Here is a 72,089-nt window from a genome sequence, read left to right as displayed (position 1 = left end):
TGTAAGAACCAAGCGGCTATTCACACAAGAAACGAAAAATGAGCATTTAGTGTAAAGATATGTATTTGTATGCTCAACAAAGGCTCAAAACTCACTTTTGTGGGAATGGGTTTTTATGTGATCAAGTATATATAATCAAATTTTAACTAAGTTTGTCATGCCGTTTCACAATTTTCTTATGTTGGTTCTTTTTATCACGACGCTATCGGTTGTAAATTTGAAAAAATATAACCTTGTTAGAACTTGAAATTCCCAAATTAAACCTAGACAAGTAAAAAAATGAAAATTTTTGAAAAAATTTGGGGTGATTAGTGGTTCCAATAGAGTTTTGTGTAAGGCTTGTTAATTAGGACTTGCAAGATTCAAAGTTTTAGCATCCCCCCACACTTAAATTACACATTGTCCTCAATGTGTCCCAAAAATAAGTTTTTAGGTTGATTAAATGTGTAAAAAGGTGTAAAAAGCAAATTTTTTGTGTTACTGGGAGCCTAGACACGGCCCCGTGTCGGGTAGACACGACCCCGTGTTCAGGTGTCAGTAACGAAAACTTACAGAAGGTGGACACGTGGGCGTGTTGGCTGGACACGGGCCCGTGTCTGTCAAAAATGTGCAGAAATAAACAAACAGCAGGTCTAGGGAAGCGGGCACGGGGGCGTGTCGGCTGGACACGACCCCGTGTCGACAATCTGCAAGGTTGAAAAACAGGTTTCTGGCTTCGTTCTTCATGTCCCGGCTTTACTAGTACTAATATTTAGTACTCTAAGCCTCGTATGTACATGTCTTATCAATAAACACCATACCAAACCATTGCAAACATCCTAAATTACCAAAGTTTATCATCCACGTCACAAAGTTAAAAACAAATGCAGAAAAATAAAAAAGATTTAGGGAAAGTAAATTGTTCAACACTTCGGCACGCAGGCCGGAAATTGTTTGATAGAAGAAAGGGGGGTTTAACCTGTGGGATTACCAACCAGCTGCTCCTGCTCCTACTCCACCCGCCTAGTCCATGTCTTCATCATCGTCATCACCTCCTCCTCCATGCCCCGCCATGTACTCCCGGATGTTCCCGATGTCATCTTGAATATCAAAGATGTTTCTCTCAATGGCTCCGACCCGGTTGTACGTGTTGTTGGCGAGGTTGTATGTGTTCCTAGTGCACATGAGGTTTTCCTGCAACAATCATGTAAACTTTGGAAGTTAGGAAAACCTCCTCCTTGTGAGGAGGATTGGCCAGGATCACCGTGAGGCTGGTACTGGTAAAGAGGAGGTTGTTGAAACTGTGGAGCGTGAAGGACTAGCGCCTCTTGCGGGTTCCATGCATGCCCTTGCATCCTCTGGAAGCTAACCGACCCGTCTTCCGCCTCATAGATTAGGTTCATGGAGCGGCAGATGTGTACATCCACTCTTCCCGACCATGGGCTCTTTTCGAAAGACCTAGGTATGTTCACGAAGTGCTTGAAGAGACGGTATATCCATCCCCCGAAGAAGATAGGGGTTGGTGCACTAGCAAGCCGGTTCCAATGCATGTTTCGGAGCAGGAGATAAGGAACATCGAGGGGTCTTCGGGTATGAATGCAGTGAAGGACTATCAAATCTCTCAACCCAACAATGCCATTGCTATCATGCCTTTGGCTAAGAGAGTAACCGAGGACCCTATGGATGTATCGGTAGAGTGGGTCCCTCAACTTAGTACTTTTAGTGCTGCTTGGGTTGTAGTGCCCTTCACCAATCTGAGCCCACGCGGCTTGGCGTTCGTTCTCATCCAAATCTCGCACCCCTCCGGTGTTCTCTTCATTACCCAAATCTTCCTCCGTATACAGCCCAACTATTGACCCAAATTGTGCCATTGAGATCGAGTACTTCGTTCCACCGCATCGGAATGCCACCCCATCGTTGTCGAAAGGGTCGCACCTTGAATTGAACGTGAAGGTGCTATAGAACTCCATAGTGCACTCGTGGACGGAGCGAAGTCGAGTGGTTAGGGCAATCCTTAGCGGGCCGATAACGAGGTTGTTAAACCGGTCAAGTTGGTTCACCATGGCTAAGAGATCCGTGCACACTTGTCTTGGGTATTCTTCCGGTCTTGTTTGAAGTACGTCATATCTTGCTCTAGCATCAAGCTCATTTGCGTTGAACCTCGTGAACTTCTTCGACATCTGAAAGAATACACCAAAAGTTAGCACGAAATAATGAAATTTTTGAAGAAAACTGAAAACAGTGGGCTGGACACGGCCCCGTGCTCAGTGGGCACAACCCCGTGTCCAGGCGTCTGTTACTCAAAATTTTCATTTCTCGACCCGGTCCCGAAAACTTGAAAATTTTTGGTCAAGTAGGTGCGGTTTTCCCTGAAAATGAAACCCCAAGTGCCGTTTTTCCCAAAACAAACCGTTTACCCCTTCAATTTTATCTTTTTCGGTTTAAAAACAAGGGTTTGGGGTTTTTGTGAGAAATCGGGCAAATCTATGAACAATACAAGTGGATTTACTTCCCATAACACTAATCTAAACTAATGCTAACAGATTTATGCAAAAATTTGAGGTTCGATCCGGACGAACTTCAAGAACCCTAGATTTTCCTCAAATTTTTGATGTTTTAACTACATGCAAGTAACTAATCTAACTACTAATGGTGATAGAATCATACCTTGATGTTGTTAGAACGAGAGGAGACGTCGAATTTATGCGGAAAATCACCCAGACCAGAGCGTTTTGTGGGGAAACGGGGCGTGTTGAAATGAGAAACTGTTTTGAAAAGGGGTTTTATCCCGACAGTTGCGCGGACACGGCCCCGTGCCGAGCAACTTTTTTTTTAGTGCTTGTGTGAGTGCCATGTTTTCCCAAAACTCGGTTAGAAGACTTACCAATTTTGATGTTCATCCGCTTGTTCGTAACTTACCAGGTATGATGTTGATGCTTTTACTCGTCGACCGTTTGAAGCGAGATTTCTTCCTCCTCATCCTCAATAAATCCTTGATAGAGTTTCAGCCGTTGGCCATTGACTTTGAATGGAATTCCATTCCGAGATTTAATTTCTACTGCACCGTGAGGAAAAATATGGGTGATGGAAAAAGGTCCTGACCACCTAGATTTTAGTTTACCCGGAAATAATCGAAGTCGTGAATTAAACAAAAGAACTTGATCTCCTACTCGAAATTCATTAGGTTTAATATATTTATCATGCAAAATTTTCATTCTTTCCTTATAAATTTCAGAGTTAGAGTATGCATAATTCCTTAATTCGTCTAATTCATTTATTTGACAGAATCGATTTTTACCGGCAAATTCTAAATCTAAGTTTACATTTTTTATTGCCCAGTAGGCCTTGTGAGCTATTTCTACCGGCAAATGACAACTTTTTCCATAGACGAGCATATATGGGGTTGTGCCTATCGTTGTTTTATAAGCAGTTCGAAAAGCCCATAAAGCATCATCTAATTTATTGGCCCATTCCTTTTTATTTAATCCTACGGTTTTTTCAAGTATTCGTTTTAAACCTCTATTAGTCACTTCGGCTTGTCCGTTTTTTTGAGGGTGATATGCTGTTGAGACCCGGTGATAGACCCCATATCTTGTTAAGATTTTTTCAAGTTGATGATTACAAAAATGGGTACCTCTATCACTTATTAATGCTTTAGGTGTTCCAAAACGAGAGAATAATTGTTTCAGAAATCTTACCACGACTCTTCCATCATTTGTTGGAAGTGCCTCGGCCTCGGCCCATTTAGACAGGTAATCGACCGCCACAAGTATATATTTGTTTCCTTTCGACGGTGGGAAAGGTCCCATGAAGTCGAGTCCCCACACATCAAAAATTTCACAAACAAGAATGCCATTTTTTGGCATTTCGTTTTTGGAAGAAATATTACCTGATCGTTGGCAAGCATCACATGTCTTGACAAGACTTTGCGCGTCCTTGTAAATGGAAGGCCAATAAAACCCTGAATCAAATACCTTTCGTGCGGTACTAGCGGCACCATGATGTCCTCCGTATGGACCTTCCTAACAATGGCGGAGAATTCTTCTTGCTTCACTACCATGTACGCACCTTCAGATGAGTTGGTCGGCACACATTTTGAAAAGATAAGGATCTTCCCAAAAATAATGCTTTACATCAGCAAAGAATTTCTTTCTTTGGTGATGTGGCCATCCTTTGGCGACTATACCGCTAGCTAAGTAATTAGCATAGTCTGCATACCATGGTTCTTGTCTATATTCCACCATTTCTAAAGACTCCGTTGGAAATTTTTCGTTGATTTGCTCGTCCCTAGTTGCCTCCTAAGCTGGGTCTTCAAAGCGTGAAAGATGATCTGCTGCGGTGTTTTCTGCTCCTCTTTTGTCTTTGATTTCAATATCAAATTCTTGGAGGAGTAAAATCCACCTAATCAAACGGGGTTTTGCGTCCTCTTTCTTGAAAAGGTATCGAATGGCTGCATGATCTGTATAGACTATTGTTTTAGAAAGAACAAGATAAGAGCGAAATTTATCAAAAGCAAATACCACAGCTAGTAACTCTTTTTCAGTTGTTGTGTAATTTTCTTGTGCATCATTAAGTGTTTTACTACCATAATAAATTGGGTGAAAATGCTTTTCTTTTCGTTGTCCCAAGACTGCTCCAACTGCAAAGTCACTTGCATCACACATGATTTCGAAAGGTAATTTCCAATCAGGCGCTATCATGATAGTGCATTGACTAGCATTTCCTTAAGTGTAAGAAATGCTTGATTGCAATCCTTGTCAAAGATGAAAGGGGCACCTTTTTCAAGTAATTTCGTTAGAGGTCTTGAAATTTTAGAAAAGTCTTTGATAAATCGCTTATAAAATCCGGCATGCCCTAGGAAACTTCTGATTGCTCTAACGGTGGATGGTGGAAGTAATCGAGAAATAGTGTCTATTTTTGCTCGATCAACTTCCATTCCTTCGCTTGAGATCTTGTGACCGAGTACTATTCTCTCCGTTACCATGAAATGGCATTTTTCCCAATTAAGGGCGAGGTTAGTTTCCTCACATTGGGATAGCATTCATTCAAGGTTATCGAGGCATTGGTCGTATGAATCTCCAAAGATAGAAAAGTCGTCCATGAAGACTTTCATTGTTTTTTATATCATGTCATGGAAGATGGCCACCATGCAACGTTGGAATGTTGAGGGGGCATTACATATACCAAATGGCATGCGTCGATAAGCAAAAGTTCCATAGGGACATGTAAAAGTTGTCTTTTCTTGGTCTTCAGGTGCTATCGGGATTTGAAAGTAACCTGAAAAACCATCCAAGAAACAATAAAATTTATGACCGGATAATCTTTCTAACATTTGATCAATGAAGGGCAAAGGAAAGTGATCTTTCCTTGTTGCTTCATTTAATCGCCTATAGTCTATACATACTCTCCATCCTGTGACGGTTCTTGTTGGTATTAATTCATTCTTTTCATTAGTTATCACCGTCATACCTCCCTTCTTTGGAACTACTTGAACGGGGCTTACCCAAGGACTATCGGAGATAGGGTAGATAAGTCCAGCGTCAAGTAATCTGATGACTTCGTTTTTAACCACTTCTTAGACATTTGGATTGACTCTTCGTTGTGGTTCTATTACCGATTTGTAGTCAGCATTCATTAAAATTTTGTGCGTGCACATGGAAGGACTTATTCCTTTAATATCTACAAGCTTCCAAGCGATCGCATTTTTATGTTTTTTCAAAAGTTTAATTAATTTTTCTTTTTCTTTACTACTTAATTTAGACGAAATAATTACAGGAGATTTACCATCTTTGTCTAAAAAAGCATATTCCAAACCTTTTGGAAGTTCTTTGAGCTCAAGAGATGGGTCTTTAGGAGACTCCTTATTTGGTTGCTCATTTTGATCAAGAACCTTAAAAGTTTGTTCTATGGCGACCTCTTCTTCAACAAAGTGGTCAATCTTTTCACTTGTATCGGGTGGCTCATCTTCATCTTCAATTAGGGGGTCATTATTGCCAAAAGGATATTTCATTGAGCGCTCAAAATCTATGCTCCTTTTGAATGCCCCTAATTGATAGGTGGGTTGTTGTATTTCCGGGTTTTCAAAGCTTCATGAGTTTTTACAAAAGGCAGTCCCAACACTAGAGGAGCGTCATCAAGGATGACAAAGTCGGTTGGGGTTACCATTTGATTTGTTTGAACCAAGACATCCTCAACTACACCGATTGATTTTATTACTTTCCGATTAGATAGAAAAATGGGTATTTGAAGTGGAGAAAAATCACTAATACTTAATTTTTCGAAAATGTAATTAGGCATTATGTTAACACAAAGATCTTTATCAATTGTGACATTACTAATAAATGAATTTTGAAAAAAGACATGGAACCGGTGTAATGTTGATTTCAAAAGGGCCTTCTTTTATTAGTGAAGTTTGATCATTAGTTAACCTAACGCTTACCGTTTCGTCAATTTTAGTGTTAGTGTTTAACTCTTTTAAAAACTTAGCATGAGTGGGTACTAAACAATGATTTTCAAAAGAATGTGACAAGAGATTAATTTCTTCAAAATCAGACTCTTCTTGAATTTAACGTTAACAGACTCACCTCTTTCGTTGTTTAACTCATGTGTCGGTTCTTCACTTATTTGTTCTTCCATTTTTACCTCTTCAACTATCTTTTCTTTATTTAATTCTTCTCTTGCGCGGGACTCCTCTTCCCTTGCGCGAGATTCTTTTATGTAACGTTCGATAGTTTTAAGGTGTTCTAATATCCTATCGGTCACTTCGGTGATAGAGAAAGGATCGGGATCCTCAAAGCTGAATCCGGTTGTTCGATCCTTGGTTCCTCATAGTACTCATATGAAGTAGATGGTTCATACCATTGTTCTTCATTGTAAGTATATGATGGATAAGGGTCGTAATTTTGTTCTTCATAGTACTCGTGTGAGGTGGGTTGTTCACGCCATGGTTCCTCATAATAAGAATATGAAGGTGGTGGCTCATATCTTGGTTCCTCAAAGTATGAGTATGAAGGCTCATACCTTGGTTCATCAAAATATGAGCATGAGGGAGAAGGTTCGTACCTTTGGTCTTCATAGGATGTGTATGAAGTCGATGGTCGTACCTGGGCTCCTCATAATAGTTGTATGAAGTGGATGGTTGAGATGATTTGTAATATTGAACAGAGTGCGGGTTACCACAATTAGTGTAATAGTCTCTCCTATAATCATCCTCCTCATAGGTGTAGTTGTAGCCTCCTGAGTACTGATCCATAAGAATCACTCAACAGACCACAACAGAGTCTCGGGACCAGAAAGCAAAATTAAAAACGGAAACAGAGGATGGACACGGCCCCGTGTTCAGGGTCTGTCTCTGGGCGTTTAATTAAAAGTTACTGGCCTTGTTTGAGCACGGGGGCGTGTTCAGTGAGCACGACCCCGTGTTCAGACTCTGTATCTGGGTGTTTTATGAAAAATATGCAGCGTGGCCCCGTGTTCAGGCTACTGTAAATGCAAACTAAACTAAAATGCAGAAAAATGTGCGCGCGTTTTGAAAAGGTTTTGAAAAACTGATTAGGCCGTCGATTTTAAGCTTTCTTAAAATCCTTGTGTCCCCGGCAACGGCGCCAAAAACTTGATGCGCGTTAGGTGTAATATATTTTAGGTGTATATTTTAAGCCCTTTTACACTTTTTAGCCAAGTTTTATAAACACGATATTTACTAACACTAAACACACATATGGGCAAGTGCACCCATCAAGGACGTAGTATAGTGTTGGTAAGATACCGAGGTCGTCCAAGGAAACAAGAGCTTTTAATACCGGTTTATCCTCAACGTCTAATCAAATCAAAAAGTTAGAAAAAGGTTTTTAAACTAGAAAATAAAACTAACTAAAATGCTGAAAAGTAAAATAAAAGTAAAAACAGATAGACAAGATAAATCACTTGGATCCGACTCGTGTGTAGTGTAACCTTTGATTATTTCCGCACTTTTGCACTTGTTTTAGAGATTATCTTAGTTATTGTAGTAGGCCCCTCTTTTGAAGGTGACGTTACCCTCAACCCAGTAGTTTGAGTCAGCAAAGATACAATCCTAAAGGGTCGGATTATTGAAAGATAATTAATTAAGTTATTAATGCATAATGTGGTAGGCCCCTCTTTTGAAGGTGACGTTACCCTCGGCTAAGTAGTCTGAGTCAGCAGGGATACAACCCTAAGTAGCCGGGTTAAAGTTTTAATAGTAGTTTAATTTATGAGGGGGGTCAAAGAGTTTGGACCCCCGCCATCCAATACCGTTGGGTATTGAAGGAGGTCCTACTAAATTTGACCCAGGTCCTTTGCATGATCTATACACTGAACAATGGCAAGACTCTTACCAAACCGTTCCCTTAACCCCCGACCAGGTAGCCAACATACCTCCATATAGACCGTGGAGATATGAATGGTGAAAATCTTTTATTTTATATAGACAGTAAAATAATGCCAAGACACCACGGACAAACGATAAGGAAGAATCACTTTCAACATAAGAAACTAGTTATTAAAGTCATTAATACATAACCAATTAAAAAGTGCGAAAAGATTAAAAATAAAAAGTATTACACTAAACACTTGTCTTCACCAAGTGATGTAAGAGACTTAGGCAAACATGGCCTTTGATTGTCAAGAACTCTTACGATCAATCTTGAATCCCGAGACGACTCACACACTCTATGATGGACAATGGATGATGGTGGTGGATGATGGTGTTGTGATGGTGGTGGGTGGTGGGTGAAGTGTGAGAGAGGTGGTGTGCCAAGGGATAAGTTGCAAGAGCTCCAAGCACTCCTATTTATAGGCTGAACAGAAGCTCGGGCACGGCCCCGTGTCCATCCTCTTCTCTTTCTTCATTAATTGCAGTTTGTCTGCATTAGTTGACCATGCCCCCGTGTCTGCTGAGCACGACCTCGTGTGCAGAAGCATATCTGTACTATCAAGATTTGCCTGGATTCTGCGAATCTTATAGTTGACCACGGCCCCGTGTCCGCTGAGCACGGCCTCGTGGTGGGCGATGGAAGCTTCTACAACTTTGTCTTTTCTGCTGACACTTGGGCACGCTCCCGTGCTCATTGAGCACGGAGCGTGTTCAGTCCTCTGTTTCCTTGTTTTGCTTGGGAAGATGCTGTCGGGAGTTCGGCATGCCACGTTTGTTCCTTTTCTTGTATTTATGTTAGATTTAGCTGCCTTTTTGCTTCTTTTGTTTATTTGAGCTCATTTAATCCTGAAAATACAAAAGGAAGATAAAAGCACACTTTTTCCAACATTAGTACTAAAAAGGGTTAGTTTTATGCCACAATTGATGTAATTTATATGTTGCATTTTTTGCACATCAGTAAGCTAGCTAAGTCATTGTATGGCTTAAAACAAGCACCCAAACAGTGGCATCAAAAGTTTGATGAGGTGGTTTTGTATTAAACTAAACGGACACGTGTGTCTATAGTAAATTTGATGATTCTAAGAAAGGAGTCATAGTTTGTCTATATGTAGATGACATGTTGATAATCGGTACTGACCAGGATCAAGTTGATAAAACAAAGAAATTTTTGTCATCTTGTTTGACATGAAAGACATGGGGGAGGCGGAAGTGATCCTTGGTATAAGGATCAAATGGGAGAACAATGGCATATCGATCTCTCAATCTCATTATATTGAGAAGATGTTGAAAAAGTGTAATTTTCATGATAGTTCTCCGGTTAGCACTCCAATGGATCCTGCTTTTAAGCTCTCACCTAATGAAGGTGTAGCTGTAAGCCAACTCGAATATACAAGGGCCATTGGATCTCTCATGTATGCCATGATTAGCACCAGACCGGATATAGCTTATGCTGTTGGAAAGCTTAGTAGGTATCCTAGCAATCCAGGTGCAAGTAATTGGCAAGCTATGAATCGAGTATTTAGGTACTTGAAAGGAACCATGAAATATAGTTTGACTTATATGGATTTCCTTCAGTTTTAGAAGGTTATTCGGATGCAAGCTGGATTAACAACAAGGATGATCATTCTTCCACAAGTGGATGGACTTTTCTGCTTGGAGGAGGTGCCATTAGGCATCTAAGAAGCAGACTTGCATAACGGATTCAACAAACTTGATTTATGAGATTCCATTCTGGCCTAATCGGGATTGACTTGCTGATTAAAGCGAATAATAATATACATCAAGCAAGTTAGGAGGTGCGGGAGAGCACACTTGTTTGAGTTATTATAATTTGAAGTGTACGGGCGGAGCCAATACTCTAGGGGGGTTCCAAGAGGGCAACGCCCCCTTGGTGGGGGTCCGGGGGCAGCGGCCCTAGGAGCAGGGTCCAAGGGGCGGCAGCCCCTGGCAGGGTCCAACGGGCAGAGCCCCTGGCTGGGGTTGAGCTGGAAAATTCTTTTCTTTTACCTAAAATTGCATCAGAAAATTTATTTTCTGGAAAATGCCATATTTTCGAAATATAAAATAATGGCAGTTTTAGTGGCAGTTTTTAATTAAATCTAAGATAACTGGTATTAGGCAGTTAATCATCCCTAAGGATTCTCTTGTGCTCTTGTGCTTTATATTGGTGTCTTATATATGTATTATATATAAAAATAAAAAATAATAATTTATAATTTTTTTTCGAATTCGAATCGAATCGAATTTTAAATTATAAATTCGTATTCGATTTACTTGACTCGAATCGAATCGAATCGAATTTGAATTCTTTTAATCGAAACGAATTCTTGATAATCGAATCGAATTTCGTATTTTTCAAATTCCAAATGAATCCTAAACACCCCTAGAGACTTCCTTCATTGAAAGTAATATAAAACTCGATTTCAAACCATTTTCCCCTTATTCATTTAGAAGTGAATAAAAGTTGTTTGACCAAAACCGAATCAATTTGCGCCTAAAAACCGACTTGTGCATATCTCAACCCAAACCTACCAAAAACGTTTTATGGTAGGTCCTTGGGTTAATATTTTCAAGAGTTTAGGATGGGTTCGGTCTGAAACTGGATAACCTGAACAATATTTTGTAAAAGTATTTAAGAAAGCACACTAGTGAATGGTGGGTTAATAAGTCCATACTGTCACACCCCGGCCGCGTATAACATGCAACCGCGGCGGAAACGCCGGGGAGTGTTGTTGACAGAATTAAATTGTTACATAACCATGGCATACAAGTTGTATTTTATTTATAAACAAAGGTGTCACATTGTCTTAGAAAGAGAGTACGGAAATCAAAACATAATTAAGCTAGTTCAACTTCATTTTTTTTAGGCTCTAAGGCACAGGTCCGCCCTAGTGTCGTGTTCATCGTCCTATGGAACAGCTCCTGAAAACACATGTGAAAGTAGGTACGTCAGCATAAAAATGCCTGTGAGATACATAGGTTTTGTGAAAATGGGGTTCATGACTTGAGTTTTAAAGAATGTTTAATAACAGTCAGTCATGAACCTTGTAATTTGTTTTGCTTTGTAAATCATTTGAAAAACGATAACATCAAACGATATGTATAGATAAGTGCAAGGTTAAACGAATAACCAAGTAAAATGAGTTGAATAAGATAAGTTGTTTGTGAAAATAATGTCTTGTGAAGAATATGTTACTTATGTAAAGTGTAATGTGTCTAAACTGAAATGACTTTGATAACGCCACGATATGTAATATTATACAAACATTTATATATAGGAAGTACCAGCGGCGTATCCACCATGTTTGTACCATATTACATACGCCACGTTACTCAAACCATTTACCCAAACCAATCCACCATGTAAATTGTTCATGTGTAAACCAAACGTCAAGTGTTATTGTAATCCATGTCAAGTGTTTATGTTCAAATGTAAACCACCAAATGTATATGTCAATGTCGACGTGTTTATGTTCAATGTAAATCATGTAATGTGTAATCCCAAAATGTATCATGTATGGTAAGCGAAATGTATCAACTTAAACCATATGCACAAAACAAGTCGTTGAAGTAAAACGTGGTTTAAATCAGCGTTATGTTCTGCGGGAAATGCATGCTCTATTGATATTAACATTTATGTGGTATTGTAAACTATGCATACATCCAAGCCTTGAGACTGCGGCGATAAACCCTTAAACAAATTAAAGGTTTATCTAAGTTATGTATATCGAATTCGGTCATTCCTTCCAGTCCTATCAAACCCAGGACTTCAGGAATGGGAGTTGTCAATTCCTATGGTACCACTACCTACTAACGAACGGCGTAGCTAATGTTAATGAATGTATTGTCCCATGTTAAACAAACCAAATGTCATAACAAAATGAAGGCATGTGATGTAAGCAATTGTACTAAGTATGCTAAGTAAACATACGAAGCAGAAATGTTTATGTAAATCAATGTGCCCATATGCTCAGTAAACATATGCAGCAGAAATGTTCATGTAAATCGATGTGCCCACATGCTGAGTAAACATATGCAGCAAAAATGTTATGTAAATCAATGTACTAAGTACGCACACAATGGGCATACATAGCATAAAATGTAATGAAATCATGTACTATAACGTACTAATGAGCATAGCAGATATATGATGTGAAAACATAGAAAGCATGAAAGTAACAGATAGGCACATGTGTTTCACCCCAAAACAGTTTGGAAAACAGTAAAAGAGGGGTTCTATGTACTCACCTGAGGTTGCTTTGTTGTTCTTGTGAAATAACCAGGTAATGCGAGAGGTCACGGAATATCAACGGCACCTAATAGGTAGCTATGTTAATATACCGGACCAAATCGGAAGGATCGGACAGTACGCGGGTTCGAAAACCAAACGAGTATGGAGACTCGTGTAATATGGTTTAACAAAGCCTACATACTAAAATGAAACTTAACCTAAGTGCTTACGGTCCATCACGACCCGTTTAGGTAGCTTACGCTACTCTAACGCGTCGCTCGCGTAGAACGCGTCTGGAACGCCTAACATCGTGACCACAAGGTATAACCTCGGAAGGTTATAGCTATGGTCACCTAATGTGTTTGGTCTGGTCCTAATGACCGACCAAATGGGTCGGGTTCGAAAGCATAAGCGATGGTTTAGATCGCTTACCTTACGACCCTATATAAGCACTAAACTAAAAGTGACGAGCTAAGCATGTTAGAACATGCTTAACTAAGTTTGAAGACAGGTTTGACATCAAAACAAACGGCTTTGATGCTCGCGAGTAGTTTGGTTACAAAATATGCAAGAATGCACATTTTGGCCGAAACTACGACTCGTCACTGAGCCTAGATAACGTGGTGATCAGTAGGTATGGTTACTACGGACCATAACCATCGTGATCACGCTCACGTTATGAAGTTCCATGAACTTCACATCGACCATAAGCTGGTCAATGCAGAAAGTCAACAAAACGTTGACTTTCGGACTCGAAAAGCGAATAAAAGAGCGAAAGAAGACTTACGGAGGGTCCCCGAGTGCTAATCAAGATCCAATAGCTCAGGTATGAAGCATAAGCATCAACTTAGAGCATTTAGATCTGATTTGTGGGTTTTTACACAAAAAGGGGGGGGGGTATTTATAGGAAAGGTGGAACCGTTAGGATCGTTTTATCGAATAACGTGCTTTGATCTCGTGCGTACACGTGTCCAGGGGTTAGATTCAGTGTATTTGACCCTTGGCCCTTCATTTGGGTGAAAAGGCATCGCCCTTTGATCGAACGAAAGGCCAGATTCTGCATTAAATGCAAAATCTTCTGTCTGACAGTCTCACGCGCCCCGCCTCAAGTTTGGGCAATCCTTACGCGGGTCGCCTGAAGTCCTCTGATCTGCCCACTTGCAGAATTTACACTTTTGGCCCCTGTTTCGTTTTTAAGCCATTTCCAGCCCTTTTAAGACCTGAAAAGTCACCTTTAAGGCCCTAAATGATGCCTAAACATTGTGGACATGAAACATGCCCAAAAATATGTCGGATGTCGGTTCGTTTGGCCGTACGATCGCGATGTTCGCTTAATTACGACGGAATGCGCATAAGCGTGAAAGACGATCCAAATGACGCGACGAATGGATTTTTCTCATGCCAAATACTAAGGCATAATATAAGGATGCTTACATAAATTTTTGGATGTCCGGATGTATTCAGAACGTAAGTTATGCGCAAAAGTGCAAACTTAGGCACTTTTTGACACTTTTAGTCCCTGAATGATCCAAAAGTTTGTTTTAGCATACCAGACTTCTCAAAGCCTATTTCTAAGCTATGTAAAGGATATTTATGGTATGTTTAACTTATGGACATGTTCCGGAATGTTCGTTACAGTTCAAATTGGCATACTTTCGCAGTTTTGTCAAGTTTAGTCCCTGTAAGCGAATTAACTTGTTTTTGCTATACCAAAACCTTCAAAACTTATTTCTAAGTTATGTAAAGGTTATTTAAGGTATGTTGAGTATATGTTGATGTTCCGGAGTATTTGTCGCACTAAACTGAGTACGTTTACGCACCAGTTAGCGTATAACTCTCCAGAAAGTGATGTAGAGTTTGGAATTGAATAAAAGTCAAAACACGAAAAATGTAAAACACAATGAAACAAACATTCGGATCAAATAACATTATTTTATTGATAATTGAACTGTTCACAATGATTACAAGCACAAATGTTACAGTCTCCCCTACTTGTGGAAATTTCGTCCCGAAATTTATTTAGAGGAAACTGATTGAAAAAGATGCGGATATTTTGCCTTCATTTGGTCTTCACGTTCCCAAGTAAACTCGGGTCCACGCTTAGATTCCCAACGAACCTTGACCAAAGGAATGCGCTTGCGTTTGAGCCATTTGACTTCACGTTCCATGATTTCTACCGGTTTCTCAACAAATTTCAGTGTTTTATCAACACGAATTTCATCAAGCGGTATGTGGAGGTTCTCATCGGCTAAACACCTCTTGAGATTGGATACGTGAAAGGTTGGATGAACATTTCCAAGTTCAGGAGGTAACTCAAGTCTGTAGGCTACCTTACCGATTCTTTCGACGATCTTGAATGGTCCAACATATCTAGGTGCAAGTTTTCCTTTCTTTCCGAATCTGATCACACCTTTCCAAGGTGAGACCTTAAGTAATACACGATCACCGACTTGAAAATCCAAGGGTTTGCGTTTTAGGTCCGCGTAACTCTTTTGACGGCTTCTAGCTGTCTGAAGGTTATCACGAACTTTCTTTACCTTTTCTGTTGTCTCTAAAATGAGGGCAGGTCCAGTAAGTTGAGCCTCGCCAATCTCATTCCAGCAGACTGGTGAACGACATTTTCGACCATAGAGAGCCTCGAAAGGAGCCATGTTGATGCTGGAGTGATAACTGTTGTTGTAGGAGAATTCAATCAATGGAAGATGTGAATCCCAACTACCACCAAAGTCTATCACACAAGCTCTAAGCATATCCTCCAGTGTCTGGATTGTTCTTTCAGATTGACCATCCGTTTGCAGATGATAAGCTGTGCTTAAATTGAGTTGAGACCCCATAGCAGATTGCATGGTTCTCCAAAAATGAGAAGTGAAACGAGCATCTCTGTCAGAAATGATGCTCAAAGGAACACCATGTCTGGCTACAATTTCATCTACGTAGATTTGAGCAAGTCTGTCAGCTGAATAATCCTCACGGATTGGCAAGAAATGTGCTGACTTGGTAAGACGATCAACGACTACCCAGATGGCATCGTGACCTTTCTTTGTGCGCGGGAGTTTAGTAATGAGATCCATAGTAATGTTTTCCCATTTCCAAACTGGGATCTCCGGTTGTTCCAATAAACCAGAAGGACGCTGATGTTCTGCCTTAACCTTAAGACAAGTAAGGCATTTAGATACGTATAGGGCAATGTCTTTCTTCATACCAGGCCACCAATACTGAATACGAAGATCCTTATACATCTTATCTGATCCAGGATGAATGGAATAACGAGACTTATGGGCTTCATCCATAAGCAAGGTACGAAGATCATCTTGGCTTGGGACCCACAAACGGTCCATGAAATAGTACGATCCATTGTCTTTCAGTTCAAGAGCAGGTGTTATGTGATAAGGAAATTCCTTATCCATTAAACCTTGTGAAACACAGGCTTGTTGAGCCTGAGAAATACGGGCTTGGATATCGGTTTGAACAACAGATTGGACACGTACACAATGAAGCTTAATACGTTCCTTGCGACTCAATGCATCGGCTACGACATTCGCCTTACCAGGATGGTAGCGAATCTCGCAGTCGTAGTCGTTTAGAAGTTCAACCCAACGTCTTTGCCTCATGTTGAGTTCCTTTTGATTGAAGATATGTTGAAGACTTTTGTGGTCAGTGAAAACCACACATTTTGTTCCGTACAAATAGTGTCTCCAGATCTTAAGAGCGAAGACAACTGCACCCAACTCAAGATCATGAGTGGTGTAGTTCTTTTCATGTATCTTCAACTGCCTTGATGCGTATGCTACGACTTTGTTTCTTTGCATCAGGACGCAGCCAAGTCCTAATTTAGATGCGTCGCAATAAACGACGAAATCATCGTTGCCCTCAGGCAATGTTAGGACAGGTGCGTCGCAAAGCTTTTGTTTCAAAGTCTGAAACGCTTCCTCTTGTTTGACTCCCCATTCAAATGGCTTGTTCTTCTGAGTTAGAGCTGTTAGAGGAACTGCAATCTTCGAGAAATTTTCTATGAAGCGGCGGTAATAACCCGCTAGACCAAGAAAAGAACGAACTTCAGTAGGGGTAGTAGGTGTATCCCAATCCTTAATCGCACTGATCTTGGAGGGATCTACATGAATACCTTGTTCGTTGACAATATGTCCTAAGAATTGAACCTCTTTAAGCCAAAATTCACACTTGGAGAATTTGGCGAAAAGTTGTTCTTTCTTTAGGAGTTCCAATGTAAGACGAAGATGTTGCTCATGATCAGCTCGCGTTTTAGAATATATCAAAATGTCGTCAATGAAAACGATGATGAACTTATCTAAATAAGGCTTGCAGACCCTATTCATTAAGTCTATGAAAACAGCAGGAGCATTAGTCAAACCAAATGGCATGACTGTGAACTCGTAATGTCCATAACGAGTACGGAACGCTGTCTTGGGAATGTCTTCTTCATGTACACGAAGCTGATGATATCCAGATCGTAGATCAATCTTTGAAAAGTAAGATGCGCCTTGTAATTGATCGAAGAGATCATCAATGCGAGGTAGGGGATATCGATTTTTGATGGTAAGCTTGTTAAGCTCACGATAATCGATACACATCCTAAAAGATCCATCCTTCTTCTTTACAAAGAGAACGGGAGCACCCCAAGGTGAAAAGCTAGGACGGATGAAACCTTTGTCGGAGAGCTCCTGAAGCTGTTTAGATAATTCTTGCATCTCTGACGGTGCAAGACGGTATGGAGCTCTGGCAACGGGGTTTGCACCAGGTACGAGATCAATACGGAACTCGACTTGGCGTGCTGGAGGTAGACCAGGTAAGTCTTCAGGGAATACTTCGGAATAATCCCGAACGACAGGAATATCTGAAATAGACTTACCCTTGCCTTTATCTGCTGTAACATGTGCTAAGAACGCCACATAGTGCTTTCGCAGATACTTCCGTGCTTTAAAACAAGACATGAGTTTGAGTCCACCGGCAGGCTTCTCACCACGAACCTGTAGGATCTCGCCTGTAGACAGCGGCACACGAACAATCTTCTCAGAACAAACTATCTCTGCGCGATGCTTGGATAACCAATCCATTCCCACTATAACGTCGAACATTCCAAGTTGCATTGGCGTGAGGTCAATAGGAAAAATATGGTCGTTAAGATTCAACTGGCAGTTGCGTAGAACAGAATTTAGAACAATGGGTTCACCACTGGCAACCTCTACTGTCAAAGGTTTACCTAGTTTCGTTCTAGACACGCGAAGCATTGTCTCGAAAGACAATGACACGAAACTCTTGTCGGCACCCGAATCAAAAAGAACAGATGCTGGCTGATTATTAATAAAGAACGTACCGTTCACCACCTCGTTGTCTGCTTGTGCTTCTTGTGCATTCATGTTAAAGACTCGACCTCGAGCCGGTGCCGGATTCTGGTTTGCATTCTGGTTCTGGTTGACTAGTCTTGGACACCGATTTCTGTAGTGGGTCAGATCCCCACAGTTATAACAAGCACCTGGTGGGTAGTTTGGTCGTGCAGCCTGACCCTGTTGTTGAGCAACCTGTTGAGCAGGGTTCTGGACTGCGTGATTCTGAGCAAACCGACAAACATCGGCAAGATGACCTGACTTCCCACAGTTAGTACAGAAACGGCACTGATATTGTGGCTGGTGGTGACTATTGCATCGATTGCACAAAGGTGCACTTCCTGAGTAGGGTTTCTTTGCTGGAGGCTGGTTGGGAGCTGCCTGGTTTGCTTGGGCAGTGACAGCAAAATTTTGGGAAGCCTTACGCTTCCTTGACCTCTTTGATGAGCCAGAATCTTTTCCATTCTTGTTCTGGCCTTTCTTACTATCCTCCTTTTCAGCCGACTGCTTCTTGCCCTTATCACCCTTCCTGTGCAATTTATTCTTTCGAATTTGCGACTCAGTCAACGTCGCTGATAACTCGATCGCCTGACGAAGTGTGGTAGGGTTGCTACCAGTAAGGATGTCTTGTACTGAGTCAGGTAGGCCGTCTATGTATCTTTCGATGGCCTTATCGAGTGGGGTAACCATATTCGGGCAAAGAAGACTCAGCTCCTCAAACCTATCTGTATAAGCCCTGTGCTCGCCACTATCTTGCTTCAACACATCAAATTCTTTCTCCAACGCTCGTTGCTCATGACGAGGACAAAACTCCCTCATCATAAGAGCTCTCAGTTGAGCCCATGTCTGAGCTAGAGCAACTTCTGCACCTTGATCTCTCATAACCCCATTCCACCATGTAAGAGCCCTCTTCTGAAACACGCTCGAAGAAAACTCGACCTTGCGATTATCCGGACATTGCACATGGCGAAAAGTGTTCTCGATGCTTTCGAACCACTGAAGAAGCCCAGTTGCTCCCTCAGAACCACTAAACTTGAGTGGCTTAGCCTGGTTAAAATCCTTGTATTTGCATGTACCATTGTTATTGTTGGCCTGGTTCCATTGAGCAAAGAGATTCGGAAATTGAGCAGCCATCTGCTGCGCAATAATCTCCGCCAGCTCGGCAGTAGCTATCTGGTTGTCGCGTCGAGGAGGCATTCTAGAAGAGAAAAACATGAAATGAAACGAGTGAGATGTTTGGATGAAGAGAATGAGATGAAGCAAAAGCAACAAAAGCAAAGATGGCGGTTATGCATCGCAAAGCAAATATGCGACATGAAATGTCTAGTCAAAGTAAATGGGTCAGGATTAGTGTATCGCGAAGACATGCTCGCCTATAAGTGAACACTCACCCCAAGAGTTCCCAGGTAAGAGTGACTGGTCCGATTATGTGGATTTGTACGAACACTCTAGCCTTAGACAGAAAACCCAGGGTACAGGCATTCACCCTTCCAGTTCGCACGTGTTCACACTATTAACCCAACACTTTGACGGGATTTTTGAAAATCCAAAGGGGTTCAAAACCTTATAATAGAGGGTTCAAAACCTAGTAATCAATCATCCTAGAACAGATGATTAATTTTCAAAGCGGATGCGGAACCGAGGTTCCCGTTGTGGTTATCACCTAAGGATAGGTGATGTGCATGTTTTAAACTCTAAACACAAGATAACTTGTGTTAGGGTCCTAGAAAGTTATAGTCTAGGTCAAAGCATTACTAATAACCTAATTCCCTATAACCAATGGCTCTGATACCAACTCTTCTGTCACACCCCGGCCGCGTATAACATGCAACCGCGGCGGAAACGCCGGGGAGTGTTGTTGACAGAATTAAATTGTTACATAACCATGGCATACAAGTTGTATTTTATTTATAAACAAAGGTGTTACATTGTCTTAGAAAGAGAGTACGGAAATCAAAACATAATTAAGCTAGTTCAACTTCATTTTTTTTAGGCTCTAAGGCACAGGTCCGCCCTAGTGTCGTGTTCATCGTCCTATGGAACAGCTCCTGAAAACACATGTGAAAGTAGGTACGTCAGCATAAAAATGCCTGTGAGATACATAGGTTTTGTGAAAATGGGGTTCATGACTTGAGTTTTAAAGAATGTTTAATAACAGTCAGTCATGAACCTTGTAATTTGTTTTGCTTTGTAAATCATTTGAAAAACGATAACATCAAACGATATGTATAGATAAGTGCAAGGTTAAACGAATAACCAAGTAAAATGAGTTGAATAAGATAAGTTGTTTGTGAAAATAATGTCTTGTGAAGAATATGTTACTTATGTAAAGTGTAATGTGTCTAAACTGAAATGACTTTGATAACGCCACGATATGTAATATTATACAAACATTTATATATAGGAAGTACCAGCGGCGTATCCACCATGTTTGTACCATATTACATACGCCACGTTACTCAAACCATTTACCCAAACCAATCCACCATGTAAATTGTTCATGTGTAAACCAAACGTCAAGTGTTATTGTAATCCATGTCAAGTGTTTATGTTCAAATGTAAACCACCAAATGTATATGTCAATGTCGACGTGTTTATGTTCAATGTAAATCATGTAATGTGTAATCCCAAAATGTATCATGTATGGTAAGCGAAATGTATCAACTTAAACCATATGCACAAAACAAGTCGTTGAAGTAAAACGTGGTTTAAATCAGCGTTATGTTCTGCGGGAAATGCATGCTCTATTGATATTAACATTTATGTGGTATTGTAAACTATGCATACATCCAAGCCTTGAGACTGCGGCGATAAACCCTTAAACAAATTAAAGGTTTATCTAAGTTATGTATATCGAATTCGGTCATTCCTTCCAGTCCTATCAAACCCAGGACTTCAGGAATGGGAGTTGTCAATTCCTATGGTACCACTACCTACTAACGAACGGCGTAGCTAATGTTAATGAATGTATTGTCCCATGTTAAACAAACCAAATGTCATAACAAAATGAAGGCATGTGATGTAAGCAATTGTACTAAGTATGCTAAGTAAACATACGAAGCAGAAATGTTTATGTAAATCAATGTGCCCATATGCTCAGTAAACATATGCAGCAGAAATGTTCATGTAAATCGATGTGCCCACATGCTGAGTAAACATATGCAGCAAAAATGTTATGTAAATCAATGTACTAAGTACGCACACAATGGGCATACATAGCATAAAATGTAATGAAATCATGTACTATAACGTACTAATGAGCATAGCAGATATATGATGTGAAAACATAGAAAGCATGAAAGTAACAGATAGGCACATGTGTTTCACCCCAAAACAGTTTGGAAAACAGTAAAAGAGGGGTTCTATGTACTCACCTGAGGTTGCTTTGTTGTTCTTGTGAAATAACCAGGTAATGCGAGAGGTCACGGAATATCAACGGCACCTAATAGGTAGCTATGTTAATATACCGGACCAAATCGGAAGGATCGGACAGTACGCGGGTTCGAAAACCAAACGAGTATGGAGACTCGTGTAATATGGTTTAACAAAGCCTACATACTAAAATGAAACTTAACCTAAGTGCTTACGGTCCATCACGACCCGTTTAGGTAGCTTACGCTACTCTAACGCGTCGCTCGCGTAGAACGCGTCTGGAACGCCTAACATCGTGACCACAAGGTATAACCTCGGAAGGTTATAGCTATGGTCACCTAATGTGTTTGGTCTGGTCCTAATGACCGACCAAATGGGTCGGGTTCGAAAGCATAAGCGATGGTTTAGATCGCTTACCTTACGACCCTATATAAGCACTAAACTAAAAGTGACGAGCTAAGCATGTTAGAACATGCTTAACTAAGTTTGAAGACAGGTTTGACATCAAAACAAACGGCTTTGATGCTCGCGAGTAGTTTGGTTACAAAATATGCAAGAATGCACATTTTGGCCGAAACTACGACTCGTCACTGAGCCTAGATAACGTGGTGATCAGTAGGTATGGTTACTACGGACCATAACCATCGTGATCACGCTCACGTTATGAAGTTCCATGAACTTCACATCGACCATAAGCTGGTCAATGCAGAAAGTCAACAAAACGTTGACTTTCGGACTCGAAAAGCGAATAAAAGAGCGAAAGAAGACTTACGGAGGGTCCCCGAGTGCTAATCAAGATCCAATAGCTCAGGTATGAAGCATAAGCATCAACTTAGAGCATTTAGATCTGATTTGTGGGTTTTTACACAAAAAGGGGGGGGGTATTTATAGGAAAGGTGGAACCGTTAGGATCGTTTTATCGAATAACGTGCTTTGATCTCGTGCGTACACGTGTCCAGGGGTTAGATTTAGTGTATTTGACCCTTGGCCCTTCATTTGGGTGAAAAGGCATCGCCCTTTGATCGAACGAAAGGCCAGATTCTGCATTAAATGCAAAATCTTCTGTCTGACAGTCTCACGCGCCCCGCCTCAAGTTTGGGCAATCCTTACGCGGGTCGCCTGAAGTCCTCTGATCTGCCCACTTGCAGAATTTACACTTTTGGCCCCTGTTGCGTTTTTAAGCCATTTCCAGCCCTTTTAAGACCTGAAAAGTCACCTTTAAGGCCCTAAAATGATGCCTAAACATTGTGGACATGAAACATGCCCAAAAATATGTCGGATGTCGGTTCGTTTGGCCGTACGATCGCGATGTTCGCTTAATTACGACGGAATGCGCATAAGCGTGAAAGACGATCCAAATGACGCGACGAATGGATTTTTCTCATGCCAAATACTAAGGCATAATATAAGGATGCTTACATAAATTTTTGGATGTCCGGATGTATTCAGAACGTAAGTTATGCGCAAAAGTGCAAACTTAGGCACTTTTTGACACTTTTAGTCCCTGAATGATCCAAAAGTTTGTTTTAGCATACCAGACTTCTCAAAGCCTATTTCTAAGCTATGTAAAGGATATTTATGGTATGTTTAACTTATGGACATGTTCCGGAATGTTCGTTACAGTTCAAATTGGCATACTTTCGCAGTTTTGTCAAGTTTAGTCCCTGTAAGCGAATTAACTTGTTTTTGCTATACCAAAACCTTCAAAACTTATTTCTAAGTTATGTAAAGGTTATTTAAGGTATGTTGAGTATATGTTGATGTTCCGGAGTATTTGTCGCACTAAACTGAGTACGTTTACGCACCAGTTAGCGTATAACTCTCCAGAAAGTGATGTAGAGTTTGGAATTGAATAAAAGTCAAAACACGAAAAATGTAAAACACAATGAAACAAACATTCGGATCAAATAACATTATTTTATTGATAATTGAACTGTTCACAATGATTACAAGCACAAATGTTACACATACAAAGTGTGAACTTAGTTTAGGGCATGTTGCTTAAATGGGCCTACATTTTGATATATTTGCACCCCGCCCACCAATAACCAAATGCCTTTTCGGTTGGCCTAACCTGCGTTCCAGTTCACTAAGTAACCCAAGAATGACCAAGATCGATCGAACGTCTTTCAACATGGTCTTCAGTTTGGGTTTTTATTGTATTTGGTTTCGAGTTTAATTCGGGTTCACTTGATCCAGTCTAGTTCCGACCCGATGCACACTTAGTTGACCTTTAATTCTATTCAGAATATTATTAACCTTTGCACAATACCAGAAGTGTTACCAAGAGACTGATATATGGATACTTGATAACTTATTAAATAATATATATGGATAATTATAACTATGCCTAAAAAATTAATTACAAACATAAGAGCACAACAAGTGCCTTGCTTCTTCAACAAGGATTCTCTTGTAGTCAGGCCAACACTAGTTTATTCATTTTTCTTTGAGGTTCTTGCGTGATTTATCTTTTGTGACGACATTATTCTAGCAGGTAATCATGAATCCTCTATTTAGAAGTTTATTTTCATTCACTTCACACGGAATTCGCAATCAAAGACCTTGGTGATTTAAATTTCTTTCTTGCCATTCAAGTCACCCATACTTCCACTATTATGCCATGGACATTCTTACCTAGTCCGGATTACTTTATTTAAAGTCGGTTGGTACTCCACTAAGCACCAATGATGTCTTTACTTCCACAAGGGTTCCGTTTTTTGATCCTACATAGTATCGATCCATAGTTATTGGTCTTCAATACCTTACGATAACTAGGCCGAATCTTTCCTACACCATGAACCAAGCCAATCAATTCTTACATGCTCAAACTAATTTACACTTTCAGATGGTTAAACGAGTCCTTAGATATGTTAAAGGTACTTTATCACATGGCCTCATTTTCAACCAAACTCGATGCTACATACGGATACTTAATTTTTCTTGGCGGAAACCTAGACTCTTAGAGTGTAAAGAAATAACCTATTGTTTCAAGATCCAGTTGTGAATCTGAATACCAAGCCATGGCAAATACCACCTCCGAAATACTTGGGTTACACATTTACTTCAGACCTCATTGATCTCCTTACCGGTCAACCTACCTTGATTTGTGACAATCTCAATGCAGTTTTCCTAAGGAAAAATCCGGTTGCTCATAAGCATGCCAAACACATTGACATTGACTATCACTTTGTTCGTGATCTGGTCTCTTTTGAAAAACTACATACTAAGTTCATTCACATAAAGCTCTAGGTGGCAAACATCTTGACGAAGCCTCTTTCTAAACCTCTCTTCGTTGTACAGTTATAATATCTCTATGTATTGTTAGCAATGCATCAATCACATTCATGGTCAAAATCATTGTATTCTCATTGTATGTTGCATGAGGTGATATCATGTAGAATTAGTAAGAGGACTAGATGTGTAACACCCCGAAAATGTAAATCTTTTATTTTAAATATGGTGTCGGTAAATAAACAATTGAACTAACTAGGATTAAAAATAACCTAGTTAGATAAAAGACTTGTAGTGACTTATAAGTGGGTTAAAAACACTAAAAATATGAACTAAATGATAGTAGAGGGACCAAAAGTGTTTAAACTGAAATTAATTTTAATAAAACATAATTTAAACCTAAAACACACACTTGTGTGTGTGCTGGGTTCGATCAAACATAGAGGGGGCGACCAGAGTTCTTTCAAAACCCTAGTTCTTGCTACTTGATCATAATTGAAGATCAAATTCAGTCCCAAATCAAAATCCGAACATAGAATAGTGATCTCCACTGCGAAGGGGTCATAAGGTATGTAAATTTCATAGAAAAGCTTTGTCTAAATTTCTGGATAAACCTAAGAAATTCGAAATTCATGTTGCATGAATGTTGTTTTGGATGAGATTGGGAGGATATTGTGTCTAGGAGTAAAACCCTAGTCAATCACTTGTTGAAATTATGCCTAAATCTTGTGAATCAATAATCACCATTTAAGGTGATAAGTGGGTTTTGTAGGAACATGTTAAACACTAGAATTTGATTGTTGTTCTAGTGTAATTTGAATTCTAGGAAGTAAATTCAGATGTTGATAATGTGAAAATTGATATGAACATGCTTAGTTGATGTTAATATTGGCTAAATAGCAAGCCATGAACTTGATTATAAATTTTGAGAAATTATGCCCTTAAGGTGTTTGTAAAAATGCCTCAAAGAAGGCTTAAACACAGAGTTGAGCTAAAACCCATATTCAAACTATGCGATATATGTTAAGAAAAGAGTTCTAAACATGTTGTGGTTGAACTCTATAGGAAGGAAACCAGAGGGTCTAGTGGATAAGCCGGTGGCGACGCGCATTTGAAAGGTGTGCTTTGAAGGTATGTAACTTGTTTCGTTACATTGAGTAAATTAATATTGGAATCATTCATAATTGTGTTCTCGAGTAAGATATTGTATTAGTCAAAATGATAATGATCATCACCACATTGAACAAACTAATTAAGTATAGAGAAACGTTTGGTAGTCATTAGAAATGGAGGATTCCATAAATGAGCCAAACGGGTTGAATAATTATTTAATTTGTAGTAAAAGTATGTTTTGAATTTGCATTTGGCGAGAACGAATCACAAGAGCGCAAAACCATAGATTTGGTAATGAAACGCTGGTGATTATAAGCCCCGGATGTTGGGGTAAATACGCCTTGCGGCCATAAAAATTGTTAGTGAGTAAATTAGTGCGGAATTTATACGGGTCGAATAAATACTTTATGCATTTATAGACTTTCAGCCCGTACATCTTATTTTTGACACAATGATTATGATAGATGTGTTGGTAATTTTATTACGGACGCATAGGAAAAAGAATCACCAAAAACAGACTTTCGGATCAAAAGTTATGAACGTTTGAAGTTGGACTTGTGCCAAAACTTAGAGTTGGGAAATTGCAGCTCAAAATAAGCAACATTCTGGGAAAAATAGGCTGTTGCGTTACGCGACGCCAATACACTTTCACCGTCGCGTCATGCGACGATTGTCGCGGGCCGCGAAAGCTCGGACATGATCGATCGCGTGGCGCGACAAACCCATTTCGCTGCAATTCTTGTTTGTTTTCAGTGTTTGGCATTAGAACTTATACATACTTGATATTTTGATATTAAAACTATCATTTGATGTGGTTTTGACCTTAGGTGATGTTTATCATGCTCCGGGTGACTATCAAGCAACATTTCAAGAACCGAACACTATCTTTTGAAGCTTCCGCGCTTATCAAATCTTGTTGAAAACAATGTTTATGTAGTAAATATTTAACATGTCGTTTGGAATGTTTTAAACTAGTTGTTAGTAACTCGAATACTGTTGTCATGTAAACTTCCGTTTTGTTTAACTAATTAAGGATGCAAAGTATTTCCTTATCAAATGCGTATTTTATATTAAATAATTTAAATAAATGAGACGGGTGTTACAAGTTGGTAATCAGAGCTTAAGGTTGTCAACAAAGTGTGTTCGGTTCAAGCTTGAACAATCATCCGGTAAGAATTAATTATTGTAGTAGATCTTATCTTATATGAGAAAAAAGGATGTGAATTAATGTGAACGGGAAGAGCGTGTTAACACACTCAAACCCGGAAAGTGCACTAAATGAGAACGGTCAAAGCAAGTTATGAACTTGGCTAAAACGAAGCAAATGAAGCTATGTTATAAATGTAATGTTTAATAATTGATGTAAACATTTCAGTTTCAAAATAACGGAAAGAAGTAACGATGATCCGGTGCCGATAGTCACCGAACAAATGAAAGAGGCGATTGCCGAAGAAGTAGGGAAGGCAATCAAGGGTAGTCTATCTGGTTTCATAGACAAAATTCAAAATACAGTGCTTTCATTAGTTGAGGAACGGGTTAAAAGGTTGGAAGATAATGTCAATCTTGTGAAAGAAAAATCCGTAGAACGTAAGGGTTGTTCGTACAAGGAGTTTATGGCGTGTAAACCGCCAATTTACAACGGGGAGGTTGACCCGATAATATGCCAAAGATGGCTAAGTGATGTCGAAGGGGTGTTTGAAAGGACCCACTATGACGTAAGCGATTTTGTGGCTTACGGAACGGGTCAGTTGAGGGGTCAAGCCAAAGACTGGTGGGATAACAAAAAGAAAGAAATTGGAGCCGAAGTGGCAAGGGTTATGACATGGGATGAGTTTAAGGTACCATTCCTTAAAATCCACAGTCCTAAGGCAGTCATCAACAGAATTAAGGAAGAATTCATCCAGTTAAGGCAAAAGGGTGAAACAATTGATAAAATCACGGGTATTTTTATGGATAAACTGAGATTCTGTGACGAGTTAGTGACTACTGAAGAGCAGAAGATATACTATTATTACAATATGCTGAGTGCTGAATACCGGGAGTTTATGACCCTCTCAAAGGATGAAACCCTCACGGAAATCATCAACACCGCCCGGGAGCGGGATATAGAATTGAAGAAACAGATTGAGAGGGGCGAACGAAGGGCGCAGGATGTGAATCCAAGCCCTACAAAGAAGGCGAGAACATCATAATCGACGCAAAAGACGGATGTGAAAGGCGGGTCGCCAAGTTGTAAAGTTTATGGAAAAGGGCACAAGGGCGAGTGCCGCTTCAAAGACAAACCGTGTCCAATATGCGGGAAAACGGGGTACACAGCATCCTTATGTCCGGGTAAAGTTTCAGTTTGCTACAAGTGATATCATCCCGGTCACAAAAAGTCTGAATGCCCGGAATTGGTCGGGAAAAAGAACGAGAAAGACGTTCAAGTAGAGACCCAAAAGGCGAAGGCTAGATCCTTCCAATTAACCGCAGCTAAAGAAAATTCAGAACCCGATGTGGTCTCAGGTATATTCGCAATAAACTTGATCCCTGCACGTGTATTATTTGATATGGGTGCGAATAAATCCTTTATTTCACATGGATTTATTCGACATCCTTCATTTGTATTGACAAAATTATTTGTGCCTTTAGAAGTTGAAATAGGAGATAACAAGAGTTTCATAGTATGTGACGTTTGTCAAGACTGTAAATTGAGTATTGATGACAAGGAATACTCAATAGATTTAATCCCAATGTCGATGGGAGAATTTCAAGTGGTTGTTGGGATGGATTGGTTATCCCGACACCACGCAAAAGTCGTGTGTTTCCGTAAAGAGATAAAGTTAACATCTCCGAGCGGAAAACACGTTACCATCTATGGCGAGAAAGGAGGCAATCCTACAATATGTTCGATGTTGAAAGCTCACAAGCTCATGAGGCATGGATGTAGACCGTTTATGATATACACGAATGAGCCCGAGAAAGAACCAACGAAGATTGGAGACGTACCGGTGGTACGCGACTTCGAAGATGTGTTTCCGGAAGACTTACCGGGAATACCGCCCTATGTCACACCCCGACCACGTAGAACATACAAAACGTGGCGGAAACGTCGGGGAGTGTTGTAACAGAATCATTGTTTCATAACACATGGAAATTTAAATATTGTTTTATTGATTAAATGAACTCGTTATTCTATTACAATCACATAAGTACAACTATGATCTTCCAAGTTTTAAAGTTGCTAAGGCACGAGTCCATCCTAAATGTAGCATGCATCAACAATCATCTCAAGACAGCACCTGAAACATGTGTAAAAATAGGTACGTCAGCATAAAAATGCCTGTGAGATACATAGGTTTTGTGAAAACGGAGTTCATGACTTGAGTTTGAGAAAATGTTTAGTCATGAACCTCGTATTTTTGGTTTGTCTTGTAAATCATTTGAAAAACGATAGGATCAGATGATATGTATAAATAAGAGAATAATGTATGGTTAACTGAATAACCATGTAAAATGAGTTTGTATAAGTTAAGTTGTTTGAAAAAAAAACAATGTTTTAATAAAACGTTTATGGTATATATAAAATATACCTTAGTTTTAAGAAAGTTGAATAAGTAATATATAAAAATATATTTCAGTTCCAATATTGTTAACCCAAGTGTACTAAATAACGCCACGGTATGCAATGCAATGAAAACACTTATATATAAGAAGTACCAGCGGCGTATCTACCATGTTTTCATCACATTACACTCGTTCCGTTATCTAAACACTAACCAAAACCAAATCGTTTGTTAGATAGTATATTAAATATACTTTAGTTGTTCAAAATAATAGTTTTCAGTAGTATATTACAAGTATACCTTGGATTTATAAATAACACATTAAACCATGTTTTAGTTTTGTAACTAACATATCAGTATATGCTTTGGATGTGATAAATAACATAGTAAACTATGTTTTAGTTATGTGAGTAACATATCGCAGTATGCTTTGGATGATTACAAAATATATGTTGGTTCTGTACAATACCACACATGAGAGTATATCAAACTATACTTTTTGGGAGTATATCAAAATATACTTTAAAGGTGCGATTTAAGAATTCATTCAGACCTGGTGCATCAAACTACACCTTTGAGACTATAGGGATACCACAAAGGAAATCCCTATTTGGATGGAGAAACGAATTGGTTTCAGACATTCCATGACAACAGGAATGGGGTGTCTAGTCCTATAGCGCTATATCATACTACCAATCGGTCTGGTGAACAAAATAAGTACTATTCCAACAATTACTTTTGTAATTTTTGAGAAATCAGTGTTTAAACCATAGATAGTCATTTAGTTTGTCAAAAGATAAATACTATCATGTATAATCAATTATACTTTGAAATCATGAAAATAACAGATAGGTACACATGCTTCACCCCAAAACAGTTCAGAAAACAGTAAAAGAGGGGAACTATGTACTCACCTGAGGTTGCTTTGGAGTTCTTGTATAATAACCAGATAATGCCAGAGATCACGGAATATCAACGGCACCTAATAGGTAGCTTATGTTAATATACCGGACCTAAATCGGAGGATCGGATAGTATGCGGGTTCGTAAACCAAACGAGTATGGAGACTCGTGTAATATGGCTTAACAAAGCCTACATACTAAAATGAAACCTAATCTAAGTGCTTACGGTCCATCACGACCCGTTGAGGTAGCTTATGCCACCCTAACGCGTCATTCGCGTAGAACGCGTATGGAACGCCTAACATCGTGACCATAAGGTATAACCTCGGAAGGTTATAGCTATGGTCACCTAATGTGTTTGGTCAGGTCCTAATGACCGACCAAATGGGTCGGGTTCGAAAGCATAAGCGATGGTTTAGATCGCTTACCTTACGACCCTATATAGGCACTAAACTAAAAGTGACGAGCTAAGCATGTTAGAACATGCTTAACTAAGTTTGAAAACAGGTTTGACATCAAAACAAACGGCTTTGATGCCCACGAGCAGTTTGGTTACAAAACATGCAAGAATGCACATTTTGGCCGAAACTACGACTCGTCACCGAGCCTAGATAACGTGGTGATCAGTAGGTATGGTCACTATGGACCATAACCATCGTGATCACGCTCACGTTATGAAGTTCCATGAACTTCGCATCGACCATAAGCCGGTCAATGCAGAAAGTCAACAAAACGTTGACTTTCGGACTCGAAAAGCGAATAAAAGAGCGAAAGAAGACTTACGGAGGGTCCCCGAGTGCTAATCAAGACCAAATAGCTCAGGTATGAAACAATGGTTTCAACTTAGAGCTTTAAGATCTGATTTTGTGATTTTTACACTAAAGGGGGGGGGTATTTATAGGAAAAGTGGAACCGTTAGGATCGTTTTATCGAATATCGTGCCTTGATCTCGTGCGTACATGTGTCCAGTGGATAAGTTCAGTGAACTTGACCCTTGGCTCTTCATTGGGTGAAAAGGCATCGCCCCTTGATCGAACGAAAGGCCAGATTCTGCATTAAATGCAAAATCTTTCTGTCAGACATGTTCACGCGGCCCGCCTAAGGATTTGGCAAATCCTTACGCGCCCCGCCTAAGGTTCCCAGACCAGAATTTTCAATTTTGGTCCCTGCACTTCAGAAACACGTATTTTGGCCCATTTTTGGCACGTTTAAGCCCCGTTAACCTCATTTCAAGGCTCTAAGATGAAGTTAAAGTGTAGGGGACTTGAAATATGCTCAAAAATATTCCGGATGTCGGTTCGTTTGGCCGTACGATCGCGATGTTCGCTTAATTACGACGGAATGCGCATAAGCGTGAAAGATGATCCAAATCACGCGACGAATGGATTTTTCTCATGCCAAACACTAAGGCATAATATTAGGATGCTTACATAAATTTTTGGATGTCCGGATGTATTCAGAACGTGAGTTATGCGCGAAAGTGCAAACTTATGCACTTTTTGACACTTTTAGTCCCTGAATGATCCAAAAGTTTGTTTTAGCATACCAAACCCCTCAAAGCCTATTTCTAAGCTATGTAAAGGATATATATGGTATGTTTAACTTATGGACATGTTCCGGAATGTTCGTTACAGTTCAAATTGGCATACTTTCGCAGTTTGTCAAGTTTAGTCCCTGTAAGCGAATTAACTTGTTTTTGCCATACCAAAGCCTTCAAAACTTATTTCTAAGTTATGTAAAGGTTATTTAAGGTATGTTAAGTGTATGATGGTCTCCCGGAGTATTTGTCGCATTAAACTGAGTACGTTTATGCACCAGTTTGCGTATAATTCTCTAGAAAGCGTTGTAGAGTATGAAATTGAACAAGAATTGATATGTGCAAAGCATACACATATTTATACAAATCCCAAGTATGAAATACAATATTTCCTTGGTTTGGCATTTGTTTGATGGTTGGAGTGACACAGGTGTCACAGTCTCCCCTACTTTAGGAAATTTCGTCCCGAAATTTAATTCTAGAGGAAACTCGTGAGGACAGCTGTGAAGGTTTCGCCTTATAATAGATCCATTGAACCCTTAGGTAAAACCCTGGGCCATGTTAGGATTCTTAGCGAATTTGTTAACCCTCAGAGTGAATTCCTTGAAATAGTAAAACATGAAATTTTGAACTACTGATTGACGAACGTTTCTTATGAAGGCTTATCATAGGAAAACTTGGTGTGTGATTGAGATCAGAATTGGGGGAGTGTGAGAATAAATGACATTGGTCGAGGTCCGAGACTTCTCCCGTATCATTATTCTTGTCACTAGGTCTTAACACATGATGAAACTTCCTGTGGTTCCTGTGCACTGAATTCCATAACTATGTAGGCCTCCATAATTACGTAATTCCTTGCACAGTCCGCACAGTCCATTTCATAATCCGTAGGAAAAATTACTTGAATAAATATGAAGCGATTTGACTAGACCACCAAAGGATCCTTTTAATTCGATCAACGAACGATCTTTTTAACTAGATCAACACATGATCTTCTTAACTAGACCGTCGTACGATCTCTTTAAATAGACCGCTTAAGGGATCATTTTTATATCATCACATGATATTTCTAATCAGATTTTCAAAATCAATCTGTTTAAGCAGACCTTTCAAGAGGTCCAATTATAGAACAATACTTTATAACCCGAGGGACTTAACTACACTGTTGAAATCCATTGAGGGTTTAAGATAGTATCTTTAGATATCCCATTATGAATCTCTCGTATGAAGATATGAAAGATTCTATGAGGATTTGGATGGATCACATACAACCACAAAACATGTAAGAAAATACATAAGCACAAATTTAGTTAACTTGATTCTTTATTTTGTTATCCTTAGGTATGGATATTAAGGCACACTAGGAATCCAACCTATGGATTTCATTTGGCACTTTAACGATTTATGAAGATCTATCTATAAAGATAGAGGGATTCTCAATAAGTGTTTGACTTTGTTTCTTAAAAGAAACGAGAGTTTAAGGTTCTTGGGGAGATCACAAGTGATCATAATATGACAGAACCATACGAGTAGTTTGTTTTTTGGGTTGACATCATAAAGTTGCATCAAGCATTCACACAAACGCATAAATTTTGCAGAAATAAAAACAACAAATCTTTATTTATGTAGCAACGGATTTGTCTTGAAGTGTCAAAAGATAGCAACTAAGGAAATACAAAACACTAATTGTTCACTGCTGCCTCATTGTTCATGTTTGCCTCATTGATGTTGAACACTCGTCCACGTGCTGGAGGTATGTTAACAAGCCTTGGGCAATTGTTTCTGTAGTGGGTAAGGTCACCACAGTTATAACATGACCCTGGAGGGAACCGTGCTTGAACAGCAGCAGGGTTTGCAGCAGTTTGATTTGCATAACGACAAACATTGATCAAATGTCCCAACCGCCCACAGTGGGTACATTTGTGACACTGCTCTTGCTCTAGATGATGACGGTTGCATTTGTTGCACAACGGTGCAGTACCAACATAGTTTTGTCTTTTACGAGGTTGTGTTGGCTGGTTTGGTGCAACTTGTTTGTCTTGAGCAGTTACAGCGTAGCTTTGAGAGGCTTTGCGCTTTTTCTTCTTGGACACCTCAGCACTTTCTTCCTTTGGTTCCACATGAGCAGTCTTGTCAGATGGTCTTAAGTCGCCCTTCCGAAACAGCTTGCGCTTCCTGATTTGGGATTCAGTCAGAGTGGCAGCCAATTCAATGGCTTGTCTGACAGTAGTAGGGTTGCTGCCAGTAACGATGTCCTGAACTACGTCAGGAAGCCCATCAATGTATTTCTCAATCGCCTTATCCAGAGGCGTAACCATAGTAGGGCATAACAAGCTCAATTCCTCATAGCGATCAGTATAGGCTCGATGTTCCCCACTGTCTTGCTTTAAGTCATCAAATTCCCTTTCTAGAGCCCTAAGCTCATGACGAGGACAGAACTCCTTCATCATAAGAGCCCTAAGCTCGGCCCAAGTCTGTGCTAATGCAACCTTTGCACCGCGGTCTCTCATAACCCTGTTCCACCATGTAAGAGCCCTCTTCTGAAACACACTCGAAGAAAACTCGACCTTGCGATTTTCAGGACACTGAACGTGACGGAAAGTATTCTCAATGCTCTCGAACCATTGAAGAAGACCAGTTGCTCCCTCAGAACCATTGAACTTGAGCGGTTTAGCTGAGTTAAAAATCTTGAAATTGCATGGAGCATTGTTGTTGTTGATGGCTTGAGTTATTTGAGCATAAAGAATTGGGAAGGCAGCAGCCATTTGTTGCGCGATGATTTCCGCCAGGTCGGCATTCGCCATCTGATTGTCGCGTCGAGGAGGCATTCTAAAAGAGGAAACATGAGAGGAAACGAGTGAGAGAATTAGACGAAAAGAATGAGATGAAACAAATCTGATGAAAGCAAGGATAGTGGCCGTCTGTCTGTTACTACAAAGCAACACACGACCTGGTGATTAATCAAAGCAAATAGGTCAAAAATAATGTATCGCGAAGACATGCTCGCCTATAAGTGGACACTCACCCCAAGAGTTCCCAGGTAAGAGTGACTGGTCCGATTATGTGGATTTGTACGAACACTCTAGCCTTAGACAGAAAACTCAGGGTACAGGCACCCACCCTTACAGTTTGCATGTGTTCACAATATTTAGACCAACTTTGACGGGAGTTTTGAAAATTCAAAGGGGTTCAAAACCTTATAACAGAGGGTTCAAAACCTAGTAATCAATCATCCTAGAACAGATGATTAGTTTTCAAAGCGGTTTTGAAGTTTATGTTCTTGTTGCGGTCGTCGCCTAAGGATAGGTGACGGTGTTGTTTTATGACTAAACGCAAGTAAACTCGCGTTAGGGTCCTAGGAAGGTTATAGACTAGGTCAAAGCATTACTAATAACCTAATTCCCTATAACCATGAGCTCTGATACCAACTTTTCTGTCACACCCCGACCACGTAGAACATACAAAACGTGGCGGAAACGTCGGGGAGTGTTGTAACAGAATCATTGTTTCATAACACATGGAAATTTAAATATTGTTTTATTGATTAAATGAACTCGTTATTCTATTACAATCACATAAGTACAACTATGATCTTCCAAGTTTTAAAGTTGCTAAGGCACGAGTCCATCCTAAATGTAGCATGCATCAACAATCATCTCAAGACAGCACCTGAAACATGTGTAAAAATAGGTACGTCAGCATAAAAATGCCTGTGAGATACATAGGTTTTGTGAAAACGGAGTTCATGACTTGAGTTTGAGAAAATGTTTAGTCATGAACCTCGTATTTTTGGTTTGTCTTGTAAATCATTTGAAAAACGATAGGATCAGATGATATGTATAAATAAGAGAATAATGTATGGTTAACTGAATAACCATGTAAAATGAGTTTGTATAAGTTAAGTTGTTTGAAAAAAAAACAATGTTTTAATAAAACGTTTATGGTATATATAAAATATACCTTAGTTTTAAGAAAGTTGAATAAGTAATATATAAAAATATATTTCAGTTCCAATATTGTTAACCCAAGTGTACTAAATAACGCCACGGTATGCAATGCAATGAAAACACTTATATATAAGAAGTACCAGCGGCGTATCTACCATGTTTTCATCACATTACACTCGTTCCGTTATCTAAACACTAACCAAAACCAAATCGTTTGTTAGATAGTATATTAAATATACTTTAGTTGTTCAAAATAATAGTTTTCAGTAGTATATTACAAGTATACCTTGGATTTATAAATAACACATTAAACCATGTTTTAGTTTTGTAACTAACATATCAGTATATGCTTTGGATGTGATAAATAACATAGTAAACTATGTTTTAGTTATGTGAGTAACATATCGCAGTATGCTTTGGATGATTACAAAATATATGTTGGTTCTGTACAATACCACACATGAGAGTATATCAAACTATACTTTTTGGGAGTATATCAAAATATACTTTAAAGGTGCGATTTAAGAATTCATTCAGACCTGGTGCATCAAACTACACCTTTGAGACTATAGGGATACCACAAAGGAAATCCCTATTTGGATGGAGAAACGAATTGGTTTCAGACATTCCATGACAACAGGAATGGGGTGTCTAGTCCTATAGCGCTATATCATACTACCAATCGGTCTGGTGAACAAAATAAGTACTATTCCAACAATTACTTTTGTAATTTTTGAGAAATCAGTGTTTAAACCATAGATAGTCATTTAGTTTGTCAAAAGATAAATACTATCATGTATAATCAATTATACTTTGAAATCATGAAAATAACAGATAGGTACACATGCTTCACCCCAAAACAGTTCAGAAAACAGTAAAAGAGGGGAACTATGTACTCACCTGAGGTTGCTTTGGAGTTCTTGTATAATAACCAGATAATGCCAGAGATCACGGAATATCAACGGCACCTAATAGGTAGCTTATGTTAATATACCGGACCTAAATCGTAGGATCGGATAGTATGCGGGTTCGTAAACCAAACGAGTATGGAGACTCGTGTAATATGGCTTAACAAAGCCTACATACTAAAATGAAACCTAATCTAAGTGCTTACGGTCCATCACGACCCGTTGAGGTAGCTTATGCCACCCTAACGCGTCATTCGCGTAGAACGCGTATGGAACGCCTAACATCGTGACCATAAGGTATAACCTCGGAAGGTTATAGCTATGGTCACCTAATGTGTTTGGTCAGGTCCTAATGACCGACCAAATGGGTCGGGTTCGAAAGCATAAGCGATGGTTTAGATCGCTTACCTTACGACCCTATATAGGCACTAAACTAAAAGTGACGAGCTAAGCATGTTAGAACATGCTTAACTAAGTTTGAAAACAGGTTTGACATCAAAACAAACGGCTTTGATGCCCACGAGCAGTTTGGTTACAAAACATGCAAGAATGCACATTTTGGCCGAAACTACGACTCGTCACCGAGCCTAGATAACGTGGTGATCAGTAGGTATGGTCACTATGGACCATAACCATCGTGATCACGCTCACGTTATGAAGTTCCATGAACTTCGCATCGACCATAAGCTGGTCAATGCAGAAAGTCAACAAAACGTTGACTTTCGGACTCGAAAAGCGAATAAAAGAGCGAAAGAAGACTTACGGAGGGTCCCCGAGTGCTAATCAAGACCAAATAGCTCAGGTATGAAACAATGGTTTCAACTTAGAGCTTTAAGATCTGATTTTGTGATTTTTACACTAAAGGGGGGGTATTTATAGGAAAAGTGGAACCGTTAGGATCGTTTTATCGAATATCGTGCCTTGATCTCGTGCGTACATGTGTCCAGTGGATAAGTTCAGTGAACTTGACCCTTGGCTCTTCATTGGGTGAAAAGGCATCGCCCCTTGATCGAACGAAAGGCCAGATTCTGCATTAAATGCAAAATCTTTCTGTCAGACATGTTCACGCGGCCCGCCTAAGGATTTGGCAAATCCTTACGCGCCCCGCCTAAGGTTCCCAGACCAGAATTTTCAATTTTGGTCCCTGCACTTCAGAAACACGTATTTTGGCCCATTTTTGGCACGTTTAAGCCCCGTTAACCTCATTTCAAGGCTCTAAGATGAAGTTAAAGTGTAGGGGACTTGAAATATGCTCAAAAATATTCCGGATGTCGGTTCGTTTGGCCGTACGATCGCGATGTTCGCTTAATTACGACGGAATGCGCATAAGCGTGAAAGATGATCCAAATCACGCGACGAATGGATTTTTCTCATGCCAAACACTAAGGCATAATATTAGGATGCTTACATAAATTTTTGGATGTCCGGATGTATTCAGAACGTGAGTTATGCGCGAAAGTGCAAACTTATGCACTTTTTGACACTTTTAGTCCCTGAATGATCCAAAAGTTTGTTTTAGCATACCAAACCCCTCAAAGCCTATTTCTAAGCTATGTAAAGGATATATATGGTATGTTTAACTTATGGACATGTTCCGGAATGTTCGTTACAGTTCAAATTGGCATACTTTCGCAGTTTGTCAAGTTTAGTCCCTGTAAGCGAATTAACTTGTTTTTGCCATACCAAAGCCTTCAAAACTTATTTCTAAGTTATGTAAAGGTTATTTAAGGTATGTTAAGTGTATGATGGTCTCCCGGAGTATTTGTCGCATTAAACTGAGTACGTTTATGCACCAGTTTGCGTATAATTCTCTAGAAAGCGTTATAGAGTATGAAATTGAACAAGAATTGATATGTGCAAAGCATACACATATTTATACAAATCCCAAGTATGAAATACAATATTTCCTTGGTTTGGCATTTGTTTGATGGTTGGAGTGACACAGGTGTCACACCCTAACGGGAGGTAGAGTTCGGAATCGAATTGGTTCTAGGCGCGAAACCCATAGATAAAGCTCCGTACCGACTTGCGCCATCAGAGTTGCAAGAACTAATGTCGCAGATTCAAGACTTGCTCGATAAAGGGTTTATAAGGCCGAGTGTGTCTCCTTCGGGCGCACCGGTACTATTTGTGAAAAAGAAAGACGGAGCTTGCGAATGTGTATCGATTACCAGGAGTTAAACAAACTCACGGTAAAGAATCGATACCCGCTTCCGAGAATAGACGATTTATTCGACCAATTACAAGGTGCGAATTGGTTTTCAAAAATCGACCTTAAATCGGGATATCACCAATTGAAGGTCAAGGAAGAGGATGTACCGAAGACGGCTTTCCGCACGCGATATGGACATTACGAGTTCCTCGTGATGTCCTTCGGGCTGACGAATGCACCCGAGGCTTTCATGGACCTCATGAACCGGGTTTGCAAGCCAATGTTGGACAAGTCGGTAATCGTGTTTATCGACGACATTCTAGTGTATTCGAAAAGTGAGACAGATCATGCACATCATTTATAGGAGGTGTTAGAGACACTCAGACGAGAAAAGTTGTATGCGAAATTTTCCAAGTGCGCCTTTTGGTTACGAGAGGTGCAATTCCTCGGCCACATCATAAGTGCCGACGGAATATTGGTAGATCCATCAAAGATAGAGGCCGTGTCGAAATGGAGCCCTCTGAAGAATCCTTCAGAAATTAGAAGTTTCTTAGGGCTTGCGGGATATTACAGGAGATTCATTCAAGATTTCTCCAAGATTGCTTCCCCGTTAACTAAATTAACTTGAAAAGAGGAAAGATTTATATGGGGCGATGAACAAGAAAGGGCGTTCCAAACGCTAAAGGAGAAGCTAACTCATGCTCCGGTATTAACGTTGCTGGATAGAGTCTAAGACTTGGTAGTCTACTCGGATGCGTCACATTCGGGGCTCGGATGTGTTTTGATGCAACGAGGCAAAGTGATAGCTTATGCCTCGAGACAATTAAAGATACACGAAAAGAAATATCCCATGCACGATCTCGAATTGGCGGCAGTGGTGTTTGCGTTAAAATATGGAGGCACTATTTATACGGGGTAAAGTGCACCATATTTACTGACTACAAGAGTTTAAAATACTTCTTCGGTCAGAAGGAGTTAAACATGCGGCAAAGACGATGGTTAGAAACGGTAAAAGACTACGATTGCGAGATACATTACCACCCTGGGAAGGCTAATGTTGTGGCGGATGCCTTAAGCAGGAAAACAGACTATGTCCCCATACGAGTACGGTCGATGCAGCTTGTTGTAACCTCGGGTTTACTTGAACGAATCTGAGAAGCACAAGCCGAGGCGGTGAAAGAGGAAAACTTGAAAAAGGAAAGGATAGTCGGTCAATTGAAAGACTTGTTGAATGGTAACAATGGGTTAAAGACTCGGTTTGGAAGAATATGGGTCCCAAATTCATGTGGAGTCAAGACGCTTCTACTTGACGAAGCTCATAAATCCCGTTATTCTATCCATCCGGGAGCAACCAAGATGTATAATGATCTAAAGCGAAACTATTGGTGGCCCGGAATAAAGAGGGATGTTGTAAAGTATGTAGAGAAGTGTTTGACTTGTTTACAAGTCAAGGTGGAACACCAAAAACCGTATGGTAAATTACAACCATTAGAAATTCCAGTGTGGAAATGGGAACATATCACCATGGACCTGTTAACCAAACTGCCTAGGACGAACCGAGGATTCAATGCCATTTGGGTGGTTGTTGATAGACTGACGAAAAGTGCACACTTTATTCTTATACGCGAGACTTATATGTCAGAGAAGATGTCAGAAGTATATACCAATGAAATAGTGGCACGACACGGAGTACCGGTATCTATAGTGTCGGATAGGGATACCCGATTTACTTCACACTCCTGGCGAGATTTCCAAGAACAGATGGGAACGAAACTTTTTATCAGCACTGCATACCATCCCCAGTCGGATGGACATAGTGAGAGAACGATACAAACACTAGAATACATGCTAAGGGCATGTATTATTGATTTCGGGGGCAGTTGGGATGTGTATTTGCCGTTAGCAGAATTCTCTTATAACAACAGTTATCATGCCAGCATCGGCATGGCCTCGTATGAGATGTTGTATGGTCGGAAATGTAGAACCCCGGTGTGTTGGGGTGAAGTGGGTCCGCATGAATTGGCCCATAAAGGCGTAGTTCAAGCCACTAACGAGAAAATCGACGTGGTTCGGGCTCATTTGGAAGCGGCCCAAGACAGACAAAAGTCTTATGCCGACAAAAGATGGAAACCGATTGAATTTCGGGTGGGCAACATGGTTATGTTAAAGGTTTCCCCATGGAAGGGCGTTATTCAATTCAGAAAGAGAGGGAAACTAAGCCCGAGGTTTATCGGACCATTTAAAATCATTGAACGGGTTGGCAAGGTAGCATATTGCCTTGAATTACAGGACGAACTGAGTGGAATCCATGGCATGTTTCATGTGTCACAACTCCGAAAGTGCTTAGCGGAGGAAACGACTTATATCCACTACGATGATATCGAGGTGGACAATAGCCTTAACTATGCGGTAAGGCCAATTGAGATTCTAGATCGGAAGGTTAAGGATTTGCGAAATAAAAAAATTGATAAAGTTAAGATCAAGTGGGAGCATAGAAAGGGTTCGGATACAGCATGGGAATCCGAAGAGGAGATGCGGCGTCTATACTCGACATTATTTGGTACGTATTCCAGTTTCGGGGACGAAACCCTTTTAAGGGGGGTGGACCTGTAACACCCCGAAAATGTAAATCTTTTATTTTAAATATGGTGTCGGTAAATAAACAAGTGAACTAACTAGGACTAAAAATAACCTAGTTAGATAAAAGACTTGTAATGACTTATAAGTGCGTTAAAAACACTAAAAATATGAACTAAATGATAGTAGAGGGACCAAAAGTGTTTAAATTGAAATTAGTTCTAATAAAACATAATTTAAACCTAAAACACACACTTGTGTGTGTGCTGGGTTCGATCAAACACAGAGGGGCGACCAGAGTTCTTTCAAAACCCTAGTTCTTGCTACTTGATCAAAATTGAAGATCAAATTCAGTCCCAAATCAAAATCCGAACATAGAATAGTGATCTCCACTGCGAAGGGGTCATAAGGTATGTAAACCTCATAGAAAAGCTTTGTCTAAATATCTGGATAAACCTAAGAAATTCGAAATTCATGTTGCATGAATGTTGTTTTGGATGAGATAGGGAGGATATTGTGTCTAGGAGTAAAACCCTAGTCAATCACTTGTTGAAATTATGCCTAAATCTTGTGAATTCATAATCACCATTTAAGGTGATAAGTGGGTTTTGTAGGAACATGTTAAACACTAGAATTTGATTGTTGTTCTAGTGTAATTTGAATTCAAGGAAGTAAATTCAGATGTTGATAATGTGAAAATTGATATGAACATGCTTAGTTGATGTTAATATTGGCTAAATAGCAAGCCATGAACTTGATTATAAATTTTGAGAAATTATGCCCTTAAGGTGTTTGTAAAAATGCCTCAAAGAAGGCTTAAACACTGAGATTTGAGCTAAAACGCATATTTGTAGAGTTTCGGCAAACTATGCGATATATGTTAAGGGAAGAGTTCTAAACATGTTGTGGTTGAACTCTATAGGAAGGAAACCGGAGCGTCTAGTGGATATGCTGGTGGCTACGCGCGTTTGAAATGTGTGCTTTGAAGGTATGTAACTTGTTTCGTTACATTGAGTAAATTAATATTGGAATCGTTCATAATTGTGTTCTAGACTAAGATATTGTATTAGTCAATGTGATAATGATCATCACCACATTGAACGAACTAATTAAGTATAGAGAAACGTTTGGTAGTCATTAGAAATGGAGGATTCCATAAATGAGGCAAACGGGTTGAATAATTATTTAATTTGTAGTAAAAGTATGTTTTGAATTTGCATTTGGCGAGAACGAATCACAAGAGCGCGAAACCATAGATTTGGTAATGAAACGCTGGTGATTATAAGCCCCGGATGTTGGGGAAATACGCCTTGCGGCCATAAAAATTGTTAGTGAGTAAATTAGTGCGGAATTTATACGGGTCGAATAAATACTTTATGTATTTATAGACTTCCAGCCCGTACATCTTATTTTTGACACAATGGTTATGATAGATGCGTTGGTAATTTTATTACGGACGCATAGGAAAAAGAATCACCAAAAACGGACTTTCGGATCAAAAGTTATGAACGTTTGAAGTTGGAATTGTGCCAAAACTTAGAGTTGGGAAGTTGCAGCTCAAAATAAGCAACATTCTGGGAAAAATAGGCTGTTGCGTTACGCGACGCCAGTACACTTTCACCATCGCGTCACGCGACGATTGTCGCGGGCCGCGAAAGCTCGGACATGATCGATCGCGTGGCGCGACAGACCCATTTCGCTGCAATTCTTGTTTGTTTTCAGTGTTTGGTATTAGAACTTATACATACTTGATATTATGATATTAAAACTAACATTTGATGTGGTTTTGACCTTAGGTGATGTTTATCATGCTCCGGGTGACGATCAAGCAACATTTCAAGAACCGAACACTATCTTTTGAAGCTTCCGTGCTTATCAAATCTTGTTGAAAACAATGTTTATGTAGTAAATATTTAACATGTCGTTTGGAATGTTTTAAAGTAGTTGTTAGTAACTCGAATACTGTTGTCATGTAAACTTCCGTTTTGTTTAACTAATTAAGGATGCAAAGTATTTCCTTATTAAATGCGTATTTTATATTAAATAATTTAAATAAATGAGACGGGTGTCACAAGATGTGGGAAACACACTCATGGAGAAGAAATGGGCATTTGCTATCGAACGGGTGAGGTTCAATGAGGAGAATGTCACTTGCTCAAGGCAAACCACCCTCTTGTGATCCTAGAGGCACATTTGTGTGAGATGATCAACCAGGTACATGGTACGTTTACGTATTTATGATATTGTAATATTTGTTTATTACTAGTTTGCATGTCATGTTTGTAATAGATCAGAAGCATACTTTGAGAAGGTGTCGTCTAGGCCCACCGGGTGAGGGGCGAGGGTGATCTGTGTTGTAGAGCGTTGTTATTTAGTGGCAAGTCTACTGACTTGTTCTTATATATTTTTTAAATAACTAACAAGTTAACCTGATATTGTAGACTGGGGATATGTTTCTGTTGTAGTTTTTTATTTAGAAAAAACAACTATTATGAATGGCATTTCGTTGGAGACAGTGGTCGTGAAACCAATGTAAGGGGCCGTTTGTTTACCTCTTAATGAGGCTCTTAATGGTTCAGACCTCTTACTGGTTCAACACTTAATGGTTCAGACTGTTTGTTTTACGAGCAGATGTCTGAATGGTTCAGACACTTAATTACCTTTGAATGGTTAAGATTTATACATAGTCTGAATGGTTAAGACCTCTAATCTGAATTGGAAAGACATTTGCCTCTGAACGCTTAAGCATTGTACAAGCTCTTAATGGTTCAGATCTCTTACTGGTTTAGCACTTAATGGTTCAGACCTTTTACTAGTTCAGTACTTAACCATTCAAATGTTGTCAAACAGCACCTAAGTTGTCATCGGTGCTCTATCAGTAAAGTAAAGTCGACCATTGGTAATCCCTTGGTGACCTATCAATGAAGTCTTTACCAACAACATGATTTCTCACTAACTTCAACGACAGACAGTTCATATTTTCACCGACGAATATCTCCGTCGGTAAAAGTCCCCTCGTATGTGATTAAGCTTAACTTAATTCAAGATTTTAACAAACCAATCTTAATAGCTTACAAAGATCTTGACTAGTTTATATCTCAACCCTTAAGATGAAGATATGAAATTATTAACTAATTAAATTACCTTTCATGGATTTACTTTTTTTATCGTCAAATTAACAATCACACCTCTATGACGTGATCAACTGCCACGCCTATAGTTGGATGAAAACGTAATGTAATAGTATAATTGTCGGATCATTTGGAGGTACAAGTAATATACACAAACATGGAGTTGGTAGATATGATTTATCTCTACAAAAACGCGTTTTCCTTATTTTATAAACCATTTATACTCTAAACCACTCCAATCACTTGTTCAAAATGACGTGAGATTAAACATTTAATTGTTGATAAAGGACCCATGATATGAACCTTTATATATTCAAATCCTTTTCTTTTACCTAATGCAGAAAAAAGTTACATTAAATTATTCAAGAAACCCCAAAAATATCATGGAAAGGAGTCAATTATAGATCTTGTTTGTCTTGTTAATATAATGCAATTTTGGTCCATTATAAATCACCTTTTTTGTATACTAAACTAAGGAATTGAGTCTTTAAACCCCACTTCAATTTTTTTTTCAAATGCCTAACCATGACCAAAGGGTTCAAAATCTTTATGGTAGTGAAGATATTAGGGTTTGGCATACTTTGACTCCACCATTTCACTCTAATTCAATGGCTACAAGTGATCAAGCTTCACATGGTGGTTTTTCTCAAATGAGTGTTACCAATAGTACACTAGTTTTGGTAGGTTCCCCTATTGCAAGCAGCACAATTGACAATGATGGTGCTAGCAACTGGGGTGTGGGATCGCATCCTTCATCATCTCCGTCTCCAGGAGATGGTACGTTTGTTGTCCGTGGTGGTAGAGAGGTGGTGGTATCGATGAGGAGCTTGAAGAAGGAGGAGGTTGAATCCAAGATAACGGCTTGGAAGAATGCTAAGATTGCTGAGATTAACAATAGATTTAAGTGCGAAGATGCGATAATCAGTGGATGGGAGGACGAGCAGGCTCAGCGATCTACACTTCGGATGCAGAAAGTTGAGGTATTGATCTTAAGCAAACCTACATGCATAATCAAAGGGTATGCAGATGCATATTCTAGAAGGAAAAAAATTGTAATGCATCTAACAATTTGTTATGATAGTATAAAAAAAAATTAAAGTTGTTGCTAGAAGTCACAAAACGCGCAGAGTAGAGTGGGTTGGGTAACGCTATAACGTTCTCGGGTCATGATCAATATTAGGTAATCTAGGTTTTTTTAGAAATGCCCGTTGTCCAAAAGTTTAACCATTGTATAAAATAAATCGACCCTTTATATAAATAATTAGATTGTGAAGTATGATCATAAAAAGTACCATTTTAGTAGTAGTAATGAATAAATAACTTGGGGTGTTTTGTCTACTAGGATTACCCTTTATGTGACTTTTAATGTATTTTATTTGTTTTGTTATAACATATTCAGTTTATCGCTTAGATATGAAAATAACTCTTACGGAGAATTATCACTACTACAAAACAAAAACAGGTATTAGCGAGGTCATTTACGGCGGGTAGTATTCGTTGCTGATTATGCTAAAACTTTGCGACGGAAACAAGGAGATGCACAATTGTGTTTCGGTTTTTTTGTTGCTATATATTCGTTGCTGTTAATATTGCAACAAGAAAATATTAGGTCAAGTTCATCATGTTACATTCAAATTAAGGTCTATGGTATAACCAAATATGTTGGGTTGATAATTTGTATTGTTTGTGTAGCGAAAGCTTGAAGAGAAGCGAGTGAAAGCAATAGAAAGAATGGAAAACGAGATTGCAAAAGCGCATCAGAAGGCCGAAGAAAGGAGAGCAACAGAAGAAGCAAAAAGGGGGACCAAAATTGCTAGGGTTTTTGAAGTAGCTAACTTGATGAAGGCTGTGGGGAGAGCTCCTGTTAAGAGTTCATTTTTTTGAGCATCTTGACTATCTTAGTGTATATATGATCCATGATGATTGGAGTTTTAAGGGGATACTAATATGAACTGGACTATATTATATATGGTTCATATTGGTACTTGACAAAGCTACTGTTGTTTGATGTATCAATGTGTGTAATGATATCATATTGTATGGTATTATCAAGTACAAGATGCCACTATTTAAGATTAACAATGTACATGTTATCGGGGGCGGAACTAGAATTTTTTTAACTGGGGTTGAGATTTTTTCGTGTTTGAATGTAGGGATGAGCATTTGGTACCGGTACGTTACGGTACCGTGTCGGTTATAATCGGTACCAGTACCTATTTCCCCGTTTTTCGGTACCGGTATTTACGGGTAACAGAGCCGGCCCAATGGGCTTGTGGATCTAGGCAACGGTCCAAGGCCTCCAAATTTTAAGGGCCTCAAGATTTTGTATTTTGGGCCTCCTTCTTCAATAATATTAGCTTTCAACTCCAAGCCCAAATGCCCAATATTCCTTCCGCCTTTGTAATTATACAGAGTCGTCCAATCATTTTTAAACTTAGGGTTTCTCTGCTTTCTTACCTTGTCTGTTAGGGGTGTTCATTGGTTCGGTTTATGGTTTATTTGGTTTATTCGGTTCGGTTTATTTGGTTTTCAAAATTTAGTACCCCAAACCAAAAACCAAACCAAACCAAATAAGGAATACGCGAACCGATCCAAACCAAACCAAATTCAATTCGGTTTTGTTTCAGTTAGAACCAAATAATCCAAATCTAACTAAATTGTACCTAAGTATTTTTTTCCTAATTTATATTTGAGTCTGTGTTCCAACTTCCCAACTAATTTACACCTAACAATATATGAATACAAAAAAGTTTCATTGCGAAATAAAACAAACACATCCATAAAGTAGTCATAGACACAACCGCAAAGTTAAAGCTTCAAAACATAGATCATAGAAACTATAAATAGTTAACAAGTCTAATGGCACAAAATATAAATAATCTTCAAACATGAGTCTTTCTCCAACTCAAGTGAACCTGCATACATAACCATTTCCCCCAATCACGCATAACCCTTCATTTCTACAAGAAACAAGAAAACCAATAGATGTCTAGCTGTTAAAACTTGTAAATATAATATAAATAATGTTTGTTAAAAGAATAATGAGAAACAGGTAAAATACAATAACCTTTTTCCAGCTTATCATGCATGTTCTCTTTCATGTTAACAACATCACCATCTGGAAAAATCCAATCTTGACAACAAATTAAAGCTTCAACAATTGGAGGACTTAAAAACTCCTAAATGTATCAAGCACCCTACCTCCCATGCTAAATGCATCAAGAAAATGTAGAAATCCTAAACCCTAATTTCTATACTAAAGGTCTAAAGTTCTATTATTTAGAAATGAGTGGGTTTTAGTTGGGCTTTTAGATTTACATTTGATGTTTTGGGTTGCATAAAAAATAACTGTTTTGGGTTAATAAATTGTATATGATTTATAAAATATTATTATATTTATTTAATAATTAATTAAGTTAAATGGTTTATTCGGTTATCCAAATAAACCGAATAAACCAAATAAAATAAAATGTGGATCCATAAACCGAACCAAAAACCATATTCACAATTCGGTTTCGGTTAGAAACCAAACCAAAAACCAAATTCGTTATTCGGATCGGTTTATTTGGTTACGGTTACGGTTCGGTTTACGGTTTTTATTTGGTTACGGTTTTCTGAACACCCCTATTGTCTGTTGTCAGACACGCTCACGGCTCACGGTGCACGCAACCATAGATGATGATGAAGAAAGGGCTTGGTTACTAAATATGTTGAAAATGATAATTTTGCAAAGGTCCACCACTTCGTAGTTCGATTAGGGCATCCGAAAACGTAGGAACGGCACTGACGGGTAAACAACGGTATATTAGATACCGGTACATATTTTCCCTGTTTTTCGGTACCGATTCGATACCGAGCGGGTACCATCTCATCCCTATTTGGAAGTCTGTCGATTCAACGTCAGAAATTTTAAGTTGGATCGAGTCATATAACAAAATACAATGTCATTAAATGAACGGATTACTAATTCTAGAAAAATTGTTGAAATCTTCTTGAAACTTTTTGAAATCCATGTTATTAACCTTTATAATCATCAGAAAATAAAGTCTTTAAAACTAATTTGGGCATGATAATTTGGAAGACGGCAAGGGAAAAAAGATAATCCCTATATAAGGTTTGAAACCTTGTCAAGGGAAAAAAACTCTATCCAACAACAGTCACAAATCAGCTTGTCATCAGGCTGTGACAAGTGGGCATGGGCTGCAGCCCCATCTGGTCCTTTCACGGTCAAATCTGTCCGGAAACTTATCCTGGGTACAAATAATACTACTGACTCAAAGGTATACGAATGGAACAGTTGGGTGCCGCGTAAAATCAACATTTTTGGCTAGAGAATGTTTTGGAACATCACCATGCCATCCATGCTTTGCCCACTGTGCAACGACCTAGAGGAGACAGCTATACACTTGTTCACGTCTAACTATGTTTGCTCAGTTATGTGGCAAAAGATGTCCACTTGGTTATCCATTCCACAGCCTTCACATTTTCGGTTGATGACCTTCTAAACATTCATAAGCATACACACGGGGCAGAGCTAAAGGACGTATGATACATGCAATTATATTGGTCTCCTGCCGGAACATTTGGAAATTAAGGAATGAAGTAGTATTCTCGGACACAAGGATGGATCTCTCCAAGCTAATGGCGGACATAAAGGCTACAAGTTTCATTTGGATTAAAAATAGAGAAAAATGTATTCCATTGAGTGGTCGAGTTAGGGTTCTTTTCATTGCTAGTATTTCTAATACAATATTCCACCGTTCAAAAAAATAGATTCAATAGAGATGGGTAATCACTTCAACTATTTATCATTGTTAATCTCAATGACACAACAACTTCGTTCAAAATATTTGGGGTCAATAAAAAACGATAATATACATTATAATTATATGTAAAATAAGGCTGGTCTCTTTACATTGGATCCTATAGGTAAGTCCACAATGCATATTACTTGTAAAGTGTTGAATCAGTTGGGTTTTTCTTATCCATTTCTAGGTTAATTGACTGGATCATCTCATTCATTGTTGTTTGGATTAGCTTATTTAGATGGTTGATGTGGTAAATGTGTTATTTAAATACAATAAGCTTTAAATAATGTTTAAAATGTTAGTAGACTATTTAATTTGTATGTTTTTTGTAAGCTTACAAGATGAACTTTTGCGGCAGAAGAAAAAATGTGTCAGAAGTAGCGGTTATGTTGGCTGTTCGTGAATCTAGTGATGATGATGGTGAGTTCGGTACACTACTACAAAACAGAGCTTTAGACGGGGTGATATAGGTTTTAAGACGGTGTTTTCAACACCGTCTTAAACTACACCGGTTTAAAAGCAAGTCTTATTAAACGGTGTTCAATTTGAACACCGGCTTAAACTTGATGAACACCGTCTTTCGGTGTTCAATTTGAACACCGGCTTAAACTTGATGAACACCGTCTTTTGGTGTTCAATTTGATATACTTGATGAACACCGTCTTTTGATATTATGATATAAATCGCCGCTGTTATCCTGTCGTCGCAATCGTCACTATTTCCCTGTCGTCGTTGATGCTTAAAATACGTTTTTTTTTCCTTTTTTTCCAATTCAAAACTGCCAATTTCCGGTTCACGGCACACAAAAACTAAATAAACATAAACTAATAAGTATAAACGTAAGCATAAATGGTTGCCTTTAAAAAAACATAAGCATAAACGCCACAAACGTCACTATCCGGGTTCGTTTTAAGTCACAATTCACAAATACGTCATAAAACTACCTAACATATAAAATGTAATAATTGTACGTCATATCCATGTCATCATCCGCTGCTTCATCAGAAACTTAGTCAAATACTTTCCAAACTTAATCGGATAACTTCAACTCAAGTTAAGTTAAGAAGTAAAGGTCCTTGAAGTGGTAGAAAGGGCTCATTTATACCAAATACTTTCTAAGATGATAGTAGAGGTTCCTGCAAGTTTAATAGCATAATGAGAACCCATTGTAAGCCAATACAATCATAGTTTTTAAGTTGTATAAGCGGAACAAGAACTTTTCGACAGGGGGGTCGTAATATATTTTCTTAGACCGCCCGGTATGGGCCTCGTCTCCGCCCCGTCGCTTCCGTCCCGGGTCGTCGCACACCGGCCCCGACTGCTCTGTCGCGGCTTCTCCGTCTTCTCCAAGACGTTGGAGACGGACCAAGGTGGTGGGCCCTCTGACTTCTCTCTCTCTCTCTCTCCACTTTTATTATATAATAGGGGAGGGGATAGTGCACGGTCCTCCCAATCGCCGGAGTGATCTCACTTCGGGAGCCGCTATCCGACCAAGCTAGCTCCGCGGTTACTTCCCCATGCCGAGTTCTTACCCTGGGTGACATATGCCACTTCTAAGACTTGAACCCGGTACCTCTGGGAAGAGGTGGGTGTCGGTGGCCAACTGGGCTATATATTATATTGATTTTTATTGTGGGGTTGGGTAGTCCTCCACACCCTTGGGTAGTCCCTAAGAGGTTGCTCCTCCTCCCATGATAACGTGGCGCCTACGTGACGGGTAGTCTCCAAAGAGACTATCCATTCCATACCCCATGGTCTTATATTCGTTAGATATATGAATTAATCGCTGAACTTTTATATTGTTTGTATAATTTTTGTCTAACTAGGATTAAGCACCCCCCCCCCCCCCCCGCGTTGCGGCGGGGGCCTAAAACTATGCCAAATAACATCAATGTCACACCGCTGGTAGCGACCACCAACACTGAAGTTGCGGCGTGTTAATGCGGAAATATAAGACCGAAGCATATAACATGAAAAAATAACTATGTCGATTTAGGACACACGCGTTGCGACAAAGTTGTTACATGGAAAAAATAGACGTAAAAACGTTGAACCACACACGCACGTTGCGCCGTGTTAACTTGCAAAATAACGTAGAGAAGAATAACTAAGTCAATATAGGATCCGCCCGTTGCAGCGAACTTGCCAAAGGGGGAAAATAGACACATTGCGACATACCTGTCAAATGTAAAAAAATAGACGAAAAACGTTGAACCACACACGCACGTCGGGACGTATTAGCTCGCAAAATTTAGAACGAAACGTAAAACGAAAAACTTGCGAAAGATAAAAAGTATGGGGACCAAAGTTGTAAATAAAAAAGTTTTGGGTTAAATTACAAAAGATGTAAAGTTTTGAGTTAAAACTAAACAAACTAAAAGTGTTAAAATACAAATGATTAAAACTTTTGGGTTAAAAAAGAAAAATCACAATTTTTTTTGAAAAACCCCCAATGCTTGGGGTACAACATATAATGCAACAATTTGTTGCAAATTTATATTATGGAAATAAACTTGATACCCCTTATGTTCGGTGTGAGTTTTTTATAGTTTTTTTCTTTATAAATGAAACTAGGTTATAACCCCGTGTATTACACGGGGTTGAATAAATAAATTTTATATACTAAATAATAAAACAATATATTTTTAAAACCTCATTTATTTACGGGTTTAATAAATATAATTTTATATATTAAATAATAAAAAATTATATCTATAAGAACCATATTGTACAGGTTGAATAAATGTAATTTTATATACAAAATAAAAAAGTTATATCTTTAAAACCACGTGTATTACACGGGTTAAATAAATGTCATATTGTTTATCAAATAACAAAATAATACATCTTTAAAAACCTCATTTATTACACGGGTTGAATAAACGTAATTTTATATACCAAACAATAAAAAAATTACATCTTTAAAAATATGTATTTTACACGGTTTAAATAAACGTAATTTTCTATACTAAATAATAAAAAATATATATCCTTAAAAAACTCCGTGTATTGTACGAATTGAGTAAATCTAATTTTATATATCAAATAATAAAAAGTTATATCTTAAAAAACCTCATGTGTTACATGGGTCGAGTGTCTAATAAACTTGATACCCCTTATGTTCGGTGTGAGTTTTTTATAGTTTTTTTCTTTATAAATGAAACTAGGTTATAACCCCGTGTATTACACGGGGTTGAATAAATAAATTTTATATACTAAATAATAAAACAATATATTTTTAAAACCTCATTTATTTACGGGTTTAATAAATATAATTTTATATATTAAATAATAAAAAATTATATCTATAAGAACCATATTGTACAGGTTGAATAAATGTAATTTTATATACAAAATAAAAAAGTTATATCTTTAAAACCACGTGTATTACACGGGTTAAATAAATGTCATATTGTTTATCAAATAACAAAATAATACATCTTTAAAAAACCTCATTTATTACACGGGTTGAATAAATGTAATTTTATATACCAAACAATAAAAAAATTACATCTTTAAAAATATGTATTTTACACGGTTTAAATAAACGTAATTTTCTATACTAAATAATAAAAAATATATATCCTTAAAAAACTCCGTGTATTGTACGAATTGAGTAAATCTAATTTTATATATCAAATAATAAAAAGTTATATCTTAAAAAACCTCATGTGTTACATGGGTCGAGTAAATGTTATTTTATACAGTGAAAATAAAAATATTTAATATATTAATACAAATTTTGGTTTTCGTGATAAAAATAGATTATTCTGTTGTTGCAAAATTTGTTAACGAAGTCTCAATAATTTAACCCTTTATTTAAAACTCCGTAAATGTATAAATGATAAATAATATTAGTTAATTTTATTTTAAGTTTCGTAATATTTATTTTATACCAAACTAAACAAAACGTTCAAATATAATTAATTCAAATAAATAATATTATAAATGAGAAGGAGATTAAACTAAATAATAATTATTCATAAGATATTAAACTAATAATATTTAGTAGGAGAGTTAACTATAATATAAGATATAAAATTAAATAATATGTTGTAGGAGAATTATCTATAATTAATTAGAAGAGATTAAATTAAAATAATAATTATCTATAAGAGATGCCTAATATGATGACAAGTGTCCCTAAAGTGGTTTCTTTTATTATACTAGTTAGATTAGATTAGATTAGATATATATGCAATAGAAATTTTATTGAAAAATAAAATGCTAGAGATACTTATACGAGTTTTTTATTTTAATTATCTTTCTAAAAATATATCTTTATCATGGAAAAACTTAGTTAAATATATTTTTATCCAAGATAAAAAAAAATGTGACAAAAATATATTAATAAGATGCTAAAGAAAGTTAAATCATAACTTAATAAAAATATATAATCAAATAACAAAGAAAGAAAAACTAAAATTTGTATGTATCTTTTAGGCCTGGTCTATTCACACACGCTGGTTGTCTATTTGCACACTCTGAAGCGCCCCGCTTTGGCCACAGAGGGGCGCTTTGGGCTTGGTCAACAGACAAGGACTGACAAATCAGAGTGTTTTTGTTGGTGTTTTTGTTGACCAAGCCCAAAGCGTCCCTCTTTGGCCAAAGCGGGGCGCTTCAGTTCAAATTTTTTAGCTATGCGCCCCTCTTATATCATAGCGGGGCGTTTAGGTTATTTTTTAAAATTTTTAAAATTGTTTTTAATTCACAAACGCATCGATACTTGGCTAAATTTTATGTTTTTTTCCATTACACATCATTTTTTAATATATATGGACTATACGGCAAGTTCCGGATGTGTTCAGTTACGTGTGATGTCGTATTCCATTATATCATATCATTCTGGTTTGAAACCACAAGTACTACTTTGTGTCGTGTTATGTATATACACCCCGTACCGGATAAGTACCTGGCGTATTTTGTCATTAAATGTAGTATTATGACGTATATTGTCATTTTGGGTTCGTACAAGTGCGTATTTCATCCGTATTGGTCGTGTCGGTGACATTCGGTATCGAGACGTTAATGTCTGTTGGTGCCCGTATTAGTACGTAGTCTGTTGCTATGGAGTATTATATTTCTATTTGTCTTATTATGATGTATTTTTTCCGAATAGGTCGTGTCGGTGACATTCGGTGTTCAGTGTTGTACAAAAGCGCATATATTTAGTAAACACATACACACACTTGGATTGTAAATGATTTAACGCACAAATTGAACAAACACAAACGTACTCTTGTATTGTAAATGAATAACGTGATTATTATGACACACATTTAGCCTACATCTTGAACATATGGCGTTACATTAAGGTCCGGGGGTTTGTACGTAAACATTTCGTACACGCTGATCTGATCCCTGTATAATGTATGCCAGGCTGCTGCGCTCTCTGTTCTGTTCGCTGTCCACAGTATGTTTGGGGGTGGCATTGGATACCATCCTCCAAGCTCTATATGGATGAAATGACCACCGTCGACGAACACAACCGCAACCACCTGATGAGGTTGCTCGGATTCGTCTGGCCCGCCCAACAGAGGGAAAATTGTAGGTTAAATGTGTGTAATAATAATCACGTTAATTCATTTACAATCTAAGAGTACGTTTGTGTTTGTTCAATATATGCGTTAAATCATTTACAATCCAAGTGTGTGTTTGTGTTTGGTAAATATGTGCGCTTTTGTACAACACCGAATGTCACCGACAAGACCCATACGGCAAAAATACATCATAATAAGACAGATAGAAATATAATACTCCATAGCAACAGACTACGTACTTATACGGGCACCAATAGACAATAACGTCTCGATACCCGAATGTCACCGACACGACCCATACGGATGAAATACGCACTTGTACGAACCCAAAATGACAATATACGTCATAATACTACATTTAATGACAAAATACGCCAGGTACTTATCCGGTACGGGGTGTATACACATAACACGACACAAAGTAGTACTTGTGGTTTCAAACCAGAATGATACGATATAATGGAATACGACATCACATGTAACCGAACACATCCGGAACTTGCCGTATAGTCCATATATATTAAAAAATGATGTGTAATGGAAAAAAACGTAAAATTTAGCCAAGTATCAATGCGTTTGTGAATTAAAAACAATTTTAAAAAATTAAAAAAAACCCTAAACGCCCCGCCATGATCTAAGAGCGACGCTTAGTTGAAAATTTTGAACCGAAGCGCACCGCTATGGCCAAAGAGGGGCGCTTTGGCCCTCGTTTTAGCCCCATTTCAACACAACACACAAACACACACTAAAGGACTGACAGAGCTTTGGCCACAGAGGGGCGCTTAGGGCTTGGTCAACAGACAAGCCCTAAGCGCCCATCTTTGGCCATAGTGGAGTGCTTTGGGATGTGAAAATAAGGGGAAACGTGTGTAAATAGCATGACCCATCTTTTATTCTTTTAAAACCGATAAAATATAAAAGATACGAGAAAATGAGTTTTTATTTAAATAAGAGGGTAACGTATGGGTCCCTGGCAACTTCATAAGTCTATTGGTTAAAATATTAGTAAAATATTTGCTTTGTCCTTTTAGTTATTTAATATTAACTCAATAATCATTTATTCTCATCTTCTTCATTTTATTTCTCTTCACCCATACAGTTCGTCGGTGGCCACCGGAAAACAACAAAAGTCTTATCTACATTATATTTTCATCACTTTAACTTCTCTACAGATACATGTTCAAAGGTCAAAGCGGCAAAATGAAAAAAAAAGTTTATTCGCTGCTTATACAGATTAACATAGAATTTGGCCGGCCGGAGGGTTAACGGACCCTCCTGACCCCCTGTGGTTCAGCCAACTACGAAGAAGGAAGTGACTTTTGTCTCAAAAGCCTCCCCAGTCCATTCCATAGGTAACCGGTAACCATATACATATTCCAAACAATTCACAATGACAACCCCAAACTAAACTAAAATAACCATAACAATCCTCAACGTATCATGTTTGCGGCTGTGTGCGGGGGAACTAAGTTGCAATGACTATCAGGTTGCAGGGGAGATCGTTGTTGTGGTGAGTTGCAATATGTTGTCGGTTATTTGTGCATCAGCGAGTAGAGGTGAATACAATTATTGGCGACAACGGTTGTCAAGCTTATCCGACCGCGACTGGTAGTTTGACGCGATTTCATAATAGTTTAAGAGAGATAGACATAATGTTACAAGAAGAAGAGATTGAGGAGATATCAATGGAAGAAGATGATTTATATGATGTACAAGCTGTAAGATTAAGGGGGTTGATGACGGGGGTAGCTCAAACCTCAATAAAATGACTAAGAATACATGACAGCTTGAAGGGTTAAAAGGTTCAAAGGTTTAAAGCCCGGGAACTGAGCTAAGGCAGCACTGTACAGTAATCCGTCATTTCACTGATTACTTGAACGACTCTCTCAGCCGCAAAAATAGAGCGTGTGCACAGAGTGTAGTCTTTTATCCGCAGATCCAAACGCTTCAACCCTAAAAGGGTAAGTCCTCCACTGCAAGCAGGGTTCACTAGTCCAAGGATTCCTCTTTGGGCGATCTCTTCCTCTATAAATGACACTTCATTTAGTGCATTCAGGAAATTCTGATCAGCTCTGATTCTCTTGGGATCACTGATCTTCCTTCTCGAGCACTTGTTCCATATAAGTCTCCTTTCTTCACATTCAACACACACAACGTGTGTTGATGCACGGAATGTCTGTTGACTGCGTCTACAAAAAGTCTGAAGTCAATATTGGTCAATAGGGGGTCAAAATGTAAATGTTGTGTGAAATAGGTTTAGAATCGCTTATATGTCATTGTAATGTTCTGGACCGCTTTTATGTCTTTACCCTGGATTGCTTATTAGTCAGGTGATCAGGATCGCTCATGTGTCATGTCTTAAGAGCGACCCTGAGACACTATATATAGGGGTGAGCGGTTCATTAGTTGTAACGGTAAATGTGTGTGCTACGGTGCTGAAACTCTGCCAAAATTTTATCAGAAAGCAATAGAAACAATCGGAATTGAAAGGATATGCTGTTGTAACTTCATATATGTTGATTCCGCCTTCATACATGAAGATGAACTACCTTGACTGACTTTTCGGGTCATAGAATGGTCCAACAAGTGGTATCAGAGCTCAGGACAAGGAGTTCATACTACGACAGCATAGATCTGCAGAAATCTCTCTTTTCTACTCACTTTCTCTCATACTTTTTCAGTTTCTAGTGGTTCCAACGGTCAAAATTGTCTAAAATTCGAGTATAACGTGTAAAACACACTATTAACAAACCCTAGAAAGAATCAGGTGAAAATACGGACTAAAAATGGTAAAAAAACAGCTAAAACAGTGGGTTGCGTTTTCGGACATTCGGATCGCTTATCTGGACATAATCTGTTTGGATCGCTCTAAATTTAGTTTTTGAATCGCTCTTTTGGACAATTTTACCATCAGGATCGCTCGAACGGACGTTTCTTGGCCCGCTCGAACGATTATCTTCTGGACCGCTTATACAAAATTGACTGAACCGCTCGAACGATCATATTCGGACCGCTCGAACGATTACAGTCTGAACCGCTCGAACAGATTCTTGTGACTCGCTTTTCTGACACTTTGTGGTCCGCTCTAAAGGACTTTGTTGTCTGGACCGTGTATTCGGACATCTATTGGTCCGCTTTTCTGTCAAGCTGATAAGACAGGATCGCTTTTGTGGTTCTGTTATCTTTCAAAATCAAAATTTTACTAAGTGTTGTCTGATTTTGCAGGTACGTTCACGATGGACGATATTTTCATGAATCCGTTCAGTGATATGTATGCATTCACGGGTAGTTCGGGAAACAATGATACGACATCGAACAATACGAATGAGAATCAATCAAAGGAGAAAAAGAAGGAAGCTTGGGAGTCTGAGAGTGCATTCGGTACATTCAACAAACCCCCAAAGCTTATGTCAATCGATGAATATAGTCGTTGGTCAAGAAAATTTGAGGATTGGTTGAAGGCTTTCGCATATGCAAGTTGGAAGAGTTTGAAAACTGGATATGTTCATGAAGACAAAAGTGGAGAAACTTTATCATCAGCTGACGAAATTGAATCCTTTGTGGCAGAGCAAAAGTGTGTGGCATTATTGTTTCAATCAGTGCGAGATGATATCATTTCACTGATAGATTACACCAATGCTAAAGATTTGTGGAAAAAGCTCGAAACGAAGTGTATTGGAAGTAAAGAGATTGTAAAAAATAAAACGAAACTTCTTAGAAAAGAATTTGATATGTTTGGCTGTCTTAAAAATGAATCGGTTAGTAAAATGATTGAAAGGTTCGGCCATCTGAAGCTGGAACTGGCACGACATGATATTAAGTATTCTCCGGAAGAACTTGTTGATAAACTGTTCGATTCCTTACCAGATGAAGTGGATTGGAGATATTACGCATTAATGTTGAAGAACACTATTTCTCCTGAAAGGTTGACTCTAGATTTGGTGATTGAGAAACTTGAAAGTCATGAGCTTGAATTGAAGAAAAGTTACAAAGTCAATCACTCATCCTATCAGCAAAACTTGGATCTTTATTATCCGAAAAGCTTGATGCCGAAAGCTACTTCTCCGAAAACTGCATTTTCTGCTGAGAATGTTTCTTCAGCTAACAAAGAAAGTCAAAGCAGTTCAAGCAGTGGAAACCACAGTGGTTATCACAGTGGATCTACGTCTTCTACAAATCGTTCTGATGCGAAGTTTTCGTGCAACATCGCTATAGATCTGAAGAACGCACAGAATTTTGATGAAGAGTCGGCCAAGCAACAAATGGTTTTTCTGGCATCTGTGTTGGAGTCCTATGAAGGTTTGGTAGCCGGAAAGATAGGGAACACAAATCTGACGAAAGAAGATTACGATCAGATAGACCCTGAAGAAATGGAACTAATAGATATTCGTTGGGCGATGGCGAGTGCTGTTCGACGTGCTCAGCGTGTCATGGAGATTACTGGGAGAAAAACGATCGGTGGTCCGTCTACAAAGTTGGGGTTTGATAAATCGAAGGTGACGTGCTTTAAATGTAAGCAGAAGGGTCATTTCAAGAGGGAATGCAGAAATGTGTATGCTGATGAGTCAGAAAATCCGTTTCGAGATAACTATTACAAGAAGGCAATCTACCATCAGAATAAATCTGATCCGCCCAGATTGAAGCAGCAGGAAGAGAACAGAGACAAATCGAGGGCTTTAGCTGTGATTTATGATGATGAGGGTTACGATTGGAGCAAAGAGGTTTTACCAGAAGATGATGCTGTTGGTTATGCTTTTATGGCGAAGAATGAGCCTATTCCATGGAAAGATAATCAAACAGACGAACAGAAGTATAAATACCGGAAGATGGTTGCTGAAACCAAGATTATCAGACTTTCTGGTGTATATCTAGAGGCAAAAAGAGCGAATAGATGGGATCCAGACAGAGAGTGCTATCTTGATAAGTATGGCAACATTGCAATTGATGACAAAACGCTTGATATCGAGGCCATCATCAAGGAGTATAAAGAAGAAGATGAATATTGGCAGCACAAGTGGTGGGGAACACCAACGTCAAAGATGATTGAAGAAGAGAAAGAGAAAGAAAAAGAGGAGAAAGAAAAGAAAGAAAAAGAAGAGATTGATGAAGTGAAGAAGATTGATACGGGTTTGATCGATGTTGCGCAAGAGTTGACAGCTGAAAATCTGGGAAAGATGGCTGACAAAGTGCTAGCTGCAAAAGCACTTGAGGTAGATCCTAATTCTGTTTCTGAGTCTAAGGATCAGTTCAGTCAAAATGTGTCAGCTAATGCGTTAGGTAAGAAGATTGATGGAAACATTGATTGCAAAAATTGCACAAAAGAATGCAATTTCTGTAGTACTGTCACGTACCTCAACAATGAGAAAATTAAAAGCCTGACAGCCAAGGTCAGCAGTGTTGAGGATCAAATACTCGGTCGTGACAAAACTGTGAGAGCTTCAACTGAACGAATCAAAGAGTTAACTTCTCAAATGGAAAAAGATAAAATTGATCATGAAAAGGTTAAAACTGAAAATGAAAAGTTAATTCTTGAAAACCGTAAAATTTCTAAAAAATTTGAAAAGCTCAAAACCACAGTTAAAGAAAGTGATGAACGAAATGGTAAAACGTTTAAAGAAAATGAACATTTGCGAGCTGTGGTGAGAATAAAAGAAGAATCAATTAGTAAACAACTGGATGAGATCGCTAAATTGAAACTCAAAGTTCAAGAAGCTGAAATAGAGAATGAGCGAATTCAGTTGAAACTTAACAGTTATAACTTTGCAAGCTTTGTGTTGCAGAATATTGTTCCTAAACCTATAGGAAAAAACAAAGCTGGAGAGGATGTGTTTTCAGATGGTACCGGTGTAGGGTTTCACAAAGTTCCACCGCCGATATTGCACAATTACACTAAAAAGGAATCTGGGTTGGTTGAACTTGAGGAAGAAAGTGATGTTACACTTCCTGAAAACATTGATGTCACGTTCACGTCTTCCAATGACGAGGGTGTCCAAAGTGATGTGGTGAAAAGTGTGGTAGACAAAGTGCTTAAACCGGATTGTGACACTTCTGAGGAGGATGGGTGTTTTCTAGACAAATACATTCCGAAGCAAAAGTCCAAAAACAACTTACATGATGAATCTGATCTTGTCATGTACAAGATGTCAGGATCGGATAAGTTGTTTTCGGATTCTGAGTTTCCATTAGAGAATGTTAATTTGAACAAATTGACAAATGTTTTCAAACTGGTCGAAGTCGAGTTGTCAGCAGTGAACAATCTGAGTCGAAAGAAAGAGAGGGTTTACAACAAGAAAACTGTTTATCCACCACGTTTTTACAATAACAACAGAAACAATTGGTCGGGTGGTTATCAGGGGGGTAAACCATTTCAGAAAAGAAATGTTCCAAACAAGAGGTTTGTCGAAAGAAAAAGTTTGTGAATAGTTCAAGTTCACTTGCTGATGAAGAAAAAGTAATTTTTTCAAAATCAAACAAAGAATTTTTTGAAAAGAGAGCGTCACAGGCTCAGTCTGAAGGCACGAGTCGGGTAGCTGATACTCGTACTTGTTTTAGATGTGAACAGGTTGGTCATATTGCACGAAAGTGTACATATGTGAAGCCTAAGACTGAAGCTGTGAAGGTTCAACAAAAGAAAGTTGATGTAAAGGGTAAAACACCGATATATGTTGGGAAGAAAGTTGTTGGGAAGAAAAATGTTCAAATTGACAACTTGACAGTAAAAACTGAACCCGTAAAGAAGTTGGTAAATCAAAATGATAAATTTTATAAGAGGGTTGCAGTAGGTCAACAGGTGTGGAAACCTAAAATTGAACCTAAAGTTGAGAAGAAAGTTTCAACTTCTGAGGTGAAAAAGGCTGAAGAATCAATTACGATTGATTATGATGCACAATTTCCACCTCTTAAGTCTAAGAATTTCAAAATTCAAATTGCTAAAGTCACGGTTACACCTAAGGCTGATGAGGCCTGGGTGGATACCATGTTTGACTAAACAGTTTGAATTGCCGGAGCTTCCTGGATCGCGAAGCATGAATCGGCATCTTTCTTGACGTTGTTTAAATGATGATTTGTTATGTGCAGGATCTTCCAAAACTTGTATCCAGGTGGATAATGGATAGTGGAGTGTCAAGGCATATGACAGGGAAGACCGCATTGCTGTATGATGTGAATAACATTAATGGTGGTTATGTGGGTTTTGCGGGTAATCAAGGAGGCAGGATCACAGGTGAAGGAACGTTGTCAAATGGCGTTATAACGTTTGAGAGAGTTAACTACATCGCTGAGTTGGAGAACAACCTACTGAGTATCTCCCAGATCTGTGACAGGATGTATACTACTCATTTCACTGACAAAGAATGTTTGATCTTGAAACCGGGATTTGTGATACCTGAAGAGTGGATCATCATGAGGGCACCAAGAGTCAACGATCTGTACGTGTTGGACATGAGCGTTGCTACTACAACCACGGGTCAGGCTCATTGTTTTGTGTCCAGAGCAATGGAAAAAGAGTCAAGGTTATGGCACCGAAAGATGGGGCATATTCACCTAAGGAAAATGAATCACTTAGTGCATAACGACTTGGTCACTGGAGTGAATATTAAAGGTTTTCATCTGGAAGGGGAGTGCATAAGTTGTGTCAGAGGCAAACAAAAGAAAAAGTCACACCCTACAAAACAAGTCAATTCAGTTTCAAGACCTTTGGAAAGACTTCATATGGATTTATTTGGTCCAGTGAACGTCAAAAGTATAACAGGAGATTCCTACTGTTTGGTCGTGACTGATGACTACTCCAGATTTTCGTGGGTCATGTTTTTGAAAACAAAAGACGAAACCTTTGATAGTTTGATGGTATTGTTTAAGAAAATTGAGAATCTGTACTAGAGACCGATTTGTAGAATTCGAAGTGATAATGGTACTGAGTTCAAAAACAGTAAGATGGAGGAATACTGTGATGAAAGAGGTATACTGCATGAGTTTAGTGCTCCGTACACTCCTCAGCAAAATGGAGTTGCAGAACGCAAGAACCGGACGCTAATCGAGATAGCCAGAACGATGCTTGCAGATTCTAAGTTACCAATTAATTTCTGGGCTGAAGCTGTTTCTGCTGCATGCTATACTCTCAACAGAGTTCTTACTGTAAAGAAGTTCAACAAGACGTGTTTTGAGCTAATCAATAAACGCAAGCCGAATTTGAAGTATCTAGAACCGTTTGGGTCACCCTGTACGGTGATAGAGCCTAATGGCAAGTTTGGTTCAAAGAGCTTTGAAGGAATATTTGTTGGATATTCAGGTCCTACACGGCGTGTCTTTGTTCCAAGTGAAAAGCGTATTATTGAAGCAGCGAATGTTGAATGTCAGGGGTACACTATGCCGCCACAGAATCCTGGTGATTCATGGCGTTATCATTATGACAAACTTTGGGAATCGTTTGACATGAGAGAAGTGTAGGATCGTTTGCTGACCCGAACGAGTCGTTCAGAGGTTTACTCTTGCAATTCAGATGCGGGATAATAAGAAAAGCAAGTAGATATAGCTTGTTCTTCCTCCTAACTATCTTTTGTATTGATTAGAAACGATTTACAGCTCGATCGTCACACCGGCAGAGCTTCGGCGTGGAATACAAGGACTTCCCTATGAGGATCGCCCCAATCAACCCTATATATAGGCTTCTGGGTCCGCTCATGTGGTCACGTGTCACATGAGCGGTCCAGGCTTGACACATAAGCGACCCACACATGATCATATAAGCGACCCAAGTCTTGTGTGACCCTATAAGCGATCCTAGCTCCTAACACCTATACAGACTCTCGTTTTCTCGTATAACATGCCCTATGTTATACAATACAATGTAAGACCTGATCCTAGACCCTTAGACGGAATCAACAGATGTAGTGCACTAACAGACTCCCCCTCAGATGTTGATGGAGTCAACTATTGAGCACCGTCTTCTCATCTTTAGTCTTGATCAGTCTCTGGGCTTTCTCTTTCTCTCTATCTTCAGACTCCCCTTCTAGATTTACTGGTATTATTTTGTTCTTCAGTAACATCTTCAGGATCTTTGTCTGGCAGTAAACTCCTCTAATTCTCTTGATCAGATCTCTTGATTCCTTAAGTTCATCAGCATCATCAGTTTGACATGATCTTCAGAATCAGAATCTGATCTTCACAGACTTTTAGAATCGAATATCCTGGCTCTATCAAAGATCTTTAGCATTAATTTCTGGGATCGAAACCTGGCTACCTGCACAATCTTAACCCAGAAATAAATTTTCTAATTTTATCACATATCAGATACCTCTGCACCAACATATGACTCCCCTCAAAACAATCTATGATGAACCACTTGAAGAAGGTTAGATTTATCGAAAACAATTTGATTTATACACATACTCCCCCTCAAATGTTGCTCATCATGTTTAGCATTTGGAATTTTGAAAATCAGTTTTCCAACATCAGTTGTCGAAAATCTTTTTGACTTTTTCAAAATTAAACTAAAATACCCAAAAATCTTTTTGGATTTTCTGAGAGACATTATCTGACACCACTTAGAAAATAAAAACATAAAGAAATAAAATATTTACAGACAATATTTTTGTGAGTTCGTGCAAGAGGATCATATCAGTTTATGAGACAAATCACCAACACCGTTAAGCTAGATTTCATTTTAAGCTTTAAACAATTTACCTAGATTGTCAGTATGTTTGTCCTCTTAAATTTTCAACACAAATTTCAATCGATTCGAGATACGATATTAATGTTTTAGAGACTTAAACTTAATTGTGTATCACTCCACTTGAATATACTCCCGTATCCAGATCCCAAATATTCAGTCTTACAGGTGAGTATACCACAGATGATATCTGTAACGGGGTTAAATGCGAAACCGTGAGAGCTCAGGTCAGAACTTCCGTTCAGCAGAGAGATGACGGCTCGACTTTTGGTGGGTCCCCTTTAGAGGATCTTTTTGCATTTCAACAGCAGCGACTATCAATTTTATTGTTTCATCAGCATGCTGAGGGCGAAGCTTATGTTTCAAAGCTTTAGCAGAAAGTATTATCCCGGGACTAGGTCAGTACTTCCATACAGCAGAAGTCCCGGGATAATACCCCAGATATCACTGAGTATAAAGACCTAGTATCTCAGAATACGGGACCTTTCAAACAAGATTTCAGGGGTTACCCATATATCCAAGAATAGTTACCCACGAATTAAGCAAGTTTGAATTAGGTTTATATCTCGTTTCAATTTACTAAATGTGCAAAAATCTACTGACACACCCGCAGTAAGATTGTTTAACTCTTTTTAACTTTACATTTCTTTAGCGTGCCGTGAAAGTCTACTGATATACTATCATTTCCTCTTTTTCGCAACAAAAACTCATTTTTGAATTTTATCGAGTTTTTGGCTTTTTTCAAATTTTTCAAATGTTTTTGGATTTTCTGAAATTTCCCTACTCCCCCTAAAATGCAAACACATTTTAAAGAAAATTTGAAAACTACAAGATTCTTGACCTACTAGAAACATAAAATGCAAAACAAACTGTACAGAAACTTGACAACTGACACTGAATCACATCAAATCGCCATTCACTAGGCATAAACAATCTGAACTCCCCCTTTCACAAATCATTTTCTCATTTAGATTACAAAACACTTAAGTTTGTTTTAATCAAAATGATTTTTCCGGAAAATGAATTTGTGTTGATAACAACCACTTGTAAGAGTATCAATATTAAGAACGGGGATGTGGTTCATCATCTTGTCTATCTTTTGCCATGAATAGTGAATCAAGTACAATTTAATGTCCCTGATTTACCATTTGCATTTAATAACCTCCTGTACCACTTGTAAATGTAATTACTTCAAAGTATCTAAGCATCTCAAAATTTGACCACAAATACCACTTGTGGGATCAAGATTACCACTTGTAGATACCCAAAAACTACCAATTGTAGGAATATTACGTCTACATCACCATTTTACCAATCAGAATGCCGATTCCTGCTTCGCAATTAACCACTTGGAAGCTCCGGCGTAGTCCTTTCACCTGTAAAAACATCCAAACATTTAACACAAACATTCAAACTTCTCAAATACTAGAAAGATGCCGATTCATGATCCACGATATAAACTTGGGATCTCCGGCATAGTCCTTTGACTATTCTGGGAAACAAACTTCCCTCCAAGTCTTCTCAGACTTGAGGGCTTTCAACTCTTCAGCTGTAGGGTTGTATGTCGCCTTTTTAGTTGCGTAAAAATCTTTTACCCCTTTAGCTCTCCCACTCAACATTTTCCCAAAAATATTTTTAACATTCCCGTTGAATGTTTTCTCGACATCAAATTCTTTTTCATCCTTATAAAATTGATTTGAAATTTCAATTTTTCCAACTTTCTTTTTAACCTCCTCAAACTTCAATGATGGAAAAACATCATCATTCACTAAAACTTTCTCCACAACTTATGGCTCTTCTGGTTTTGTGGAACCAGATTCATCGCCGATTTTTTCTTCTACCCTTTTTGCAACCCACACTTGATTGTCATTTCCTTTTCTTTTGTAAAATTTTTCTTTTTTCTTTTTTTCTGTTTTTGAACATTCCCCAACTTCATGTTTCGAATTTTTAAAAATTTTGGATTTCTCAGATTTTTCAACTACTTTTTCTTTTAACTTCTGAGATTCTTCCTGTTTTGCTTTGGTCTCTTTTGAGCAATTCGATGCATTGTGACCAGCTTCACTGCATTTAAAACAGGTTTGAGTATTTCTCGGATGAAATACTCCAGTTCCATTCTTTTTCCTCTCAGCAAGAAACTCTTTGTTAGTCTGTCTCCAAAATGGTTTCTGCTGTTCATCTTCCGAGCTTCCACCTGTCACAAATTCAGTATTTGATTTAGAATTGTTCTCATTTTTGTAATTTTCTGGTGGAACAAAACCTAAACCTTTCTTTTTGTAGCTACGATTTTGGTTAGGTTTATTTGGAAAACCAGGACCAAAATTGTAACCTTTTTTTCTTGTTTAAACGTTGTTGAACTCTAGAAGTATATTTTTTAGGTTTATCAAAATTTTTCAAAACTTTTAATTCAGGAATATTAACTTCTATTAGTTTAAAAATTTTGTTGATTAATTCCGTTTTGATACTCATTATCGGAAACTCTTTGTTATAATATAATTTGTCAGAACCATTCAAAGTATAAACAACTTCGAATGTTTCATTATTCAAATCTGCCTTTGATAACAAAAATTCTTTACTATAAGACCGTTTAACCGACGAATTTTGACTGTTGACAGACGACTCTGGCTTTTCAGACTCAGATTTCGACTCTGTCTCCTCATCAGTATCCAACACCTGATCTACCACCTTTTTGATTATTTCAGACTCATGATCAGTATCGGATAAGGTAAACGTCACATCAATGTTTTCTGGTAAGATGTCATTTGTGTCGGTTTTAAGCTTTATATTGACTGCTTTTGCAAGTTGCTCCTCATTTGGTTTCCTAGGTGAATACCAATCCCAAATTGGAGGCGGACACTTGTTATAGCTAACAGTTGTTTTCTTACCACAGTCTTTCTTTTCTTTCGGCTTCTCATCTTGAAAAGCTTCCATACCTGCAACAGTTGGGTAAACACGATCAATAACATAATCAGAGGTAGAATAGCTCAACAATAACCTCCTAATCCTCTCATTTTCAATCTTTTCAGTTTCCAACTCTTGCTTCCATTTTGCACTTTCTTCAATGTAGAAATTTATAGCTTTTTGCTTCGACATTAAAGTTGCATTCATCATAGTCAGCGCCTGTTCTCTTTCTGTGTTTGTCTTTTGGAGACCAGTTACTGTTTTGTTCAACACATCGTACGATTCCTTCACATAATTGAGATTAAACAGTAACTGCTCTTTCTTTTTCTCGTACTCAGCTATGATATCATCTTTTGCTGCACACTCTTTGCAGGCTTCCAGACACTTCTCACATGGCTTGACGACTTCAACAATTTTTTCAACTTCGACTGTTTTTACAACTTCAATCACTTTTTCTACTTCAATCACCTTTTCTATTTCTTTCACAACCTCACCAATCTTCTCAGCAACATTTTCAGCATTCTGAACATCACTTTCAGATTCAGATTGTTGTTCTTTAGCAGCTTGTTTCTCTTTTAGTTTCTACATTTTTTCTGCAAAATAAAAATGAAAACTTTCAGGAGACATATGAGATTTTGCAATATTTATATGTTTCTCTTCCTCATCATCACTGCTACTATGATCTGGTGATTGATCAAATTGAACAGATTTTTCAGAATCATCATCAAAAACACCAGAATCAGATGGTGTTTTGTCAAATACAACATTCTGTTCTTGAACAGTTTCATCTTGTACAATTTCATCTGAACTATCTGACACATCCTCAGAGTGTTCTGAAAGTCTATCAGTATTATCTGAACTTTCAACAGATGACACAGACTTTTCATCTCCACTTGACACATTCTCTCCAATAGATCTCATCCAAGTAGCAAACAAATTTGGCTCTCGGACGATCTTGGCAATGAAAGCTTTAAAACCTCCCTTTTCATCCACGAACATATCCCAACTGAAACCTTCTGGTAGTTTCTCATCATCTTGATCGATAACTCGTTCTGCTGTGGCTTCAGTTGATATGTAATCACTCCAGCTGAAATCTACAACACATGCTCTTTTGGAATCTTCAATCTTTCTCCCATGAGCTGTCTGCGGTTCTTGGGATTGACCAACTTGTTGATAGATAGCTTTGCGGTAGTAATCATCTTTCCCGAATGGATTATGTGCTCCGCTAGCTTCTCTTCCTTTGCACTCCCGCTTGAAATGGCCCTTCTCCCTGCATCGAAAACAAGTAACTTTAGATTTATCAAAACCTAAAGTAGAAACATGTGCATCAAGAAAGTCATTTCTCCCGGTAATGGTTTTGAATTTCTCAGCCCGACGAAGAACACTCGCAAGACACCATTTGATATCCATAAGTTCCATTTCCTCGGCGTCTATTTGATCGTAATCCTCTTTGGTGAGCATAGGATTTCCGATCCGACCAGCAACAAGACCTTCATAAGATAACAGAACTGAACCTAGAAGTGCCATATGATCTTTAGCAGTGTCTTCGAAGAAGCTTTGACCTTCTGGAAGGTTGAGAGCTATGTTGCATTGAATCACATATCCGTTTCCAGTTTTTGTACTCTGAGACTGAAAACTTGTGTTAGTTTCTTTTGGATTCACACTTGGAAACGATGAAAACCCGCTGCTGCTCTTGTTTGAACCCTGATCAACTTTTTCTGATGAATCTCCAGCATTGAAAGCGGTTTGAATCTTTGGACTTCTTTCATTTTCAGAAACTAGAATACTACCTTTATAGTACATTTTAACATCTTGTTGACCACTAGGATTATTCATCCTCGCGATCTTTTGCTGCTCAAGATCCTGACTCTCCATTTTCTCAATAAACTGACCAATTGTAAGTTTTTCATAAACACCTGTGTTTTTCAGTATCATCAAATACGTTCCCCACTCTTTCTGAGGTAACGCATCAGCCAATTTATCAACTCATTCCTCACGACCTTTTTCAACTCCCAACATCGATAACGAACGCACTAAGTGACAGTATCTCTTAATAAGCTTTTTAGTATCCTCTCCTGGCAAACGGCTAAACAAATCAAATTCCTTTTTAAGCAATGCCTTCTTGCTTTTGATCATACTTTCACTACCCTCGAATTTTACTTTAAGAGCATCCCAAATTGATTTTGCAGTTTTGTCGTGTTGTAGCAGAATGAATATATCTTCTTTAATCGCCTGTTGTAACAGATTGATCATCATTTTCTCTGCTTTATACATTGCACGTTCTTGTTCTGAGAATTCAGATATCTGTTTAATGACTTGCAACTCTATTCGAGGCAATGTGTACTTTTCCAATATGCATTCCCACGATCTGAGATGATTTGCCTGTACCCAGTTTTCAAAACGATCCTTCCACCCGTAGTATTCTTCAATACTCATCAGTTTCGGGGGTTTCTGGGTGGTTCCAGTCTCATTTTCCAGGTTCATAGCTTGAGCAATCGCGGCTGGTGATGATGATGTAGCAAAGGCGTTGTAAAACTCAGAATTTATGATGACTTAACACGATTTTTAAAACAACTGTCAGAAAAGCGGTTCTACAGTGAACAGAAAGGCGACCCAAAACAATTCTTTGGAGCGGTCTAGAAATCTTAATCTAAGAGCGGTCCTCAAACTGATTTTGAGCGATCTAAAAACTGTCTTATAAGCCATCCAGAAATAACTACTCGAGCGATCCAACAATGTTCACAAGAGCGGTTCAAGAGTAAAATTTCGAGCGGTCCATGAATGTACTATGAACGATCCAGGTGATTAATTTTGGAGCGGTTCAGAGGCAATTTTGTATTAATAAGCGGTCCAAAACACTGAATTATGAGCGGTTCACTATGACGTCATTCGAGTGGTCCATATTACGAACAAGTTTTGATCTGTTTTTAAGCTCAATTTTGGTCTGAAACTTCCAAGGGTTTGTCTCGGTATGATAATGAACAATCTGTGAAAATTTGAATGAAATTCAACTGTGAAATCTCCTGGAAATGAGAAAAGAAGGTGTAGAAGTGAGAAGAAACAGTGAAATCCGGCTATAATCTGCAGGAAACCTCCTGCCAAGCTCTGATACCACTTGTAGGATCGTTTGCTAACCCGAACGAGTCGTTCAGAGGTTTACTCTTGCAATTCAGATGCGGAATAATAAGAAAAGCAAGTAGATATAGCTTGTTCTTCCTCCTAACTATCTTTTGTATTGATTAGAAACGATTTACAGCTCGATCGTCACACCGGCAGAGCTTCGGCGTGGAATACAAGGACTTCCCTATGAGGATCGCCCCAATCAACCCTATATATAGGCTTCTGGGTCCGCTCATGTGGTCATGTGTCACATGAGCGGTCCAGGCTTGATACATAAGCGACCCACATATGATCATATAAGCGACTCAAGTCTTGTGTGACCCTATAAGCGATCCTAGCTCCTAACACCTATACAGACTCTCGTTTTCTCGTATAACGTGCCCTATGTTATACAATACAATGTAAGACCTGATCCTAGACCCTTAGACGGAATCAACAGATGTAGTGCACTAACAAGAAGAATCAGAGGAAGAGGAAGATTTCTTTGATGAGCTGGATATTTTACGAGAGTATGAATCGACGCTCAGGTTCCCAGCAGAGTATTCTAGAAGACCTCGGGAGACTTCAAATGATAATGAAGCAGGTCCTAGTAACGCTGGTGAACATGATGATGAAGTTGCTCCTGGTAATCAGTCGGAGGTGAATGATGATCAAGAAGCTGAAAATATGCCAGTTTTTGACCATGGTGATTCAGATCTTGAGGGGGAGCAGATCCAGTTGTCAAGTCAAACAAACCAAGTTGGTGATCAAGATGCAGAGCAGAATGTTACTAATCTGGAGGGAAATGTAGAAGTTCCAAGTGAAGTGATGCCGCGAACTCTTTCTTATCATCCAGAGGAGTTGATAATAGGAGAATTGCAATCGGGCGTTCGGACGAGACGTCAAATTGACCAGGGCTTAACATGTTTTTATACTACAGTAGCACCTTTACAAACTGAATTTTCATTAAGTTGTTTTATCTCGCAGGTCGAACCGAGGACTTACAAAGAGGCGCTTACTGAAGACTCTTGGGTCATAGCAATGCAAGAAGAGTTAGGTCAGTTTGAGAAGTTAGGTGTGTGGAAGTTAGTGGATTTGCCGGAGGGTCAACGAAAAATCAATACAAAATGGGTTTTCAAATGTAAGAGGGACGATAGAGGAGTGGTTGTAAGAAACAAAGCTCGACTCGTTGTTCAGGGCTTTAGTCAACAGGAGGGGATTGATTTTACCGAAGTTTATGCTCCTGTCGCACGACTAGAGGCTATCAGAATTTTCCTAGCATTTGCGTCTTGGAAGAATTTCAAAGTATTCCAGTTAGATGTTAAATCAGCGTTTCTTTATGGGAAGGTCAAAGAGGAGGTTTATGTTGGTCAGCCGCCGGGCTTTACTGACCCAATCCACAAGAACAAAGTTTATCTGCTGGACAAAGCGTTGTATGGTCTACATCAGGCGCCGAGAGCCTGGTACTAGACTTTGTCTCAACACCTACTCGCTAACCAGTTCATACGTGGAAAAGTGGATGCCACTCTCTTCACTAAAGTCGTTGATGGTCATCTTCTGATAGTACAAATTTATGTGGACGATATAATTTTTGGGTCAACAAATGAGAAATTATGCAAAGATTTCGAACAAGTGATGAAGCAGAAATTTGAAATGTCTTCAATGGGGGAGATGAAATTCTTTCTGGGATTACAAGTTGAACAACTTCCTGAAGG

At 38.6% G+C, this 72,089-nt stretch overlaps 1 protein-coding gene across 1 annotated transcript; it reads left to right on the top strand.

Moving 5' to 3' along the window:
• Positions 1-44,836: 44,836 nt before the first annotated feature.
• On the top strand, positions 44,837-46,467 carry LOC110885520 (remorin 4.1). The gene is made up of 2 exons (XM_022133220.2): positions 44,837-45,342; positions 46,055-46,467. The coding sequence occupies exons 1-2, from the start codon at positions 44,878-44,880 to the stop codon at positions 46,244-46,246; spliced, it is 657 nt and encodes a 218-aa protein (XP_021988912.1). The 5' UTR covers positions 44,837-44,877; the 3' UTR covers positions 46,247-46,467.
• The last annotated feature ends 25,622 nt before the right edge of the window (positions 46,468-72,089 follow it).

The sequence above is a fragment of the Helianthus annuus genome, chromosome 10, assembly GCF_002127325.2.
Source record: "Helianthus annuus cultivar XRQ/B chromosome 10, HanXRQr2.0-SUNRISE, whole genome shotgun sequence".
Lineage (NCBI taxonomy): Eukaryota > Viridiplantae > Streptophyta > Magnoliopsida > Asterales > Asteraceae > Helianthus > Helianthus annuus.
This window is presented reverse-complemented; position numbering and strand designations above follow the sequence as displayed.

Coding starts and splice junctions, on each gene's coding strand:
- LOC110885520 (XM_022133220.2), top strand. CDS start 44,878: ATGCCTAACCATGACCAAAGGGTTCAAAATCTTTATGGTAGTGAAGAT. Junction 45,343..46,054: donor TTCGGATGCAGAAAGTTGAG/GTATTGATCTTA, acceptor TTGTTTGTGTAG/CGAAAGCTTGAAGAGAAGCG.